The sequence below is a fragment of the Dipodomys merriami genome, unplaced genomic scaffold, assembly GCF_024711535.1.
Source record: "Dipodomys merriami isolate MVZ:Mamm:240054 unplaced genomic scaffold, mDipMer1.0.p SCAF_36, whole genome shotgun sequence".
NCBI lineage: Eukaryota > Metazoa > Chordata > Mammalia > Rodentia > Heteromyidae > Dipodomys > Dipodomys merriami.
The window spans coordinates 6644152-6716240 of record NW_027205159.1 but is presented as its reverse complement, the minus strand read 5'-3'; the positions used below and the strand labels follow the sequence as shown (position 1 = coordinate 6716240).

Here is a 72089-nt window from a genome sequence, read left to right as displayed (position 1 = left end):
ATCTTCAATTAATTATTAAAAAGCCAAAAATAGCACGATGGCTCAAAGTGGTAGGGCACTAGTCTTGGGTACAAAATAGCTCAGAGACAGTGCCCAGGCAGTGAGTGGAAACCCCAGGACTAGCACATGCAAGCACGCGTGCGCACACACACACACACACACACACACACACACACACCCCACATGGCCAATAAAAAGGATTTGAATCAAAACTCTTGAGACTGAGAGGTATTGCAAATTAAAGGTTTATTGAGTATGGTACATACTAGACAGAAAAAGGAGCAGGTCCTGAGGTAAGTTCTCACAACTACACATAGCAGGCTGAATAGCAGATGAAAATCTGTGTAAGACTTGGGGCGGAGTATTTCTATAAGAAAAAAAACTAGCCACAGGAAGTACACGTTGTTTACAGAAACCCCACCTAGACTATAGATAAGAGGGATGGGTAACAGGCCAGAGAAAGTCCTGGAATAGGAAAACAGTGATCAGGAGAAGGAGTTGCTGCTTCGGGATTGGTGGAGTTATAAGCAGGTTATCGAGATTGCCTAGGGGTTGGTGATGTGATTTGAGTTAAGGCTTTAACACAATTTTAAGAATGAGAAGCAGGTTTTTGTTGCTTTTAGTTTTGGCTGTAAACGGACTAAACTCCCCGAGCTCTTTTCCCCTTCTGTCTTCTGGCCCATGTTATTCAATTTAGGAAACTGCAGCAGGTTTCTTTTATCAGTAGTTAATAGTACTGTATTCATTTTCATGTTCTACTTGTGAAAATTATACCAGGATGATGCATGATGTTAGTGTTGGGGAAGTGAGGGACAAGTATATGGGAAGAGTCTCTATTACTCTTTTGTAATTAGAAGATTATTTTGAAATAGAAGATATAAATGTAGATATATAGATATAACTATAGATAAACAGAGTACTGAAAATGTCCCTAATATAGAAGTTAGGTTGTAAGACTATGATATTACAGGAAGGAAATTCATTTTTATCAATTCTATCATCTAGCAGGGAGTCAAAGGCTTATGCCTGTAATCCTAGCTACTCTGGAGGCTGGGAACTGAGGATTGTAGTTTGAAGCCAGCCTAGGCAGGAAAGTTTGTAAGATTTTTAAAAATATGCAATTAACCAGCAAAAAGCCGGAAATAAAGGCGTGGTCTTGAGTGAAAAAGCCAACTGACAGTTGTGCGCATGTACACATGCATGCATGCACGCACACACACACGCATGCATGCACACACAGGCTCTGTACGCAGGTTTACTCTCTGGAGCATTCTGGAGTCCTGCAATACAACTTGAGACACCATTGTGGTCCCTTTGCACCGGGGGTTGTGGGTGCAGAGCCCAGTTCCGTCTCTTTTATGTCCTAAATATGCCGCCTTGCCCGCCAGGCCACCCACTGAACCAGGTTCCTACTGCATTTCACACTTGGATTAACTCAATCATGCAAATTTTTTCAAGCTGAAAAGAAATCAGGCTGTGGGCAAATAAGAAATGCTAATAAAAATGGAAAATATGGCTCAGAGTGGAGCAGGAGATGCTCCTTTATGGCGCTGCTGCCCACAGTCCTGGGATTCAGGAGCTCTGGCCCAGTGGGAAAGGGAGGGATAAACCGAGGGACTTAGAACACAAATAAAAACCACCGACGTACCTGTTCTCACAAAATGAACTGCTCTCCACAAGATTAGCAGAACAAAAGTTCTCCTGCAAAATATTCTTTGAAACAGTTTTGTTTGCCCTTTCTAAGCAGAAATTTCCAGAACATTAGTTTAAGTTTTAAATTTATTTTTAATGTTTTTTAAATTATTCTTAAGTAGTCACACAAAGTGGTTTCAATTCCACATGTTGGTTTGTGAGTAAAACAAATCTAGATCAATGACACTTCCTTCATCATTTTCCATTCCACCCATCCCCTCAATTTACCTAGTTTTATTTTCATATACATACCTTTAATATTATGATTGAATTCACCCATATTTCATCTCATTTTCCCACATGTCCCCCAAGAAACATATGTTCTAGCTTCCTGATGTTCATTTTGTTAAACTTGAAATTGTTCAAAGGAGTTACTCCATTGGAATCCTCCCCTGCATAGATCACATTTTAATTACTACGTTTGTATATGCATACATATTACCTTATATATGTTTACATACATATTTGTAAATTAGATCTAACTTCCACATAGGAGGGAAAACTTGTGTCCTTTGCCTTCCTGCTCTGCTTGATAGTCTTTCCACCTTACCTTACACACTCATTAATAGACTCTAATATACATATCTAGCTCATAATTGTCTTCCAAGATCCCGTTAAAACAAGATCTCTACATTCAGGAAACATTTCTGGGATGGTCTCAGGAGAAGAGCTCCCTCCTGCCCTGATCTCTTTGGATTTGCTGGTTCTTCACATATGTGTCTCAGTATTGGGCCATTTCATTTTATCATAACAGAATCCATGATATATTTGAAACAAAAATTTGTTTATCTCTCACTTTAAGAGATCAAAGTTCAGGATCTGATGGCCCCAGTTGTTGGTTCAAGGTCCTGGCTGCTTCACAACCTGGTGGAGAAATGGAAAAGGAGCCAGCTATATACAAAAGAGGCTGAGAGCATGTGGTAGGTAACCTGCTTTATGATGATCTACTTCCTCAAGAACTTTCTAATTCCTATCAGCATTAATCCCTTCAGAAGGTTGTGATTCCACTGCCTAACCACTTCCTACTAGATTCCACTCAAAGACTTACCACCTCAGCTCTGCCACATCCAAGTACTAGCAAGTGAACCACAGCAGCCATTCCACATCTGCTGCCTTCCTTCTAGCTTTGTACGTATGCAGTACAGAGCTCCTTGCTGGTTAGAATGCAGATGCTCTGATATAAATACCAGATGACCTAGATAACTCATCATGCCACACCTGGCATTGTGGTTTTTACTCTTCATTCTGGGCATTTAGAAGTATTTTCTGCAAGGTCTATTGGAATTTAACATCCTAGATGAAGAGATGAGCACAATGGCATAGGCCACCTGGGTTTCTCATTTTTCTGGGACTTGTGCCCTTCTCAGATGATTTGGTTTCAATTTTCCATTGGTAGAGATTATTAGGCAAATGAAGGGGCCCACTGTGTATGTCTCCAAACAAAAATCAAGTTTAAAAAGAACCAGCAATGCCCAAGGAAGTTCAAGACTCTATTGGAAGCCCTGGAAGGCATCACTCTAGTTAATCCTTAGTTCCCGGGATGAATCCAAATGTGTAGCAGGTGCTTGGTTTGAGGTCTCACTCCCTCGGCCCTAGGCTCCCTTCAGGGCCTTTACCTACTTTACTTTAAAGCTACTGACTTAAGATCACCCGTCCAGAGAATTTCCTGTAGCTACTAGCATGGATTAGATTTACGTTTATTGAGTGCAGAGGTGACATTTAAAACTTCTCTGTATCAGTCACAGCACCCAGACGGGAATGGCATTCAGAAATATGAGTTCAATCACTGTCCCGAGCAGCGTAGTTAGTAGACCTGGTAGGGCCCTGCGCCAGCCCCTCCCCTTTCCATGGAGTCCTGGCCTACAGCTTTAAAATATTTTATAGAAAGAGCACACTTTTGACCAAGTACTGCCCTTTAGGAAGATGAGCAAACATGGTGCTAACAGCCACATCCAGACCAGCTTTCCCTACCTATTTCCATAGGCAGGTACTCTTTTAAGTGATTTGCATGTGTTATCTCATTTAATCCTTTGAGTCCTCTGGAGAATGTGATAAGTAAGGGACTTTAGTCACCTCTTAAACACCAGAAGTTGCTCGGGGAGCTTCGGGAACATGGCCCTCAGAGTCTAAGTCCTGAATGATCAGGAAAAGTCCATATTTTCCCTGGACAGTTGTCTTATTTCTCCTGGTCCTGTGGTCTTCTTTGACTGTTAGCATGCTGAAAGCAGAATGAAGTCTGAAACTTACATTTTCTTACAAAGGATCATTGTTCGTAGGAGAGGGATTGGAAGACAAGCTGGCTAGCCTGGTCTTCTGAGTTAATGTCAGTAGTCTTGGTTGAGCAGGCTCTAAGCTCCACATCCCGCCAAGGAAGGGGTGATTATTTCCAAGAGCCATGCTTGTCCTACAAGAGCCACACTCCTTTGAGTTTTACCTTTCTGCTTCTCCCAAAGAAAGTTCTATGACAAATCCCAGTAATTAAATGACTAGCCATGCTGGGTCCCAATGGCTCACGCCTGTAATCTTAGCTACTCAGAAGGCTGAGAGCTAAAGACTGAGGTTCAAAGCTAGCTCAGGCAGGGAAATCTGTGGGTCTCTTATTTCTAATTAACTACCCAAAAATCTGAAAGTAAAGGTATGGTTCAAGTGGTAGAATGCCAGCCTTGCATGTAAAAGCTAAGGAGCAGCACCTAGTCTCTTAGTCCAAGCTGTACACACAAAACTTTACTAGCCATCATCATTTTTTCTCTTAAACCAGTTCACTTATATTTAATGATGACTAAAGAAGTGCGTTAAAAATAACCAAACAGTCTATCATCCTTGGAGGTGATTGGCAGGTCTTTTCTTGTTCAAAATTAGAGAAAACACCCCAGTTCAGTATCACTGTTACATCTAGAGGCTTGTTGGAACTCAGAGCACATACCCCTGACAGATACAACAGGGATTAATGAGCCATGACCAGAAGTTTGATTTTTCTGTCAAGTGCTCCCATCCGTTTTTAATAAACAGAAGAACAACATCAACTTCACCACCGGCTCTCCACTGCATACACTGAGCTGGCCATTGCTGGTAGCCAGTGTGCAGGGCAGAGTTAGGATTCTAAATGACTGACAAATGCTTTTACGAGCCCCTTCGGTCTGTTTCTCTGGTGGCTGGCTTTCTCCCCAACTCCCATCGCTTTGCTTCTATTCAATGTGGGCGGCTCAGTGCTTTGCCAAGGGAAACCGTCAAATGCAATATCACATTTACAACTAAATGGCTTCAATTTAGTGCCACTGGTGTGCTATCTATGGTGTCAGGCTGCCAAAATACCCACTGTTTTCCCGTTAAGCCATGCTGGGTGCTCTTTTGCAGAAGGCTGTCTCCTGAGAGGACTACAAGTTGAGCCAAGTTATGGCTAACCCACAACAGCAGATGGTAAGGACCAGGTAGGATCACAGAGCCCCGCCTGACAACATAGCCCTGCTCTTCTGCGTGGATGAAGCTGTATTCTGCTTCAATGGGGGGGGGGGGAAGGGGGGGAATCTATCCTTAAAAATACTCATTCGCCCACATTCACTGAAAAGTTGCCTTGCTCCCCCAAAGAGAGGTTTCTATTGTAATTGTAAAAAAGGATCAGGAACAAACATGGGTTTTCTTTTTCTTTGCTTTCTCTCCCTTTTTGGTCTTATAAAATAAACTAGGATTCACGCACGGGACACTTACTTTATTCTTTGAGGTTGCTATGAGTGGCTGCCTTAAACCATACTGACCACAGGATGTCCCCAGTGTTCCATGGAAATCCTATAGAAAGGGCATTTACCTGGTAATGCAAAAGTTGTTTCTTAAGGAAAAAAAAGGTCAGAGCACCCCCACGGTGGCCACATCTACCATTTCAAACAAGACCTGCCTTTAAACAGAGGCTGTCTAGTGCCACCAAGGGACACCCCAGCAGACCCAGGCTGAGGTTGTCCTTGGAGGAGAATGTACCACCTACAAGTAAAGCCACTAAACTTAACAGCCCAGAGCTGCTATTTAATCGCCCCTGAAGAGAAGTCACCCTGAGGTGGAGTTAATAACCAATGCCAGATCTGATTTTTTTTCCACTTTAATTTTTTTTAAAGCTTCCTGCTCCAGTAGTGTGGTGACCAATATCTAATGAAATTACATGCTGTTCAAATGCAATCCTTGGGCTGATATATTTAGCAAATCCCCAAATATGAATCTGAAAGTGCTCCACAGAGAACCATTTGAAACAAACATGAATATAGATCTAAACTGATTTGAGTTAAGAAAATTTGAAATAGAAACTGGTTGAATTATTAACCCAATCTTCTCTTGCACTGGGGCAAAGAGACAATGATGTGCCCATGGCATAAAAAAAGCTGTCATAGACAAGGTGTTGAGAGGAAGAATCCCAAAGAAGAGATGGGAAAGGCCCACCCCTCCATCCCTAACCTTGTGCTTGTCACTCACCGATCTGCCTCTTCATAAATGAATAGATCACACCTCTCCGTTCAGGGCTCAGGCAGCCAAGGGACAAGACAGTTTGTCAGCGTTTTCCCTGGCCAGGATAAACCTAAGTTCGAGCAAATTTCTGTTACTTTATGTTATCAAAGCTTCATGAGCTGAGTCCACAAGTAGATTGGCACTAACTAATTCTAGATATTTTAGTAGTTTCCCTCTTGGCTAAAGTCTGTGAGAGCTTATTTATCTTTGATTTTATTTTTATTTTTATGTTTGTCAGGAAAATTACATTGTTTCCTTCATATACCTGGGTATGCAAATCTGAGATTTAGTTATTTGGAAATATTAATGTAATCCACATTTTCACTGCTATTAAGGCTTTTTAAACCTTAATTGAGTCTTTCCAAATTCATATACTTTTTGTAACTTCTAGTACCTCAAAATGTGAGTGTTTCAGGAGAGAGAGGCTTTAAAGAATTGAGGTTAATAAAGTCATCAGAATAGACCCTAAGCAATACAACTAGTATCTATGTAAGGTGATTAGGACACATATATTTAGATGGACATTCCATGTAAAGTCACAGGGTGAAGATGACATCCACAACTCCAGGTGAGGCCTCAGAAAAAAAACACCTGACAACACCTTCATTTTAGACTTCTTGCTTTCTGAGCTGTGAGAAAATAGTCATCTCTTCCTCCCCCACTAAAACGTTATTACGACAGAGGCAAAACATTTTAGCTTGGTAATCCTAGCTTTATAATATCAGTCATAGGTTCTTGCGTTCAACACAGCTCATATCCTGATAAGCATTGCTAAAAAATTGGTGAGTACTATATCCATCCTACCAAGAGATTGACATATATCAAGCGATATCATTATGAAGGCAACTGTCAGAGGTAGAAATCTCTACTTTTCAGATGGGAAACTGGGCTGATGTCTCAGCTGTATCAACATCAAGGTCTATACTTAAAAAACATCATGTTTTAGACCATGGAGTGCATCACAGGGGACGTGGAGAAGAGACTGCACCCTTCCCTTCATAATCTGTTTCTTCCAGTGAGTTCTAACCCAATATTTTACCACGTGTGGGTGAGTTTTGGGTGAAAAATACATGAGTTGCTTTGGCGTCAGGCTCTTTTCATCATGATACGTTTATCAGTGGGTACTTAGCTTCCAAATTATCTAACACCAGTCGTTCCCCACTGATTGTGCCAAACAGCTAGGCTGGCAGAAGCAAGTTAGTATTCAGTGGGATGGGTGAATGAGTCTTAACTTGGATGATGATAAATCATGGACTGGAAGTTTTGAGTTGCAACACAGATCATATGCATCCTCTGGTCCATTTCTTCCACATCTCTCCACACTTGTCATAGTCTGGGTGCATTCAGGGAGTTGTGAGCGTGGGTATAACTCTTCCCTCCCCTTATGGAGGTCAGTGTGGCCACATGCCATGTGCTTACCCCACTCTCATACAAGGTAGAGAGCGCCTCCTTTCACTCTGGGGGTGGTGTGTGTGTGTGTGTGTGTGTGTGTGTGTGTGAGAGAGAGAGAGAGAGAGAGAGAGAGAGAGAGAGAGAGAGAGAGAGAGAGAGAGAGAGAGAGAGAGAGAGAGAGAGACTTGTTTGGTTTTTTTTTTGAGTGCTGGACCAGGCTTCAGATTGGATTAAATCAGCATTCAATGCCCTTCCCACTGCACCAAAGAAATCTCTCACCTCATCAAAAAATAAGTTTATAGATAATTATTCTCATCAGAAAGAAGTTTGCCACCCTGAAAATGATTTTTTTCTATCCAAATTCCTATCCAGGAATTCTCTGTGTGGACTGAAAACATGATGGCAGTCTTGAGTGGAAGAAATTAAGGGACAGAATCTAGGTTCTGAGTTCAAGCCCAAATACACACACACACACACACACACACACACACACACACACACACACACAAACACACACACACACCACCACCACCACCACCACCACCACCACCACCACCAAATAAAATTAAAAATTAAAAAGGAGATTGATGGAACCGGTGACATTAATCAAGATGCACTGTATTCACAAATGAACATGTTGAACTGAAACCCCTTTGTACAACTTTCTAAAGATTTTTTTAAAAAAAGAAATATGATGAATTTACAGAAATTTATTTTACCACTCTTAAATACTCTCTTATTTTTAAGAAAAAGTGAGCATATAAGCCCTAGGGATTGATCAAGTGGGTTCAGTATAATTACTGCTAGAAGTATAATCATTGACATGGTATAATCACCGTGTCAAGCCAGTCTTAGTTGAGTGAAGAAGGGCTGCCCTTCACTGTTCTTGAACTTGAAATGAGTGGTTTGTCCTGATAGTCTGTGCCCAATACTCTATGCATCATACATCCATATCCTTACCACAAATTTGTGCTATCTCACAGGGAGGCCCTGAGAGGGTAGGTGACTTGTATGTGGTCAAATTCCCTAGTGACCCAAACCACTGTCAATTTTGCAAAACAAACCAAAAACCAGAAAATAATCACTATATTCCTCTCCCCAAACCCAACCAGGACATTAACTTGAAATTTAAGTTGAAATTGAAGAGACACAAATAGCAACAGAACATTCACTGACTCAAGAATAGAGAAAACAGATTAAACTTCTAGTTTTGAAATTGTGTAGTAACGGGAAACTGCGCTTATACTTGAGCTTGGCCAAGTTGTAAGGGGTCAGTGAGGAGGACTACAGAACTTTATATTTATGTGAGCTACTTCATTTTCAGGGTACCAAAGGCTATATGAGATGGGGGGGAGTGGGAAACTAGTACAGAGACAGATATCTATCTCTATATAAATATGTATAAAGTAAAATGTAAGAAAAATCCATATAGTCTTGACAATTGGAGAATATTAAAAGCATCCATTTTGGAAAAAGAAAGATAGAGGGTGAATAATTTAAGATATACTGCACCTATACATGAAAATAGCATAAAGACCCTCAGTGATAGTTGTTGATCAATAGAGAGTTGGGGGAAGGGAAAGAGAAATGAACTCTGTTGGGGGGTAGATACTTTTAGGAGGGAGGATGAATGGGGATGAATATAGTCAAAGTAGATCATATATATAAAATACAACAATGAAACGAATTGTTTTAAGAAGTGGGAAGCTGGGCACCATGGCTCACACCATCTGACCTTCTGAAAGCTTCTTATCGATGATTAATCACCAAAAACCAGAAGTGGAGCTGTGGTTCAAGTAGTAGAATGTCATCCTTGAGCAAAAAAGCTAAGGGATAGTGCCCATGCCTTGAGTTGAAGCCCTAGTATTAGTGTGTACATGCTCATACACACTCACACACACACACACAATTGGAAAGGAAGAAGTGATATAGGGGATGAGATCGACTGGGATACGTTGTAAACATGCGTTGAAATGTCACAATAAAATTTTGTCCCCTGTGTAGCTAATGTATACTAATAAAAAAAATAATTTTTTTTGTCGGTCGTGGGGCTTGAACTCTGGGCCTGGGCACTGTCCCTCAGCTCTTCAGCTCAAGGCGAGCGCTCTACCACTTGAGCTACAGCGCCACTTCGAAACAATAAAAATGTTAAAAAGGGAAAAAATCCCTTTCTTCAATAATGAGGAGGAAAAATATTCAGGAATTATGCATTTAAGTATTTAATGATCTGAATGTGTTTTTCAAAATAGCCATCTCACTGTGTTTTCTTTTCTTTTTTTTTGTGGTTTTCATACTTTTATTGAGGCCCCAGGGGAGAGGTTCACCTCCCTGTCAGCTGTCAGCAGAGGTATTCACAGATTCTTCAGCCATTCCAGGTTGGGGCCTCTGGGGTCCTGGGGGTGGCTGGGCACATCTGGCAGGTTCCCATTGTCTCGGAGGGGCCCTGGGTGGTTGTAGGGTGTGGCCGCATTGATCATGCCTGAGTACTTGGTGTGGGGGCTGAGTACAGGCATAAGGATGGCGAGGCCCCCAACGGCAAAGGACACGCACCAGCTCCTTGGCCCAGACATCCTCTAGGAAGGCGGTGATCCACGCACCCATCCTGGTCGCGGCAGACTGTGTTTTCAGAGGATACTCTTGAGCTTTCTATACCATGCCTTCTTTATGGTGATAAGCAGAAAGTAAATACATAGTTTTTCTCTCTGGCCACCCAGGCCTTCAACTCCTTTAATTAATCTGTTCAATGCTGGTTTTTTGTTTTGTTTTGTTTTTGGGTCCGGTCATGGGGCCTGAACTCTGGTCCTGGGCGCTGTCCCTCAGCTCTTCAGCTCAAGGCTAGCGCTCTACCACTTGAGCCACAGCGCCACTTCCGGGTTTTTTCTTTTTGCTTATGTGGTGCTTAGGAATTGAACCCAGGGCCTCAGGCATGCAAGGCAAGCGCTCTACCACTGAGCCACCTTCCCAGCCCTGTTCAATGCTGTTTTAAACTATCTCTAAGCTTTGTGTTGGGATATTTAGACTTCCTGGTGTACAAAAGAACAGTCCAAATGGCTTGATGCTGGATCATGGTTTTGAAGGTGCGTGTGTGTGTGTGTGCGCGTGCGTGTGCGCGCGCGCGCGCGCGCGTATGCGCCTGTACTGGGGCTTGAACTCAGTGCCTAGTGCCTAGCTAAGTGAAATGTTCCTTAGCTTTTTCACTCAAAGATAGCACTCTACCTCCTGAGCCACAGCTCCACTTCAGGCTTTTTGATGAATAATTGGAGGAAAGAGTCTCATGGACTTTCTAGCCTCAGCTAGCTTCATACTACTATCCTAAGATCTCAGACTCCTAAATAGCCAGGATTACAGTAGTGAGTCACCAGCACCCTGCTTCCATGTAGGTCTTTCTCTGTCTGTCTGTCTGTCTGTCTGTCTGTCTGTCTCTCTCTCTCTCTCTCTCTCCTCCCCCCTCTCTCTTCCCACCCCCCTCTGTCTGGCAGTTGTGGGGCTTGTACTCAGAGCCTGGGCACTGTCCCTAAACTCTTTTGCTCAAGGCTAGTGCTTTACCACTTTGAACCACAGCTCCACTTTCGGTTTTTAAGTGCTTACATTGGAGCTAAGAGTCTCATGGGGACTTTTCTGCCAGGTCTGGCTTTGAATCATGATCCTCAGATCTCAGCCTCCTGAGTGGGTAGGATTACAGGCATGAGCTACCAGTGCCTGGCCCATGTAGTTCTTAATATACACAGAAACTACAAGCCATAAGTCCTTCCTTCCTTCCTTCCTTCCTTCCTTCCTTCCTTCCTTCCTTCCTTCCTTCCTTCCTTCCTTCCTTCCTTCCTTCCTTCCTTCCTTCTTTCTCTTTCCTTCTTGCTGCATGTGTGTGTGTGTGTGTGTGTGTGTGTGTGTGTGTGTGTGTGTGTGTGTGTTCATTCTTCTAGTCAGGGCATCTTCTGGCATTTCCCTGGTGGGGGCAGACTTGTGGGTCTGGGGAAGAGTGTCGATGGAGGATAAAGTAAGGGAAGGAGAGGATCATTGCCTATTTTTTTTTGCTATTTTTTTCCAGTACAATGCTCTGACTAATAAATAGGCCACTAATAAAGATCCAGGCTGGGTCTCTCTTTTTGCAGAGGTTGAACCCACAACCCTCTTGGTTTCCACCAGCCTGTGGGCACGAAGCCTGCTTCCCAGAATAGATGGCTTCCGGCTTGCTGTGCTGCTCCTACTCCTGATGCCAGTGGCCATGAATAACCTCGCTTTTGTGTGTATTTATTTTATTTTGAATTTCTCCATCCCGGTTCTTTCCACCTACAAATCCCTCCCTCTGCTCGCCGGCCTCATGTGGTGATGTTTCTTGAAATGTTAGATTCTTTCTTCCTCTATCCCCCTGTAGTTCTGGAAGCATTTTGTTTCTGTTCTGCTTTGTGAAGCGGGTGCTGAGTCCAGATCCTTGGGGCTTTAAAGCTGAATTAATTATTAAACAGGAAGGGAGCAGCACTTTTAGCAGGCGCCAAGTAACTCTACTTAAACTGCAACCTGGCACTCTCTCCGACCCCTGTGCTGTGGTTTGCTCAAGGCAACTGGAGGTTTTTATTCTAGTTTTAATCAAGCATTTCTATAAGTTTTCAGGCAGTTAAGAGTTGGCAAGCAAATGGCTGGGAGCCTAGTCTTTACCATCTCCTGGCCATTTTTTCCCCCCAAAAAAAGTATTAAAAAAAATCAAGAATACTTTTCCAGTTCATAAATCAACCCGAAATTACCTGTTCCCAACTATGGGCCTTTCCTCAGAGCAAGGTGGGCTTTCATGATTTATATTCATCAGTTGCATGATTTATATTGATCAGTTCCATTTGTAGAGAAGAGTACATTTCAAATAAAATAATCAGAATGTTGACTTCATTGCTTTGTGATTGTTATAATCAATGCTTTAATTTAGGGGTGAAGTTGACTATATCAAACATTGTATTAAAAAAAAAGTAATGAGGCCATGCCACAGAATTTCTTAATTTCCTGAGTCTAGGCATTGATACTTTTCAGGAACTCACAATATAATGGAGTTAGTGGACCAACATGACTTGATGTGGGCAGGTCTCACAGAGACCATGCCCAGTGGTGTGAAGTAGTCTATATGTAAAGGTCCGGAAATATTTCAGGCTCTAGTGGCTCACACTTGTCATCCTAGGTACTCAGGAGGCTGAGATCTGAGGATTCAGATTCAAAACCAACCCAGGAAGGAAAGTCTAGGAGAGTCTTACCTCAAATTAACTAGCAAAAAGCTGGAAATGGGGGTGAGGCTAAAGTAGTAGAGTGCCAGACCTGAGGGAAAAGGCTATGGGGCAGAGCCCAGACCCTGAATTCTAATGACAATATTGGCACAAAATAAATGTACTGAAATAAACATACAAAAATAATAGCCTTCAATGGCATGAAGAAACATTCTGGAAGTTCTCCCCACCTCCCGCTCCCCCGTTCCCCCTCCCTCCCCCCCCCCCCCCCCCACACAATGCTGTCCATTTGCTTTCCACCATTTGGTCTTGCGAATTCCCAGTCTCAGCTGACTGGCTTTGCCCAGAAAGCTTGACAGGAAGTGCTCAGCTCCATTAAGTCTCTCCCTGTGGCTGAACAGTGATGCTGGCTGTTGGGGTGGGGAGGGAGGGAGGAAGAGCTATCTAGGTGCAGCTGGGTACGTGGGCAGGAGTGTGAAACAGCCTCAAGAAGAAAGAGAACAAAGATCTGGTTAAAAATTGAGACTCATGCATATCAATTTAGAACAGGAGGAGAGAAAGCCCAACACACACACATCTCTCTTGCACCCTCCCTATCTGCCTGTGACAAAGTGTGTATGTGAGCACGCCTCCTAACAGAACCCAGTGCAGTGATATCACCTCTACAATGTGCCTGGAAACATGGCACCATACCCTGACTCAGAACGCTTTAATGATGTGATGTGTTGGGCTGGTCCCCATGGTAGAAGGACTGCCTAGCGTGTTCAAGGTCCTAGAGTCAATCATTACTATAGGAAGAAGTGGGTGGGGAAGTAAAGAGGTTTGATATTACATGCATATATATGAAGGTAGCATAATGAAACCCACCACGTACTGTTTGAAATGGAGCTGTGTTCAAATTACAAGACGCACCTATGAACTTTTCACAGTGCTTAAGGATTTTTAAAAATGACAAAGTTAAAATAAAAAGTGAGAAATTGGAACAACTAAAAATATCCAATAAAGTATGATTTTTTTTCCTTTTTTAATGCCAGACCTGAGGCTTGAACTCGGGGCCTGGGTACTGTCCCTGACCTATTCTGCTTAACAATGGTGCCCTACTATTGGAGCCACTCCACTTCTGGCTTTTTTGGTAGTTTATTGCAGATGAGTCTCATGGACTTTCTTGCTTAGGATTGGCTTCAAACCATGATCTTGAGATCCCAGTATCCTGAGTAGTTAGGATTATAGGCATAAGCCACAAGTGCCCAGCTGAAAAACTTTTTTTTTTTTTGTTTCATGGGACTTGAACTCTGGGCCTGGGCACTGTCCCTCAGCTCTTCAGCTCAAGGTGAGGGCTCTACCACTTGAGCTACGACGCCACTTAAGGTTTTCTGGTGGTTTATTGGCGATAAGAGTTTCATGGACTTTCCTGCCTGGGCTGGCTTTGAACGGCAATCCTCAGATCTCAGCCTCCTAAGTAGCTAGTAGCTAGGATTACAGGTGTGAGCCTCCGGTGCCTGGCTTGAAAAACTTTTTAAAAAGTGTGTATATATATATATTGTATTTATATGTATAGGTGATATATGTATATATGCATTACACATATACATGATATGAATGTAAAAGATAAACTGTTTCAGGAAACCGGTAGAAGCAGAATGAGAATGTGATGAGGGGTAAAAAGCATCAGAGTGCATTATATATAAAAGCAATATTACATAAAAGTAATACAATGAAATGCATTAAAACTATAAAGAATGGAGGAGGGATATAATAAAGAGTAATAGAGGGAGTGAATATGATCAAAATTTCATTGGAAATATCACACTTGAAACCCCCTCTGTAAGAGATTTATACTATCCAAATATTATTTTCCAATGCTTATTTTCCCATTTGAAATTTTAAAAATGTGTTCTTGACAATTCTTTATTTTAAAAATATATTTAAAAGCTTATATCATGTGTGTTGTCTAAATCTTGACTATAATTTCCAATGCTAAGTTTCGTTACACATAATAAACCAATAAATGGACTTAGAATGAGCAAACAAGTGAAGTCTACAGGTGTTGTTTTAAAGGTCAATTAAGAGCAGGGATATATCACTACGATAGAACATGTCTAACACTGTAAAATAGCATTGTATGAGGCCCTGGGTTCAATCCCTAGCACACACACACACACACACACACACACACACACACACACACACACACACACACCAACCATTGCAAGAAATCAGGTAAATTTACACTTCTTGGAATTTAACTGAACTGAAAATATCTACCATTAATCTCTTCTATTGTTTGCTTGAATTACCACCTCTTTCAGAGATGGATATTTGTTTGATCAATTGCCCAGTCCCAAGTTTATGGTGTGGGGTGCCACACTCAGATGTTGTTTGGATTTGTTCATATTATTCTCTTATGGCCACATTGGAATCATTACATTCTTCCCCACAGTAGATAATTTAAAATCCAGATTAAAAACAATAGATTCCTCATCAACCACTATTTGGAAAACATACTTATTAAATGGGCAGCTTGGGCACAGTTTCCATCTATCCCATTTTTCTTTCCAGAATGTATATTCTGAGCTGGTTCTAAAGTAAGTGAACCAGGTGTTGGTGGTTCACTCCTGGAATCCTCACTATTCAGGCGGCTCACAGTCTCAGGATTGTGGTTCTAAGATAGGTAGAAAGGATGGAGACTCTTATCTCCAATTAACTTCTGCAAAGCTGGAAGTAGAGCTGTGGCTCAAGTAGTAGTGTTGGCTTTGAGCAAAAAAGTTTAGGGACAGTGTCTAGACCCTGAGTTCAAGCCCCAGATTTTTAGCCAGATGCCAGTGACTCACACTCAGGAGGTTGAGATCCAAGAATCTAGGTTCAAAACTAACCCAGGCAATAAAGTCTGTGAAACCCTTATCTCCAATTAGCCACCAAGAAGTTCGAAGTGGAGCTATGACTCAATTGGCAGAGCACCAATCTAGCAAAAAAGCTGTGGAACAGTACCCAAACCTTGAATTCAAATAATTCTTCTCCTCCATGACCAAGGCATTATATTAGTAAATTGCTTTGTTAAATGATACTTCCTTTGCCAACTATTTAAAAAGAAGAAAAAAATTTAAATCCTAGTCCCGGTGATCAAAAAAAAATTGTCACAAATTGACATATTGAATTGAAAGCCCTTTGTGCAACTACCTAAAGTTGTACTACTTACAATTATATAAAATTGCATGTCAATCCCCTTTATTTGTCAACAGCCTATAATAATTTATCACTGTAAAGAATTTCCAATACAAATTTTTATTATTAATAAGTTTTTATTGTGAAAATACCATACAGGGGGATTACAATACATGAACAGGCAATGAGTAAATTTCTTATCAAGCATTGTTGCCTCCTCCTTTGTTTCCCCTTACAATTCCTTCCCTCCCATCTCTCCCTCCTCCGCCAAAGTTGTAAAGTTTGTTTTTCGACATAATGTCCGTACATCTCATTGTTGCAATGGGTCCACCTGTATCCCTATTTAAACAATTTGTTTTTTCCCTTCCCCTCCCCCAAATTATACCAACATCAAATACAGTGAAAACAGGGGTTATACCATAGGGGAGGGACATACAAAGCAACAAAGAAATCATCTTATAAATATGTTAGAAACAATAGCAAGAAAGGAAAACCATTTGAGTCCTTACCTTGGGGTTCATTTTGCCTAACATCAGCTTATCTGACCATTTCTGCTAGTCTCAGACATATACTAGTTATTGCAAATAAGGGAAACCATGGGACCTATGTTTCTTTGGGCCTGGCTTACTTCACTTAATATGATTTTTTTCCAAGACTTTCCATTTCCTAACAAATGGGGCAATGCCATTCTTTCTGATGGAGGCATAGAATTCCTTTGTGCCAATACAAAATTTTTAAAGTAGTTTACATAAAATACTTTTCTAGGAATTGGCCTTGTTATCTGTGTTTAGATATCAGAGCACACTGGCATTGTAAAAGCACTTTTCCTTAGGAAGTACAAGTAGGCAGCAAGAATAATAACTCTATAAAAAAAATCTTTACATAATTCTGCAAATAGAGACTATGCTGCCTTTAAACTGTTTCTCTTCCGAGCTTCCAGAATAACTTTAAAAATACTAGCCATCCTAATCTGTAGCTTGTTGACGACTTTCTTTGCTATTTGCTAAATGTTAGGAAATGTGTTTCTGTCTGATTTGTGTCAACCAGGTTCTAGTCTAAGGAGGCCTTCCTCGGGTGGGAGGCACTTAACTGAACCAGGTGCTGCTGCCCTTCCTTGTACACTATCCCCAGCAAGGCCTTCCCTTGACCCATCGCGGGTACATCCAGCCACTGCCTGCAGGCCGGCATTGTCTGCAGGTGTATGGACTGCAGCCCTAGGCAGCGCTGTCTCTGTCCTGAGCCCTTTTGTAGCCCAGATGGTTCCAATTTGAGGCCTACACTCAGTGCTGGAGCTGTATTGAGTTTCTTCCCTGAAACCAACAAAACCTGCTTCAGCATTTTGCTTGGATTAAAATATTTGTCCCCCTCCCCCCCTTTTTTTTTCCTTCCACAGGGCAGGAGGAGGACTCCTGAAGCGTCCGAAGGAAGGAAATCATTACAGAGCCCTACAGAAGTAGGTCATGTGCTACAGCTGCTCATAGTTTAAGAGGAAGAAACATTGGAGCTCAAACCTGGAATATGACTCTTTCAAAATGTTTGTGACCAGCCCAAGAAAAACATCCTCCTGAGCCTTATCTAATAAGCATGATCTTTAATCGTCTCAGTGTGTGCTTGGGTTCCCTTAGCAGTTTACACCTACTTCCCAGGGCTCAGAGAGGCCAGGACAGAACACAGAGAGATATAATGAAAGGGATTTAATCGTTTGTGTTAAAGCTAATATGGTCCATTAGGAGCTGTCATTTTTATAAACAATGAAGATATGTTACCCTCTTCTCTGGTGTAAAGTCATTCCATGCAGGACCTGTAAACATTCAGTAATGATCCGTGGAACACGCATGAGTGACAATTAAAGCACCGCTTGGAAAGTCGGGTTCCCCTCACATATTTGGTTTCTTGCTAAATAAACTCATAAAGATCATACATGTGCAAGCATATGCTTGCATTATAAAAAATAACATGTGTGCATTTCATTAAGGAAATCAAAGAACAGCTATCTTCTAAGCACTTTTGGTTTCTATAAGCTTGAGAAATATCAGAAGTGATTAGTTAAATTAGGAGCATAATTCCATACTTTAGTTCTTACTGAGATGATAAAACAAGTAGTTTTTCATGGCAATTCAGGCAGAAATTTGTTGGTGGTGATGCCCTGAAAGGCACAATTCTAACCTTAAAAGCTGGAAGTTCGCAGAAAGCCTGCCACAAACATTGTGACACCACGATTCCAACGTTTTTTGAAATTCAGTGTTTTCTACTTTTCTACTTATTTTTTATTATCTCTAAGTAGGTGTACAAAGGGGTTTCAATTGAACATATCAATTTATGAGAACAATGTATGAGAAAAATTTATGAGAATCAATGCCACACCTTCCATTGTTCTCCCCCAAGAAATTTAGCTTTAATTGCAGGAGATCCCAGGTAGAGACAAGGCATTGGAAGTGGTTATGTTTTTGGAGATTCACTGAACGTACTTGAGAAAATGAAATCTGATTCATGCCCTCTGACTTGGTGAATGGAATTTGTTCATTCCGTTTTTTCTTAAAGACAAATGATTCTGTTGCAGTTCTTAAAGGTGGGCTGATCTGATGAAAAATTCTTACAACTCCTTAATATTATTTCCTTCTATTTGTATCAGGCAAGGAGAGAGGACAGGGAGGATAAATAAATCTAGATTTAAATTATATTACTTATTTATATAAACTTGAAAGCGGCAGTGACAAGTGCTCTTTTTTCTTTTCCTTCCTTCCTTCCTTCCTTCCTTCCTTCCTTCCTTCCTCTCTCTCTTTCTTTCTTTCCTTCTTTCTTTCTTTTTCTTTTTTTTTTTTTTTTGAGAAGTAGCCTCAGACAGACCTTGGTATCAAAGAAGTCCAGGAATATAAAAACATTTTAAAGCAGATTACAAATCCCTCCTAACAAAGCAAATCAAATCACTGATCAATAAGGGAGCCAAGTTTAAATTGTTTCCTAGGGAAAAAAAGTGCTCAAAAACTTTTTTGCGTAATAGATAAGAGACCAAACCTTTTATTCTTTGGAGCAAGGCCCTTCTAGTAATATCTTTTCCTCTTCTCCAGAGAATCTCTCTTGGGATGAGATACCCCCCGACCCCGCAATTGTTGCTCTCTTCTGCCTGAACAGGGCCTTGTGGCTGGAAAGGGCTTGTAACACAGCTTCCAAAGAAAGGGGGAAAATTGGTCTTTAATCTAATGCTTTGTCTAGTGCTTTGTTTCATTTTAGCTACCAGTTCCTCATGGCATAACTGCAATCCCATTTATGAACAGTTCTTGTGAAACCAAACTGGGGAAGAGAGGCATGATGGCAGTAAAATCTACTTGGAGCCTAAAGAAAATCAACAAAGAAAGTCCCCGTGTTCAAGTCACCAAAGGCACAAAATTGCCCTGAGTAGATTGTAGCTTGCATCTTCCATGGAGACATGTGGGGGATATTGCTTATACCCCTCAGGATCGTTCTCAACTCAGATGTCAGCTTCATCAGTGACTGAATTCCAACAGGGCATTTAAAAACAAGGGGAGACAGAAAAGAAAGAACACCAACATGCAAGTGGTGTTCAATTTATTCACATATGTTCCAAATGGCACCGAGATAAGTGAAAAGGGGCTGGTGCTTTTTCTTTTCTTTCTTTCTTTTATTTTTTTTAATGATTTCATTATCACCAGACAAGAATTGAAAGATCATCCAGATGTGATTGGAAAGATAGAAAAAGATTAAAATAACAATAATACTACGCCAGGTTCTCTGTCCCAATAAACAACTAAGGCCGACCAATGAATCTTTGAAGTTAGACTTATTTGCAAATCATTTTATTTCAAAAGGAAGGTTGTGATTATGTCAAAAAGTGAAAGCTTTTAGAAACATTTGGCTTTGGCCTGGATCTCTCTCCCTCCATGGACACTAGAGAAGAGACAGAGGGCTGTAATTCTAGCAGCCTGGTGGGCAAGAGGGTGAAGGGAGGCTCTAATTACTCAGATCTCACAGGCTTGGCTAGTGACTACCCACACAACCGTGTCACACCACAAGCTTATGTGGAGGGTGTGGATTATTCCTATCCCAAGAGTTGGTGCTTGGGTCACAGATCTATCCCTTCTCTAAGTTGGCCCACGTGGATGTGACACACTCAACATTGTTGCAAAGTGACCAGCCACTCCTGATTGAACAAGACTCTTTTCCTGGAGATGTGAAGGATCTCAAGAAGTGAACATGATAGTGGCTCATGTCTGTAATCCTAACTACTCGGGAAGCTGAGATCTAAGGATCACAGTTTGAAGCCAGCCAAGGCAGAAAAGTCCATGAACCTCATATCTCCAGTTAACCAGCATAAAGCCAGAAGCAGAGCTGTGCTTTCAGAGAAAAAGCTAAGGGATAGTGCCCAGGCTCAGAGTTCAATACTGAGGGCATGTGCATGCATCCATATACACATATACACACACATACCACACACACACACACACACACACACACACACACACCAAAAAAGAAGTGAACATACTATTCTCTTATGAGGAAATATTAGGGTTCACAGTCTATTGGTGTGTGTGTGTGTGTGTGTGTGTGTGTGTGTGTGTGTGCGTATATGTATGTGTTTATGTATGTATGTGTGTCTTCCTTTTTTAATTTAAAGTTAATTTTCTTCAAGTAGTTGCACAGAGGGTTTTCAATTCCACATGCCAACTTATGGTCAATGTCATACCTTTCATCTTTCTTCCACATCTATCCCAACCCCACCTCCAATAGATATAAACTTTCTAAAGAGGAGAGGTTTCCAAAGTCTGCAAAGTCTTTCTTGTTTCTGCTCAGAGTTATGATCTCCTAATTGCTCTCTAAACATTGTCCCATTGCTAGGTAGTGATAAGGAATGTGAAAAATCACTGACCCAGTTAATATGCTCAAGAAAAGCGTGTGAAGGTGAAATGTTATCCCAGGACTCCAAACCTGGTTTGGGATACTTTGCCATACTTTTGCAAGTATTGCTTGGGTTTCCTGTGCCATGGAGTGATCGGAGCTCCTCACCAAGTTAGTAGTCTGTAGAGCAGTCCTGCTGTCATGCATGTCCCTTACAATACCTCTCCATCCTCTCTCCAGGACCGCTTGTTGCCACACTGACCTTTAACTGTGCCAGGATTAGACTTCCCACCCAAGGGCTACCTTCAGGGCTGATCGCTTATATTTATTGTTGGACTGCTGATTATTTTGGTTGCTCAATCTTTCTATCTATGTTAGGTATGACAAATACTAAAGGAAACATTCGTTTCACAGCTGAAAGTATTATCTAATTTTCCTTGTGACCCCAAGTCAAGACATTATTTTCTAATATTCCAGATAATCTCTCTCTTCATCAATTTTTACAAGACCACAATAAAAAAAACAGTGTGGATAGCTTTTTGTTTGTTCATTTTCCTTTTCCCTTTTGATTATATTGAGGTTTGAACTCACAAGACCTTGGACTTGCTAGGCAAACCCTCTCCCATTTGAACTAAGACCCACTTTGCTTTAGTTATTTTTCACTTAGAGTGTCCTGGCCAGCTTCAACCTTTGATCCTCTTACCTTTACCTCCTCAGTAGTAGGGATTACAGACCTGAGTCACCATACCCAGCTCATAGCTAAATGTTATTTTTAAATGGATATAATTAGATTTTCAAAAGTCTAGCCACACCCATTTATCCTTGGGCTTATAAATCTTTAAATTTTACTATGGACGCTTCCTATTGCCAACAATTGTTTGTCTAGACACTGTACAATGACTCCTGTAAATGGAATGGAATTGAGTCCAGTCTGTAGAGGTGTTTAATCCACTAAGGGTTGATCATGGGTCTAGTGCTGCAGCATAAACTTCTGCTTGCTCTAAGTCTCATCCATCATCTCCCGAGGCTCATCGAAGTGTCATTGAGGTTCTTTTTGCATGTGGCACAAATCATCTTGGGGCAAATTAATCTGCTTAATTCAAAACCCATTTACTGAGATGCCCCAGTATGTGCCACACACATGACAGAAAGCTGCACACAGCATGTCAATTTGGAATGTATTTGTGTGCAGCTTTTCTTGTTCACATCACTAATTGAAAACAGAGGCAGTGTGTCCCACTTGTGCACCCAGGGTGCTGTTTGCCTTTATAGTTCCACTGTGTATGCAAAAGGCTAGATTACTGCTAATTTGGAGAACACACTACATTTGCTAGTAAAGTAATAGAAATTAAAAAGGTAAGTGGTTGGGTTTTGCTTTGGTCTGTGTATCATAAGGTTTCGTTTCTTCTACATTAATATGCTTTGAGATTTTTGAGAGCAGAGGCTGAACACATGACAGTGGCTTAGGAAACTGATTTAAAGCAATCTCTCTGAGAACTTAAATAATGTGATAGTCAACACAATGTAAAATGCGGTGAGATCACAAGGGCCTGTGGTCCATTCTAGAAATTCTACCAATTTTTCAAGCATCTCCTACTTCTATTAATTACCTTTGTGGAATTACCTGCCCACTTTTCCACTAGTTCTGCACAGATAAATCTATATTTCCCTCTCCTCGCCTTCCTTTTGCACATAGCTCTCTCATTCTGGCTTTTTTTGGGGGGGAAGGGGGGTCATTCTATCACTCTGGAGTCTCATCCACCTCTTCCCAAAGTGACATACTAAAATTTTCTTCTTAGTTAGAATTTTAACAAAGACTGGTAAGCATTGATTACACAAATAATTCTTTTTCTTTTTTCTCACTTTCCTCCTTTCTTTCCTCCTTCCTTTCTTCCTCCCCTTTTTCTTCCTCCCTCCCCCTTCTCTCTCTCTTTTTCTCTCTCTCCCTACCTTCCTTCCTTCCTTCCTCCCTCCCTCCCTCCCTCCCTCCCTCCTTCCCTCCTTCCCTCTTTCCTTCCTTCCCTCCTTCCCTCCTTCCCTCCTTCCTTCCTTCCTTCCTTCCTTCCTTCCTTCCTTCCTTCCTTCCTTCCTTCCTTCCTTCCTTTCTTTCTTTCTTTCTTTCTTTCTTCTTTCTTTCTTTCTTTCTTTCTTTCTTTCTTTCTTTCTTTCTTTCTTTCTTTCTTTCTTTCTTTCTTTCTTTCTTTCTTTCTTGGTGCCAGTACAGTGGCTTGAAGTGAGGGTCTCACATTCTTGCTTGGCTCTTTTGCTCAAAGCTTGAGCCACAGTTCCACTTCTAAACAACAATTCTTGTGTTGAATCAAACTTGTGACTCCTTTATCTAATGACAGGCTATGTCATTATCAATTTCAGTATGTTTTTAGAATCTCTCTTAATTAACTGTAAGGTAAAGATGGTCCCTTCACTTTCTGATGCCCTTTTGGTTTTTCATACCCAGTTTTTGTTATATATTCACATGCTTCCAGAGATCATAAGTATCAGTCTCAGGGAATCTCTACTAAATCTTACAATGCTTTCAAATTTATGGTAGTTTTTGTTTTTGTGTTTTTTGTGTTTTGGGTTTTTTTGTGTGCCAGTACTAGGGCTTGAACCCTAGGACCTGGGTGCTGTCCCTTAGCCTTTTCCTCTCAAGTCTGGCACTCTATCACTTGAGCCTACCCTCCTCTTTTGGATTTTTGCTAAGTAATTGGAGACAGAAATCTCATGGACTTTCCTACCCAGGTTGACTTTGAAACTTGATCCTTAGAGCTCAGTCTCCTAGAGTAAACTAAAATTATAAATGTGACTTATCAGTGCCTGGCTTCAGGTACATTTTTACTCAGACAAAATTTCCATGACTTCAGTGAGAAATACCTGGAAAAGGAAGATAAGAGATCATGTTCTAAAATCTATCTCTGGGCTAGTTCAAAAAAAACCTAAAAAGCGTTAGTGAAAAAAAGAGTATTTTATATGAAAAGTTTGTTCATTTCTAATCTTATGTATGTTCTTGAAATGGATAACAAAATAACTTATCCAATAATGTAGTCTCTGATTAACTGAAACACTGTGTGCATGACAGAGAGCAAAGAAAGAGAGGGGGATTATTCAACCAAATAAGTGATGACTGAAGATATCAGCAGCTCATTTTATGTTTAGAAGTATGGGTAAGATTTTTTTTTAATTTCATTTTTATATTTAAAACACTCTGTCTTCGGAAGTGGTCTATCATACTGAAAAGCAAATTAGAAATTTAAAAACATCACCATTTGTCTAATATTCAAAGGAACTTACTTTATTCATGAAATAAAGGACCTTTGCATGCCTATAGAAGATATCAGAAGGCAAATTACAGTATCACCAGAAGGACAAGGTGGAGCAATATTCTCCCCACAGTATCCTTGGGAAACTCATGATTTTGATATGTGAAACTGCACGCAGATGTACAAAGGTTCAGCAGAGTAAAGGAGTCTAGGCACTAGCTCCAGTGTGTCACTGGGGAAGAAAGTAACATAAAAATCCTGAAAGACCCAACGGTGGGCTTTTATTAATCCACTAAGAGATTTCTGTGGATGATTATGACAGACTTCTGCCCATTGCAATGGTACAACAAATGCACTTTCACAGAGAGACCTAGAAAAATTTCCCATTAGCTGGTAACATACTCAGCTCTTTTTGTATACCTGATGCTATTTATCTAACTAATAGCCTATATTTGCATGCAAATATATACATATTCAAATATATTTACTATGAACATCTAAATTATCCAAATTGTGTCTTTAAAAAGCATGCATAGATAAAAAGTAACAGTAGTGACTTCCTAGTATGTCGCCTGAATTAAATACAAATTTACACACCCAAATAACCAAAATAATGAAAGTGATGGATTAATATATTGATGCATAATCACTGTCTAGGATGCAGAATTTATAAGAAGGCTGATTTTGAGACAGTTACTTGAAATTAAAGCTGTTCTGGTGACCAAAAAAAGAGAGGAGAGAGAGAGAGAGAGAGAGAGAGAGAGAGAGAGAGAGAGAGAGAGAGAGAGAGAGTGAGAGAGAGAGGGAGGGAGGGAGGGAGGGAGGGAGGGAAATCCATTGGGCATAACACCAATTAATTGCTTTTTTCCAGTAAGAATAGCTCTTAAATATCTATGTGGCTATTTATATCTGATTACATTCAGGAGTGATATCAAATATGTATTGCTTGGCAGAAGTATCAGAATTTGATTTGCAACTTATGCTTTTCAGTTAGTTTTCCTTAAACCCGCTTAGAAATTAATATCCATAAGACTCTAATGTAAGAAATGTGTTCCTATTTTCTTCATAACTAATAAAACTAAATAACTAGTTCCAGCCACACAGTTTTTTTTTTTTTTGTCTTTTTTTTTTTTTTTTTTTTTTTTTTTTTTTTTTTTGGTACTGGGGATCGAACCCAGGACGTTGCACTTACTAGGCAAGTGCTTTTGCCACTGAGCTACATCCCAGCCCTCCAGCCACACAGTTTTGAAATCAGTTTTCCTAGCTACTGTCCCCATCTGAATCATGATTAAATTATAAGTATATTCCATGATGGTCAGCTATAGCCAAGTATTTTCTTTCAAATGACCCAAACTATGCTTGTATATGCTTTGTTCTCCAAAAGCCCTGTACCTCTGGACCAGTCTAAAGGTAAGAGATGTTTGCATCGCCAGATGCTGTTCCTTGCCTGTTAGAAGCAGAGGAGGATCCACCAGCTGTCGGGGCTCCTGTCCAGCTATTTTTCTGGCTGCCTCTTTGATCATTTTGAGGTTCCTGGGAGACTGGTCATACTGGAAGCCCTCATAGAATTCCATCATTCATTTCTTTCCTTGATTCTAGTACAGAGTAAGTTCTGGATACCCCAGAAAAATCGTGTGTGTGTGTGTGTGTGTGTGTGTGTGTGTGTGTGTGCAGCGAGCTTTATTGGTGATGAGGTCCTCCCCTTGGGCGGGGGGGGGGGGATGTCCAGGATGGAAACGGTGAGGACGGGGGCTTTTCCGTGTTTGGAGGACTGGTTGGGGAGCCCCTCACCGATGCCCAAGTTGTCGTGGCTGACCTTGGCTAGCGGCGCCAGGCAGTTGGTGGTGCAGGACACGTTGCTGGTGATCCTGGGCGAGTTGTCATATTTCTCGTGGTTCTCCATGAACATCGGGGAGTTGGCCAACGGGCGGAAATGATGATGCGCTTGGCGCAGCCCTTCAGCGGTGCCCAGGCCTTTTCCACAGTAGTGAAGACACCCGTGGATTCCACCCCAAACTCAGCCCCAGCACTGCCCCATTTGATGTTGGCGGGATCTCAATCCTGGAACATGGCTGATGACCAGCTTGCAGTTCTCAGCCTTGACCGTGCCATTGAACTTGCTGTGGAATCGTACGGGAACATGTACACCATGTAGTTCAGGTGGATCAATGGGTCATTGATGGTGCACAATGTCCACCTTATTGGAGTTGAAGGCAGCCCTGGTGACCAGTTGCCTGATGCGGCCAAATCCGTTCACTCCAATCTTTACCTTGGTGACTCAGGAACAGGGGCTGCAGGAAAGCATGCGACAGGCAAAGATCTGGGAGAAGCAGAGAGCCTTTATTTATTTTCATTTATTTATTTATGTGCATTTATTTATTTTATTTTATTTTACAACCGTCAGTGATGGATTTCTTTTTCTGGTATAGAAGTTGCACAAATCACACCAATCATCTGTGGTACTGACTGTAGGGAACAAGACAAAAGGCTCATGCCCGTAAATCCCAGCTCCTCAGGAGGCTGAGATCTGAGAATCGAGGTTCAAAGCCAGCACAGGCAGAAAAGTTTGTGAGATTCTTATTTCCAGTTAACTACTCCAAAGCCAGAAGGAAAGCATAGCCCAAAAGGTAGAAGATCAGCCTTGAACATAAACGCTAAGGGACAGAGTCCAGGCCTTTAGTTCAAGCCCTAGTACTGGCACATTGGCACAAAATTATTTCTGGATCCACGGACTTTTGTCTTTCACTTCCCCCACTTTCCTTGGACATTCTGAGAATTCCACAGAGTCTGATTGGTTGGTACAGCAGCATATCCTCCAGCCTCCTCTTGCTTCTACAGGTGAGATGAACCAGAGGAGGCTTGGAGTAGTTCTCAGTTGCCCTTTTCCTTTCTCCTGTTTCCATCTCTCCAGCTCCTCCTTCCAACAACACCAGGTTCCATGCTGGGTCCAATCCCACTGAGACTCTTCTCCCCATTAACATCCAGTGATCTGAGCTGCAGATCAATGCATGTGTGTGCTGATAAGGGGACCAGGGCTACCTTCCGAAACTACAAATGGTACCTAAAGATACTCAGCAAAGTAAAGCCTGGATTGTCTAGTTGACAAATTGGTTTCCTTTCCCAACCCTTTGTCATCATGAGTACAAAATCCAAAACAGGAAGACTCAGATTGTTCCAAGATAAGCCAGCAGTGAGCATATATTTTCCCCAGAGATTCCCTTTGCTTGAAATGACTTAGTGATAGAAGCTAAATATCTGATCATCCTTCTCTCATGTGCTGAAAGTTGCTTCATTAAAACATCTTCATGCTAGGCACTAGTGGCTCACTCCTGTAATCCTAGCTACTCAGGAGGCTGAGATCTGAGGATCATGGTTTGAAGCCAGCTTGGGCAGGAAAGTCCCTGTGAGATTCTTATCTCCAATTAACCATTCAAAAACTGGAAGTGGTGCTGTGGTTCAAGTGACAGAGCACTAGCCTTGAACATAGAGAGGTCATGGCCAGTACCCAGGCCCTGAGTTCAAGCCCCAAAACCAACAAAACAAAAAAACAAAGAAATCTTTGTGGTGCAAAAGTTGTTCTGACAGTAATGTTCTATGCTCTATAAAAAGTGGGCTGCATCTGTCAGATGCTGGTGGCCTGTAATTCCAGTTATACAGGAGGCTGAGATCTGAGAATCATGGTTCAAAGCAGCCTGGCCAGGAAAGTCCATGAAGCTCTTGTCTCCACTTAACCACCAGAAGTGGAGCTGTGGCTTAAGAGGTAGAACACTCACTTGGAGCCAAAAAAAAAAAAAAACAACTTAGTTCCCAGGCCCTGACTTAAAGCTCTAAGGCTGACACACACACACACACACACACACACACACACACACACACACACACACACACACACACACACACACACACACACACAAAGTGTACTACCTTTAATAGATATCCAGGATTATGTTCCCTGTCCTCTAGATTCATGTAAGATGTGGAACTAGTCGCCTTCTGCAAATTGGCAAAATGTAGGTACTAGTTTATGAAACCAATGCCATGTAGGAAGACAATAATTATATTTGAAAGAAAGTAACAAGACTAAGCTATCTGGGGTGGGACTGAAAGGAATCCTGTGGAGTCCTCTTGGCAGGTAGTTTTTATAACATGGGGCTCCTCCCATATCTCTTCCCATGGGAATTGCACAAATTGCTTGATGGTGTGTGTATGCACCACTCTAGCTCTTTTAATTGGCTGAGTGGGCAACAAGGGAATTCTGGGAAGAATAAGTGTTTGGGATTATGGGAAGCATTATGTGATGAGGAATGGGGAATACGAATTGTCATGAAGGGCCACGTGTTCTCTGCCACGTTATATCTACCACTTTTATCCCTATCTGCCTAACCGTGTCCTTTTCTTTCTCAGAGCTACAACCGTTTCCCACTTCCCATGATTCAACAGATGATTTTTCAGCTTTGCAATGGTACATTTGCAATATGCATTCAGTAGAAACTGAATGCTGCATTTTGATCTTTTCCTAGGCTAGCCAAACATAGAATAATAAATACTCTTGTGATTCTAGGACAGCAGCCTCAGTGATATGGAATTCCCCATCAGTCTCATGATTAGCAGGGAAAACAGTGGACTGAGTACACTGAGCTGCCACAGTTTTTGGATATGCTCATTCAATTAATTTAGCGAGATATTTAATACTTTGTTATAAAATAGACTTGATGTTAGACAACACTGCTCAGTATATCCTAATGTAAGTGTTCTGAGCATCTTTAAAGTAGGCTAAGCTAAACTAGGGTGTATGGTAGTTTAGATACATTGTGCGCATTCTCAACTTACAGTACTTTCAACTTACAATGAGTTCATCAAGCCATATATTCATCAAAAATCATATAGCTAGGAGAGACTGCATTTACCAATCGACTAACAAATGTGAGGCTCCAAAGTAAAACTAACTTTTGAGTTGAGATATTGGAGTTCGGGATAAACATGTGCTCCATGGAGTTCAGAAAAAGCATGAATAGATAAAAAATTGAGAGTCATTAGGTGCAAAGGTACATGCCTACAGTCCCAGAAATTTTGAAGGCTGGTGCAGGATTATTGAGCCTAGGAGTTCAAGACCAGTCTGGGCAATAGTGAGATCTGAGAGAGTGGGTGGGGAGAAAGAGAGAGAGAGTTATAAAGCTGTTATGGTTAAAGTTAAAGCTTATAAAAGAACAGTATTTCACATTGTTGAAATGCTGTTGGTGTAAGTCTAGAAAAAAATAGTGAGACGTGAGAAGTGAACTCAAAGTAAGAAGAGCAAAGGCCTCCGGGCTGAGAAAGGACCTAGTAGTGGCAGAGAGGCTTTGTATGCATTGACCAGCTTTGTTGGGAAACAGGATGTAAGGGTTTGAATTTACCTGCTCTGCTCAATCAATTCTCTATGTAGTGGCCAAATACTTTTCTAAAAAGCTCAAATACAATCATGTTCCTTCTCCAGGTAGAATGGTTCAGTAGCTTCTTATTGTTCTAAAAATTCCAAATCTGTAATATGATATGTACAGAGATCTACCTTTAAGATTGGTTCATACAAGTTGAGTGCTGGTGGCTCACTCCTGTAATCCTAGCTACTCAGGAGACTGAGATCAGAAGAGCATGATTCAAAGTCAAACTAGGCAATTAAGTCCTCAAGACATCCTCTTCAATTAACCATCAAAATGCTGGCTGGAGGCATGGCTCAAGTGGTACAGCACCAACCATGACCTTTTTTCTTTTGTTTTTTAATACTACTCTTTCTTCTTGTGTCCCATTGAATCCTTTTGCAGTAAAATGTTTTAATTTCCTTCTCACTACCTTTTTATACAGTCTAGGTATGTATTCTTTGTGATTTCTGTAAGAATAGTATTTAATGGATTAATGTTAGAATACTGTGAATTTATCACAGGTTAATTTAAAAAATACACAAGGGAGTTCTTGTAGCAGCACCATCTTCATGCACTTGTAATTACTGATATCACAAAATGTCTCTTTATGTGCTCCAAAATGTAAGATAACAATTAGATACATGAATTGCTTATGCTGTGTTGAAAACAAAAAGTAGAGTTATAAATCAAAGGTACAACAATAGTACCTTCTAAACTAATCATTTGTGTATATGTATGTGCCAGTGCTGGGGCTTGAACTCAGAGCCTAGACACTGTCCTTGAGCTTTTTTGTCCAAGGCTGGTGCTCTTACCACTTGAGCCATAATTCCACTTCAGACTTTTTGTTGGTTATTGGAAATAAGAATCTCATGAACGTTCTTGGCTTTGAACTGGGATCCTTTCAGCCCATCTGAGTAGCTAGGATTCTGTAATCTATGAGCAACCAGCTCAGGCCTCTGTCACTTGGAAGGATGCTTTTTCTGGATATAGGGTTCTTGAACTACAATGTTTTCTCTGTGTTCAAGTGTAGCTTCCCACTACATTCTAGCTTTCGATGTTTCTGATGAGGAATTTGTTAGTAAATTTATGAAGGAGTCTTGTATGTGACAGATGGCCACGTTCACTGCTTTTAGGTTTCTTCCATTTGATTATGTGTCTTGGTGTGAGTTTCATTGATTCCATTGCACTTGAAGTTACTGAGCTTCTTTGATGTTTAAGTGGTCATGTATGACTTAACAATGGTATCTATTCTGAGAGAGAAGCTGAGTTCATAGTGATGAGCTTTGAAAATGGAGGGAGAGATTATGATTGGGGAATGTAAGTAGCCTTTAGAAGCTATACAAGACAAGACAGATTTCTCCAAGGCATCTCCAGAAGGAATACAGCTTTTCCAACCCTTTAATTTAGCCTCATGAGACTCATTTCAGATATTTGACCTCCTTCTCTGGAAGGTCATCGCCAGCCATCTGCAGCTGGGGACCACTCACCCTCTCAGGTAGTGTACCAGCAACAGCCAGCAAGCACAGGAAGGAAATGTAAATATTCTAAGGAGTAGATCTCCTGTGTTGGGGATCTGTTCAGAAGATTAGTTAATTACTTGGCTGGAGATTCACCAAGCAAGCTCTACTCTTTATCCTCTTTCATCTCTACAGGAACTGTTTCCTGAAGAATTAAATAATAATAATAAATCAGAGTGGGTAACTGGGACAGAATTGATTTGCCATGGTCATCGGGTATTTTCAAAATTTATCTTATAAAAAGTAAATAAAACTGATATTGGTTTTCCTTCCTGAGAAAACGTGTTAGAAAGATGAACTAAGTGTAAAAAAGGAAAATAGTGTAGTTTTCACTCATGTGGAATTTAGACCTAAATTAATAATAGTAATAGTTATAACAATAATTATGATGATGGGACATAAAAAAAAAGAGGTATGTATGGCAGAGAGAAACAATTAGGGGAGAGGGAAAGCCAAAGGTGCTGGGGTAACATGATCAAAGATCAAAGTATATTATATATATATGTGAATATATGTGTGTATGTATACATATGCATATATATATGTGTATACATATAAATGCATGTGTGTATATATGTGTATACATAAAATAAAAGTATATACATACATACATATATGCATGTGTGTATATACACATACATATACATGTTTATCTACATGTATATATTTTTAAATTATGTTAGGTGTTTTCCTCATTGTATGACCATCACAAAGCATATTTAGACACATCTAGATGAGAACCCTACACATTTAAGCCCTGTGCTATGACCTATTGTTCCTAGGTTACAATGGTGGTTAATTGGAGATAAGAATCTCACAGATTTTTCCTGCCTCGGCTGGCTTTGAACTGAGATACCAGATTTCAGCCTCCTGAGTAGCTAGGAATACAGGCATGGATCACCAGCACCCACCTGGCTCCTAAAATTTCTTTTGGGTTTCTTTTACTTTTCTTATCCATTTTTTTTTGTTTTTACTAGCCATAGAGCTGGACTTGGGGGGCTGGGAAGGTGGCTCAATGGTAGAGCGCTTGCCTTGCATGCCTGAGCCCCTGGGTTCGATTCCTCAGCACCACATAAGCAAAAAGAAAAAAGCCGGAAGTGGCGTTGTGGCTCAAGTGGTAGAGCACTAGCCTTGAGCTGAAGAGCTGAGGGACAGCGCCCAGGCCCAGAGTTCTGGCCCCACGACTGGACCCCCCCCAAAAAAAACAGCTGGACTTGGGTACTGTTCCTGAACTTTTTGCACAAGGCTAGCATTCTACCTCTTTGAGCCCCAGCTCTGCTTTAAGATTCTCAGATCTCAACCTCCTGAATAGCCAGGATTCTAGGCATGAACCACCAATGACTGGCAATCCATACATTTTGACTTTCTTCTATTTCTGTCTTTAGTGCATGGCACTAAACTGAGTAGACAATTGTAATACAAGTGTGCATCTAAACTTAGCTAAATATAGGGTACAGCAGCTAGGCACCAGTGGCCCATGCCTATAATCCTAGCTGCTCAGGAGGCTAAGATCTGAAGATCGCAATTTAAAAGTGAGCCTGGACAGTAAAGTCTGTTGGACTCTTATCTCCAATTAACTACCCAGACTTAAAAATCCAGAGCAGAGCTGTGGCTCAAAGTTGTAGAATGCTAGCTTTGAGCAAAAAAGCAGCCAGCCCTGGGTCAGCATCCAGGCCCTGAGTTACCAGGTCCAGCACAGATAAAGCAAATGATATCATAAAAACACAAGGTCACAGGAAGTTTTCAGCTTCATTATCATCTTACTGGGTGGCTGTTTTAAGGTCCGTCTTTGACCAAAGCATTGTTACATAGCACATTACTATAGTCATAGTTTTTGTCAGATTTGGGGAGGTCAAAATTCTTTTAATAATCTCTCTGCTTTGTTTTCTTTCTCGATTCTATCTGGAACTCTTGTACATATGCTCCTCTGCTCAATAATATTTTCTTAGTGCTTGATAATTTACCCTTCTTCAGGTTTCCTTGTTCTTTCTGTCTGTGAGAATCATTTCAATCGTTCTGTCTTCAAGTTCACTAATTTTTTTCTTCTGTCTGCTCAAATCTGCCTTTCAATATCTTCAGTTGAATTTTACCTTTCAGTTATTTTACTTTACAGTTCTAGAATTCTTTTCCCCTCTCTCTTCCTTTCCTCATTCCTCCTTCCTTCCTTTCTTCTTCTTTTTTTTTTTTTTTTTTTGGTCAGCCATGAGGCTTGAACTCAGGGACTGGGCACTGTCTCTGAGCTCTTTCACTCAAGGCTAGCACTCTACCACTTAGAGCCACAGCTCCATGTCTGGTGTTCTGGTGGTTATTGGAGATAAGAATCTCACAGATTTTTTTTTCCTGCCTTGGTTGGCTTTAAACTACAATACCCAGATCTCAGCCTTACAGGCATGAATCACTAGCACCTGGCCCCTAAAATTTCTTTTGGGTTTCTTTTATTTTTCCTTATCCATGATTGTTTTTGTTTTTGCCAGACATAGAGCTGGCACTCAGGACTTGGGTGCTATTCCGGGGCTTTTTGCCCAAGGCTAGCACTCTACCACTTTGAGCCACAGCTCTGCTTTGAGATTCTCAGATCTCAGTCTCCTGAGTAGCCAGGATTATAGGCATGAACCACCAATGCCTGGCAATCCATACATTTTGACCTTCTTCTATTTCTGCCATTAGTTTTCTGGGCATCTTTAAGTAGTTGTTTTGACATCTTTGCCTAGCAAGTCTACCATGTAGTCTTTTTCATGTTGGCTTATTTCCACCTTCATTGGACCATACTTTCCTATTTCTTTGTGCTATTTGTTGGTAGCAGTGGTAAAACTGGCATATGAATCTAATAACTCTGGAAATCAGATTCTCCCCAGTTTTCCAAGATTGGTTAAGTTTTTGTTTGATTGTTATGGGTTGTGTTTCTGTCAAGGTTTAGCTGGAGGTATAAACTTAGCTTGCTCTCAGGTCTTTTCAAAGCCCTGTGCTTTTTCCCAGGTGGGTACTGTGACTTTCTAAATTTCTGATGATATGGTAATTTTTTAATGTTCTAAGCTTTAAATATTTGGCTCCCAAGCAGAAGGAAAAAGAGAGGAAAATGAAGGCCCTTTAAATCCACTGGAAGTTTTTTCACCTAGGGAGGAGGGAGTTTGGAGTGGTGGAAAGGGGGTTACAGCAATGTATGATTGCCTGTATGTCTGTGCCTCCACCATTAGAAACAGCAATCAGAAATCAGAGCACAGATCCCAATTTTCTTTTTTGGAGCCAGGGTGCAGACCTTGGCTATGAACTGCTGTAAGCTGTTCCAGGAACATGTACCTGGCTGCCTGCCCTGGGACTGGGGGATGGATACTATTCTGAGATGAAATTGGTCAAAATTAACTACAGTTTACTGTCCAAGCAAGTTATATCAGGTGAAATATACCAGTGTGGCTAATCTAAGTGAGGTGGAGCTGTCTACGCTTCCTTTTTTCCCAGACTCCTTTCCACTTACGGTGTGACTTTGCTAGTATCCTCTTCATGCACACAAACATCCAATTTGTATATTACCCATCTAGTCTTCACCATTGGCTTCTCCTTCATAGCTCTTAGCTTTCATCACTGCTACCCAGCTGCACAACTGCCCCTTCTGTATCTTAGAAATCGTTTTCCCTGGTTGTGAGCTGAGCCCTTTATTTCATTAAGACTATTTCTCAGCCTTCCTGACACAAGGTGTGGTCATTAGTGATGTATTAGGTAAAAGGATGTACTGTACCCAAAATCTATCAATGCAAGTTCTGGATAAAATTCTTAAAGAGTGAAAATATGGCTGTCTTCTTCCCTCTTCCCAAGGGAAACCTGAATGTGGAAGGAAGTCTTTGACCATTTGAGAAGGCAGATGTGAATGACACTGGAGCTGAGCCACATACCAGCCCTGGGTCATGTGCCTATGGACATCTACATAAGTAAGAATAAACATCTATTATGCTAACGTCACCCTGCTTTCGGATTCCCTGTAAATTCACACTATATGGATAGTAACAGAATTTGGACTTAAAAGCACATAGAATATACTGGATAGAAGCTATGTACAGGATAGACAACATGCTTGGTAAAAACCCTCTCTTATAATAGCCTGGGTGTCAAGTCTTACCCTAAAGCAAATTGAGAATTTTGATAGATATTGTTTGCTTCTTGTTTCTTTTTGCAAAGATCTGAAAGAGAAAGATGAACTCAGCCTAAAAATAGCCAGTTGGTAAACAGTGATGGAAGAGTATTTGTGCTGCAAAGGCCAGTACTCCCTTTCAGAGGCCTGAAGTATAGTTTGACCAAGATACTGTTCTACCTGAGTTCTGGAATGAGCCTTGGTAAATAAAGCTAAAGTCTTAAAAGGAATGTTAAGCCACACAAAATGTCTTAGGCATTACTGTTTCTTAGTTGGGGGGGGGGGATTTATTTGTTTTGTTTTTTCCATACTATACGAGAGTGTGGGGGGGAGGGAGAAAGACAGCCAGGAAGGAGGGAGGAAAGAAGGAGGAGGGGAGGAGAGAAGGAAGAAGAAAGGAAGAGAGAAGAGGAAGAACAGAGGGGAAAACAAGATAATAAATGCTAGTCCCTTGTCAGACACTGGCTAAATATGTGCCTCATTCTCTTAAACCTATTGTTACAGAGTCTCTGGAATTGTCATTAAGATGAAAGAAGAACATAATAGGGTTAGACATTAAAAACCCCAAAGCTTCAGACTGGAAACTTCTGGTACCTACCTGAAATTTCTTGCCCCTTGGCACTGATCAGGAAGGAACAGCTGAGGCTTTGAGGAACTGTTTTGCTAGAGAATGTTTGGCCAGCCCAGTCCTAGGATCATTTAAGCCCTAAATCCACCCGAGGACTTGGAAATAGCCTGGCATTTTGAGGAAATAGACATCCGTCCCCCTATCCGTGTGTCCTCCTCCTCTTCAGAGACTGTCATATACTTATTGGTTCTGATTCATCCTGTTTTCTGATCATCAGACAAACACATCCAATCCCTCAGTGTGGACACTACACAGGCCTCTAGCTGAACTCTCTGTAACTGTATTAATGTGATAGAATAACAATATACACAGACTCTGACATAGGCCTGTCTGATTCACAGTGATATTTCAGACTAGGGACATAGCATCTGGCCAGCAAGCACAAGACCCTAGGTTCAGACCTCATTAACATCAAGAAAAACATTCTATAATTCTTTTTCAGCTTAACAGTGGTGTGAAAATGCACCTATCTGACCATTCTTTTTTTTCACTTTCAATACAAGATTCAACAAATTACATGAGACCTTCATGAGGCCTTATTATAAAACGGGCTTTGTGTTAGATGAGTTTGCCCAACTATGGGTTACAGTAACTGCAGAGGACATGTTCTGAGCATAGCTAAGGTAGGTTAGGCTAAGCTATCCTGAAGGTTGGGAATATTTAATGCATGTTCCATTTACTGGATTTTCAGCTTGTAATGGGTTGATCAAGATGTATCCCTGTTGTAAGTCAAAGAATCCCTATACTTTAAAAACATTAGCACAGGGCCTTTGCTAATTCAAAGATGGGGAACATTTCCCCGACTTCTTCTTTATTTAAAAATTAAAAAAAAAAAGAAGAAAGATTGCTGGGTGCCTGTAAGTCTAGCTGCTCATGAGACTAAGATCTAAGAATCCCAAGTGAAAGCCAGCCTGGTCAGACAAATCTATGAGATGCTTATCTCTATTCAGCTAACAAAAAGCCAGAAGTGGAGGTATGGATCATGTGATAAAGCTGGAGCCTTGAGCAAAAAAGCCAAGTAAGAGCCTGAGGCCTTGAGTTCAAACCCCAGTACAGCACACAAGATATACTTTAATAAAATCTAGTATTACTCCTTTTTTCTCTGACACTTGGGATGAAATGGTCAGCTCCTGTTATAAATCAACCTGGCAGAGGAGTGTGGAGCAAAGGGAGCTCAATGGAAATGTAAAACGCACAGGAAAAGGCATGGAGATTTCATGTCAATAATTAGCCCTCTGTTGAGTTTACAAGTGGGTTAATACCATGTACAAGGTTGAACCCAAGAATATGTTAGAAAGCATCTTCTCCAAGGCATATTAGGACAAAGCCATGATAACAGATTAACAAATTCTGTCCAAGAGGCCAGATATTCTGGTGTTTGACACACTTGATAAAACAGGGACGTTCATTGATACTGCTTTCCTACTAAATGGAAATATCCCAGGAACATATGCAGAGGGATAAATAAAATGTGGCTTTGACAGGGGAATTGGAATGAAAGCAGAATGTGAGGGACAACAGAAAACCTCGTTGTCTTTTCTGTGTTTCTATAGAAGCTTCCAGCTCATTCAATGTGTATGAACCTCTACTTACTGACACAGGTTCTGTGTACACATAGGAACATTGTTTCCCCATTTTTTATAATAAAATTGTGCTTAACTTCTGTTTATTTTGAAGCTTATGAAAATAAAAGCATGATGAGAAAATTCAGTAGGGATCATATTGTATATACTATGTGTTTTCTGTATTTAAAGAGATTTTTTTAATGCCACTTCTGGCCTGGGCATGGTAGCTAATAGTTGTAATCCCAGCTACTTGAGATGTAGAGGTAAGAATATTTTAGAGTGAGGTAAAGTTAACATGGGACCCTATCTGAAAGACAACTAAACAACAAAAGGACTTTAGTGTGGTTCAAGTGGTAGAGAACTTGTTTAGTAGATGGGAGACTCTGAGTTCAATCCATAATAACCTGATTTCCCCCCACCCCCACTCAAGCCCCAAATAATGGCACTGGTGCTGAAGGTCAAGGCTTAGTTTGGAAAAACAATATTAATTACAAACATTCTTTTTTGTCGGTCACGAGGCTTGAACTCTGGGCTTGAGCACTGTCCATGCGCTCTTCAGCTTAAGGCGAGCGCTCTACCACTTGAGTCACAGGGCCACTTCTGGTGGTTTATTGGAGATGAGTCTCATGGACTTTCCTGCCCAGGCTGGCTTTGAACGGCAATCCTCAGATCTCAGCCTCCTGAGTAGGTCGGACTACAGTAGGTGTAAGCCACTGGCGCCCGGCCACAAACATTTTTACCCCTACAGCATTTTTACCCCAACTATCTGGGATAGTGGCCTGACAACTATAACAGTATGTCCTTTAGAAGCTCCAACAGAGATGAGGACAGTTACAGTCATAGTCACTGCAGTGGAAGATATTATATTTTTCAATGAGCACCCCCACACCAAAAAAAAAATAAGTCTGGCTCAAATAAAACAAATGGTACATTTTTTCTCTTATACAAAAGTTAGAACTATATTATAAGCATATATGAAAATAGATACAGAATCTTATGCATACAAGTGCACATACATTGACTAAAGCATGATGTATGCAGGGGAGGATTGCAATGGTGCAAACACATTCAAACAATGTATAGTTTAACAAAATGAATTCCAGGAAGCTGAAACATGTTGTTTGGAGTGTAAGGGGTAGAAGGTCAGTGAGATGGAGGGCAGACAAATGGAGAGAAGAAGAGTAGGCAAATTCAGTCATAATATTTAATGTACACATGTGAAAATGGAACCAGGTAACTTGGGATGAATGGGTTTGAAAGAGAGGTGTATAATTGTGCACACACACATGCACACAATACATGTGTGTATAGTAAAATAACGAGTTCAAGTTATAGTACCAACACAAAAAAGTAAAATAAATAATAAAATTAATAATTTTTGAAAATTTTATTGTCAAGGTTATGTACAGCAAGGTTACAGTTACATACGTAAGGTAGTGAGTATATTTCTTGTTGAACTTGTTACCCCCTCCCTAATTTTTAATCCCTCTTTCTCTCCCTTTCAACCTCACCCCAAGTTGTACAGTTCATTTCCAACATACATCTTGTGAGCATCGCTGTTGCATTGGATTGCCCTTTGTCCTTTGTCTCACCATTTTGTTGCTCGCCTTCCCTTCCCTTCTCTAATTCAGCCCTAATTCAGATAAACATATACAATAACTAGGGTACCAAAAGCAAATACAGTGACAACAGGGGATAAATTATAGGGGAAAACACACACACACACACACACACACACACACACACACACATACACACACACGAAACAAGAACTCACATAGTACATTAAAAACAACAACAACAAAGAAAACCTCTTGTTTCCATGTCTTGGAATTCATTCAGCTTAGCATCATCTTCTATGGTCATATGTACATAGCTATTGAGCTATTCTGCTCATCTGCTAAGATTATCTTAGACATATACTAATTGTTACAAATGGGAAAACATGGGAACTATGTTTCTTTGGGTCTGGCTTACTTCACTTAATATAATTTTTTCCAAGTCTTTCCATTTCCTTACAAATGGGGCAGTGTCAGCTCTCTGATGGAACCATAGAATTCATATGTGTGTGTGTGTGTGTGTGTGTATGTGTGTGTGTGTACATACACCACATTTTGATTTGAGAAACCAACTAAGGCACAAAATTAATATTTTTTAAATTAAAAAAGACAACACCAAGTTCACAGATGCCAAGCTCGCCACAGGTTCCCAAAGCTCCCTCTGGCCTGCTAGTCAGTGAAGAATACAGAATAAAATGACTGAGATTGTCCAGTATCAGCACCCAGATTGTTTGCAACATTTGAGAAGCCCATTCCATAGTTGTCACTACATTCTTTTGCTTCTATGTAAGTAAATCAAGTAAAACCATGCATCTTGAGAATAATTATTCAAGAGTGGAAATTTATTGGATTAAAAAAAAGCAGTCTGGAGATGAGTAATGCTTGAACACATTCCAGAACCTTCTGTCCAAAGCAAACCCAGACTGGTTTGCAAGGTGACAATGGCATTGGCAATGTGAATACTGCATACCTCCCAGTCAGAAGCTGACATCATTGTCTTCATCCTCCCAGGCCTGGCCTATTTGTTCTCACCCTGCCTGGGAACTGTCCCCAACCCCCTGGGTGACCTCCCATTTGTACTCAGCTCTATCACAGCATAGAGGGGACCTAAACTGCAACACAGCCTGAGAACCTATTGTGTTGTTATACCAAAATAAGATAAGATAATAAAATAAAAATAAACAGAATACACATCTTGAGTCTGTGTTTCAAATCTTCAATAATGGGGAGAATAATAGTTGTCTGGGGTTAGAAAAAAGGAGAATGGCCAACTCACCATGTACCGCAGAGGATCTCCATTCAACTGGTACTGAGCCCTGAAATGGCTTGTCAACCTGCTCTTGTATATTTTTTTTCTGGGACTGGGCTTGAACTCAGGGCCTGAGCAATGTCCCTGAGACTCTGTGTGCTCAAGGCTAGCACTCTACCACTTGAGTTACAGCACCACTTCCCCCTTTTTCTGAGCAGTTTATTGGAGATGTGAGTCTCATGGACTTTTCTGCCTGAACTGGCAATCCTTAGATCTCAGCCTCTTGAGTAGCTAGGATTACAGGCGCAAGCCACTAGCCCTCGGCTTGCTTTTGTATTTTTAAAGCATTTTTTTGTTGTTTTGTTCTGGTATGGTGGCCTGAACTCAGAGTCTTGCACTACTACTTGGCTTTTTCCCTCAAGGATGGCACTCTACCATTAAAGCCATAGCTCTACTTTGGGATCTTTGCTGGTTAATTGGAGATAAGAGTTTCCCAAATTTGACTGCCTGGGCTGGCTTCAAACCATGATCCTTAGATCTCAGCCTCCTGAGCAGCTAGGATTATAGGCATGAACCACTGGCACTAACACAAAGCATTCTTTTAAAGGAATCCCACAGTCTTTTTTTTTAATTTAATTTAATTTTATTTGTGAACATACTGTACAGAGGGGTTACAATTACATGGGCAGGATAATGTGTACATTTCTTACCAAGCATTGCAGCCTCCTCCTTTGGTTTACCCTTCACATCCCTTCCCAGCCTCCCCCCTCCCCCCCAATCCCAATCCTTCTCCTCCCCCCCCCCCCCCCCCCGCACCAACGTTGTCAAGCTCGTTTTGGACATGACAACTTGTACTTCTCATTGTTGCAAAAGGTCCACCTGTATCCTTAAACAACTGGTTTTTCCCCATCTCCTCCACAAGTTATACGGACATCAAATATAGTGAAAGCAGGGGTTATACTGTGGGGGAGGGACATACAAAGCAACAAAGAGATAATCTTATAAATGCGTTAGAAACACATGCATGAAAGAAAAAAACATTAAAATACATATCTAAGGGTTCATTTTCCTGACATCACATTATCTGACCTTTTCCGCTTGACTCATACATATACTAGATATTACAAATAAGGGAAACCATGGGACCTATGTTTCTTTGGGCCTGGCTTACTTCACTTAATATAATTTTTTCCAAGTTTTTCCATTTCCTAACAAATGGGGCAATGTCATTCTTTCTGATGGAGGCATAGAATTCCATTGTGTATATATACCACATTTTCTTGATCCATTCATCTACTGAGGGGCATCTGGGTTTGTTCCATATCTTAGCTATGGTAAATAATGCTGCAATAAACATTGTTGTGCTGGTAGCTTTAGTGTGGTCTTGTTTGTGAACATTTGGGTAAATGCCCAAAAGTGGGATTGCTGGGTCATAGGGGAGTTCTATGTGAAGTCTTTTGAGGAACCTCCATACTGCTTTCCAAAGTGGTTGAACAAGTTTACATTTCCACCAACAATGAAGTAAGGTTCCTTTCTGTCCACATCCCCTCTAGCATCTGTTGTTGTTAGAGTTCTTGATTTTTGCCGTTCTAACTGGAATCCCACAGTCTTGAGATGGGAACCATAAGACTGACCGGCAATGGGTTTAGGGTCCACATTCTTGAGGGCTGACTGCCCAATAATTGCTCTGTGTGTGTGTGTGTGTGTGTGTGTGTGTGTGTGTGTGTGTGTGTGTGTGTGTGTGTGTGTGTGTGTGTGTGTTTGGTCTGAGTCACGCAATCTCCTTTCCTTACACCAAAGATTGTACTGAGCACCCAAAGCAGGTTGGGTTCTGAGCCCAGTGTTTACCCTATCAGCTGGGATAAACAGAACTCTGGGCGCTGGTGCTATGGGATCCGGGGGCTGAAGCTCAGGTCGAGGCAGAGACAACCTTGTAAGCCTCAAGTTCACTCTGTTGGTTGTACAAGACCCAAAGAGCTATAAACATGAGTTCTCCAAAGTTCACCTTTGTTGTATGATTGGGTAAATATTTTCTGAAAGTTGGCTTTTCAACTCTTCATTATCATTATCTTCACTGCTATTATTTTAGCATCTTTACATAGTCGTACAAAAGGGTCATAATTCAACACGTCAGTTTATACGTACAATGCATCTTGATCAATGTCACCTCTTTCGTCATTCTCCACCATCCCTCCCAATCCCACCCATCCCCTCAATTTTCCTAGTTTAATTTTCACACATGTACACTGAAAATGATGACTGCATTCTTCCCACTTCCTCTGTTCATTGTCTACTCCCACTTTTTACCTCTTTCCCCCCCTTCTCCCCCCTACCCCCCTGCCCTGCCACACACCTCAAGTACTAGCTTTCTGGTCCTCATTTTTTTATACTGTAAGTTCGTTGTTTAAAGGAATGACACCATTGGAATTCTCCCCCAGAATATAACATACTTTAGTTAATATGCTTGTGTTCATATGTATATGACCTTGTGTATCTTTGTATATACATTTATAAATTAGATCTAACTTCTACAAATGTAGAAAACATGTATCCTTGTTTCTCTGGGCCTGTCTTATTTCACTTAATTTTTTTTCAAGCCCATCCATTTCTTTGCAAGTTATACCATTCTTCCTGATGGATGAATAAAATTTCACTATTGATATAGATATCATTTTTAAATTTTTATTGTCATTGTAGAGTTGATATACACAAGGTTACAGTTACATGAATTGGGTAATGAATAATTAGGACAATTCTTCGTGAACCATATCTCCCCTTCTGTCTCTCTCTCCTGATTTTTCCCATCCCCATCTACAAGATATACAGTTCATTTTCCACCTGGTGTCTAGTAAATACCTCTGTTGTATTTGTTCACCCTTGTTTCACCTTTTATGTTCCCTCCCAAATACAAACAAGATAAAAGGAAAAGAAAACCAAAACAGCAACAATGGCAACTAAAAAGTGTCCCATTTTCTTGATATAATAATTTTATATAACAGCTTGTATTTACATGTTCATTTGGAAAAGGCAACATGAATACTTCTCTCTTTCCTTCATTCCTCTGTTCATTTTCTCCCTCTCTCCTTCCTTCCCTTCTCCTTTCACTCATTCACCTTTGCCTCTCTGTCTTGCTTCTGTCTTGCTCTGTCTCTCTCCCTGTCTCTCTTTCTTTACAAAAGTAGAAGAGATTGTGTGTCTTCAGATCTTCTCCCTGATACTCTACTATCCTGAGCCTTTACTAAGGCGAGGTGTCCTGAGTCCATTTCTCATGTAGGCATGTTGGAAGGCGCCTCAGTTTGTAGACATCCTTTCCTCTCTCCTCTCTTTTCCCTCCATTCTCCCCCTCTCCTCTGTGTCTAACTGGGAATTGGAGCAGTAGGCGATGAATTTGTGTTTTCCACTTTTTCTGTGCAGTCCTACGTCATCAAAGTTAGACCAGAACCTGCTAAGAAATGCCCTGCCCTTCTCTCAGCCTGATAGCTAGGGTTTTCCACCATACTGTTTTTCCCTATTTGACAGAATAGTGTATTGTCTCTGTTTTGCACCCACGACCTTGGAAATCTTACAACACAGTGCATACTTCAGTTCCTCTTTGTGAGTGTCCACATTCTATGTTTTAAACATATTCTTATTCATATTCAGCTTACTTAAGTGTCTAGCACTTGATTTCCAGCAAACATACACACACATACACCCACACAAACATGCACATACGACAGTCATATTCTTCCTTTGATCAATTGGATCCTATTTCTCAACTAAACATATGAATAAACAAAATCCAAACCCAATTACCTTTAAACTTTTTTCTTATCTGTGAATAAATTTAAGCTCTCTTACCATTCTTACACAGGGAGAACTTGGTCCATCAGCTAGCCTTTTTGGGGATAGGTGGCATACCTTTGCTGTCTTCAAAGTCCTTCATTGATATATTAGTTGAGGAATGATCTCTTGTTTAATTCTCACTGGAGTCCTTAGAGGTAGACAATAAGATTGTACGAGATTTGCCCAAAGTTGCAAAGAGATTGTGCAAGCAGGGCATCATGAAAGAGAAGGAAGGAGAGCCTGGAAAGTTATTTTCCTTTCTTTCCTACTTAATTCATAGGACAGAGGAGACTGGTTTTGTAAGATTTAAAAGAGTTGATGAGAGAGAGCTAGAAAAACACCTTTGTCCAGTCTTGACCTGAACTTGACCCCAGGGGAAGAAGAGCAGCTCATAGAAGAGGATAAGCTTCAACCACAAAGGAACCCATAAGTCTCAGAGATGGAATATTTTTGTTGTTTAATTCTAGTATAAGAACTATCCTGTTTCCTCAGATACTTTTTTATTATCAATCCCAAGTTGTTTGTTGCTTCTTATTTTGATACAGTCTCAAACATGATAAAAATGACTGAATCCTGAATATTTTAGTCATGAACTTGGTTGGCTTCTTGAAAATTCTTTTAAAATATAATATCTACTATAAAGTCAGATCTAATTTTTCACAAAACAAATTAGACCTAAGTTCTTCTATAAAAATAGATTTTTTTTCCAGAGAAAATGGGAAATGGACAATTTCCCTAAGAAATTTCTATGAAGTATTCTTTTCCATTTGAATAATGACAAGAGATTGGGCATTCCTGTAAGCTTTCTTTTTTGCTTTATTAATGAATTAGAATGCTCAATTGATTTAAAATGAAATAAAATTCTCATAAGCATCATTCACATCTTTATTAGCAGTCACTTGTGCTTTGTAAAACTGGATTTCCATTTAAATGGTTTCATGTCAAAATGGGAGTTGACTATGGCTGGTAGGAGCCCAGCTGGGAGACAGCCTGACCAGGCACAAGCCTGCAGCCAGGGAAGCCGGTACAGGCAGCCCTGAAGGGTGCAGCCAAGTGTTGGCAGTGGCTGAGAGGCAAAGAAGGATGCTCAAGGCTGTGGCCAGCTGGCTCAGGGAGGGAGTGAAGCAGCCAGGTATCTCCTGAGATGTCATGCAGGACAGTCGATATCTTACATTGACTCCACATCCCTGCTGTACAAGGGGCCTTCCTTGGGTATCAAGCTATCATTAGAAGGTCTCTCCCTGCATATTTAGGTTCATGTCCAAATTCTCAGGAGATCCTCTACACAGTTGGGACAATAAATACAATTTCCTCTTCCTTGTGTAGTTTGGAAATCTTATTTTAGCTGGAAGGTCGGGGTTTGGGCTCAGCTGAGGACTCTGGGTAAAAGATCTTAAAGAATTTTTGCTTAGTGTCCATTAGCCACACTAAACATATGAGAAGATAATGTCACCTGGTTAATTCTTTCCTTCCTAGTTCTAGTGCTGTTTTCAAGAAGTGACTGGTCTTAGAATCACTAAATAATTGCTCATGTCACTCCCCCTCCCCCATCAATATTTGAATCACATGTGAAACCTGTTAGGTTGAGGCTTTGCTATCATCTACCTGGTTCTCTCATCTTTAAAAACTGAAAGAGGTACTTTAAAGAATTACTTATTATCTCTAGGCCATAATTTTCTAAGCATCATTGTAATCTTATCAACTTATGAAATAAGTTAAATATTTTAGCATAATTGGTGTTTCTGTGTCATACCCAGATAGGGAGTTGGTCTTTGAATTCTTTCCTGTAGATTGTTGGACAGTTATTGGTTGAAACCATTTCTAAACTGAATTTAAGTAAAGTTAGGTGAGCCAGAGGCTCATGCCTGTTATCCTTGCTACTCAGGTAGCTGAGCTCTGAAGATTGAGGTTTGAAGCCAGCGCTACAGACAAATTCAAGTGACTTTTTTTCCCAATTAACCAGAAAGAATCCAGAAGTGAAAGTGTAGCTCAAATGGTAGTGCATCAGCCTTGAGCTAAAACATGAGTGATGCAAGGCCCTGAGTTCAAGCCACAATACTTGAAGACATTTTTTAAAAAGCAAACCTGTATGGTTGGTTACAATGAGAGAACAGGAAGTCCTTCACTCTTACCTGATTCCAGTAGATATTAGTTGCCCTTGCTTGCTTATACAGATCACAGAAGGTCCTGCACTTAGTCATAGTGGACCGTATCATTCCTGGGGACAGGTGTGCTGTGGAAATTCCTTAGCGCCCATTGGCCCACCGCTGAGAAGTCACGCCAAATTTTCTTCTACAATTCTGTATTTTTTACGGAGAACAATAGTTGTACCCTCTCATCTCATGTGGAACTGTGTTCTGAGTGAGCGCATTCTTTTTATTTTTTTTTATCCATTCATCAGCAGTGGTTGGGGTTTAGGTATTTCCACAGAATTATCACAGCCTTGTTATATTGTAAATTTGCATGGGAATTGAGTCTTGAATCCTATTTTCTTTTTCCTTCCCTGCCCTGATTTCTCTCTTAGGCTTTTGTTGCTACACACTTATCAAAGACAGCCTCAAGAACAAAGCATGTACAAGCAAGAGTCTCATTCATGGATACATGGCCCTGCTTCAGAGAGATCGCTAAGTAAATATTAGCAAACAGAAGTAGCAGTACATCTTTAGAAGACCAGGTGAAGCCCAGTGCTGGTAGCTCACAATTGCAAGCCAAACTACTTGGAGGCCGAGATCTGAGGATCACAGTACAGACCCAGTCTGGACCGCTTGAGGTCCAGAGTTCAAGCTCTGGTACCTACACACAAAAGACCAGCTGGGTTTCACTACAAAATACAAAGAGTTGGAGGGAGTAGGGAAATTAGAGAAGTGGAAGATGAATGGAGAAAGGAAGGATGGACAAACACAGTACTTACATTCAATGCACATATACGAAAATAGAACCAGGTAACTTGAAGACATGGGTGGGACTGGGAAAGATGGGGAGATTAATGAAAGTGTGACATTGATCAAGATGCATTCTATTCATGATCAGACTTGTTGAATTGAAACTTTTTGTACAACTACTTAAAATTTCAAAAGCTTTAAAACTAAAATAATTTTAATGCAGGGATTCTATTTTAAGATATCTATTCATATAGTTCACCACTTGAATAAATTAGTTGCAAGTCATCTGTTTATCTGCATAAGTGCTGATACATGTTTTAATAAATATAATAGCCAATCCTGATTTTTAAAACTGTCCTGTCAATGGGTCACATGTCCTAAACATGATGAAACTATACTATACATGCATACATTGTCATGTTTGTACATACATACACACACATACACACACTTCTTCCAGTGTTGGCTTAATATATTTTTCAGCAAGTCTCTGAAGAAAAGAGAAAAGTGTTTCTACTAATATTAATGACAAGTCTCCAGGGTCACCAATTTTATATCATCAATTGTATGTAATATTAATATTATGTAATAAAATAGCATATCACCAATAATACTTAAAATTGCTCCAGAAGCACTAGTCAGAAGGAAGCCACCTAAAACAAAGGAGGGGGTAACAATTATCGATAGGAAATGTACTCATTACCTTACTGATGTAACTGTAACACCTCTGTACAGTGTCTTTAATATATATATGTGTATATATATATATATATATACACATATATATAAAGTTGAGAGAGGAAGTTGAGCTGTGGCTCATTGTGATATAGAGTGCTGGCCTTGAGCAAAAGAGCTCAGGGACAGCACCCAGGCCCTGAATTCAAGTCCCATGACCAACAAAAGAATAAAAAGTTCTTTTTAAGTCCCCAGTAGGAAACATTTTCTGGGCATCATTGGTTCATGCCTGTAATCCTAGCTATTCAAAAGGCTGAGACTACAGTTTGAAACCACCCCGGCAGGAAAGCCTGTGAGACTAATTTCCAGTTAACCACTAGAAAACTGGAGGTATGCTATGGTTCAAAGTGTTAAAGCACTAGCCTTGACTGAAAAAACTAATGAACAGAGCCCAGGCCCTGAGTTAAGGCCCCATGACTGACCAAAAAAGAAAAAAAAGAAGTTGGAAGGTAGGAATAGAGATAAATGACTAGAAAACCCAGTAAAACTGAACAAAGTCTTAGAAGTCCCCGTCAAATGCAAAAGAAACAGGTACCAGTTACTTAAAATATTAATAACAATGACACCAAAATGGCTCTTATCATATAAATGTAAGCCAGTAAAAAAGCAAAGAAACAACATCCTGATTATATTTTTATTTTATTTATGCTTTTTTAATTTTTTTGTGTCAGCACAGAGGGCTTGAATTCAAGATTTGGCATTGTCCCTTAGCTTTTTTGTTCAAGGCTGGTGCTCTACCACTTGAACCACACCTCTACATTTGTTTTTGCTGGTTAATTGGACATAAGAGTCTCATGCCTTTTTTCCCAGGCTGGATTTGAACCTCAGTCCTCAGATCTCAGTGTCCTGAGTAGTTAGAATTACAAGTGTAAACTATTAGTGACTGGTAAACACTTGTTTTTGAGACAAGTTCTCATTATATAGACTAGACTAGCCTCAAATTTGCAGTCCTCCTGCCTCAGCCTCTTGAGTGCTGAAATTATATGTAGGTAGGCCCCATCACACCTGGCTATATTTTGAGGTTCCTTTATGGCAATCACAAATGTTCTCAACACATATCCTTGAGGTATTCCTTCATGCTAAGCAATAGGATTGCAGCTAAAATACAGTAGAGTCATCTCCTGATAACTTGTTTGCAATTAGAGGACATAAACCAGCAAACACATGAATAGACAAGACTTTTCAGCAGTTGGCAAGTACAGAAGTACAGTGAATAAATTCAGGAATAGATATGTGCTGGGGTTACAGAATTATGAAGATTGGGGGCATCCGGTAGGGAGAGTCTTGCATCATCTGGACATCCTAGGAAGGTCTCCCCTAACAGATAGACTATGAGCTGGGTCATGGAGGATGGGAAGTAGCCAGTCAGACAAAGAGCCAGGATTAAGAACAAAAGACAGAGAAGCAAATAGGAAGGCAATGAGCTTCAGGACAAGGGTATGAGGTGTTGGAGAGAGGAAAAAACCAATGTGGTCAAGGACCACACAGCTTGATACCTTGAAAACACAGGACCCTCTATTGATGCTATTGGTCACTATTGAAAAAGAGGGTGGGAGTTGATATGATGTCATGAGCTGAGAAAGTTAACCCTGGCAGATAAGTGGACACAATAGACACCGGAAAAGTTGGTTGGAAATCAAATGAACTGTGGCCCCACTGAGAGAGGACATGGTGTAGGCAGCTTCAAGGAAACAGGTGTGGGTTTCGCATGCATTTTAGTTGTAGAAAGCACTAAATGTACGTGGCTGACAGACCGATGTCAGAGAAAGAGTAGGAAGAGAAAGCAAGGTGTAATTCAAAGATTCTATTCACAACAAAGAAAACAACCAAAACCACAAAATATCTAAGAATAAATCACACAAGACATTCCCCAAACCTAGGTAAAGAGAACTATAAAAGATAAATCTGCTAGAAAAAAAATCTGCTGAAGGATTTTTAAAAAAATAAAAAAATAAAAAAGGATTCCTATTATGAACGCAACCTTGCTCTTAGAGAACAAATGTTTTTCACAATGCCATCCTAACAAAGAGAGCTTGGCAAACATGACACCAAGTTTCATCTGGAAGAATGCACATGAGTTTGGGATTAGCTAGTATCATTCTGGATTTTTTTAAAGCAACATCAAAAAGAAGTCTTTAGGAGCAACTAAAATGTGAACTACAGTGTTTGCAATAGACACTGGCTAGGATCGAGAATAGACAAGCATCTGGGTGCTGGTGGCTCATGCCTATAATCCTAGCTGCCCAGGAGGCCAGGATCTGAGGATCACAGTTCAAAACCAGCCCAGGCAGGACACTCTGTGAAACTCTTATCTTTAATTAACCACCAGAAAACCAGAAATGGAACTGTGGCTCAAAGTGGTAGAGCACTAGCATTGAGCAAGCTCAGGGACAGTGCCCAGGCCCTGAGTTCAAGCCCCCCATCCACAAACAAAAAGAAAGAATAGACAAGCAGATGAATGGCTTAAATAGACAACTGAGTAATAGGACCCAATACAGATCCATTTTCTGTGTTTCAGAAAGTGCTATGTCTTTGTCAGAGAGTGTCACGTATGGTTTGGGCTAGTTGACTTACCATTTAAACATATAACTTACCATTTAAACATATAAAGTTACATCACCATTTACTTCCTCTTCATCAAAGTAAGTTCTGATGAGCCAAAAAGATATAAAGGAAATAGTTTTACAAACATTGAACAAGGAATACCATAAAAACTTAAAACCATGTGAGAAATGATTAGCAACTCAAACTACATGCCAGGTAGCACACAAAAACCTGGAAGTAAAAATATAGTTGAAACCATCAAATTCTGAGAGCTTAAGTTCCATGGATGTGTTCATAACTTCCAAAGGCCATCACTAGCCAAGCAGTTGAATGATTATATTGTGTTCCTGCAAAATACAGGTTTACATGCAACCCAGACTCTGAGGATGAGACCACAGTTGGAAGCAGAATCTTTGCAGATATGGTTGAGCTGAGATTCAGTCATACTATAATCAGGTAGGCCCTAATCCACTGATGGTGTCTGTATAAGATAAGAAAAATTTGAGCTCTGGCAGATGTAGAGGACGGAAGACATGTGAAGAGGAAGAAGACACTGGAATAAGGAATGTGCAAACTAATAAATGCTAAGGATTGCTGGAATCCACCAGAAGCTCTGATACAGGCACAGGGAAAGTTATTCCTTGGAATTTCAGAGGCATAGCCCTGTCTTGATTGGTTTTTTCTTTTGTTTGTGTCAGTACTATGGCTTGAACACAGAGTCTTGTGCTTTGGCTTAGTTTGCTTTTTTACAGCTGATACTCTCCACTTGAACCACACCTCCAGCTCTGCTTTTTGTTGTTCAGTTGGAGATAGAGTTTCAAGGACTTTTCTTTCTTGGGCTTCAAACCTTGATCTCCAGTCTCAGCTTCCAAAGTAGCTAGGATTACAGGTATCTGGTCCAGCTTGACTTCTTGAAAGAATACATTATTGTTGCTTTGAGACACTTTGTTACAGTAGGAAAGTAATACATACGGGTATAATATCTAAGAGGCATATTAAATTTTATTAGAACAAACTCTTCTTCAGTTTGATCTTAATATGCATATAAATAAAATCCAACACATTAAATAGAGTCTTTAAGTCCAGAAAGTGCAAATAGAGGGGCTTCTGCTTTGTGCATGTCTATGTCGTCTATTTTATAAGCCATGTATATTGCTCTTATAATTCAATGCAATTCTAAAAGAAAGAAAATATAGTCTGCCATCATGCTAGGAGTGAAATCCAACAAACTCACTTGTGTAAAATGAAAGGTTGTGTTATTAGAGGCTGAAAATGAGCAGCTAGCCAGCTCTGAGTTACAGGTCCGGATGCTCATTTCCAAGTCCGTCCTGGTCCCAGCTGGGCCTTGTTGCCATGGTGATGGTTGTCTGTGCTGGTTAAATATCTGCAGGGTTGATTCTAGGTCTTGGGTCTAGCATCTGTGCCATGAGCTTAACTAGGGGTACAGCCCTGAAGAATTCATCAGAACTGAGGACCCTATATCTTCTAACATTGCTCACTATTTCTGGCTCCTAGTCCCTCCTCATCTCTCTCTCTCAAACCTGTAACACCACAGTCTTACAAACTTACAAACCCTTTGAAATGCCTGACAGATATGAGTCAATAACCATTCTCAGAGTTTACCTTCTACAAGGTGTGTTAAAGGAAGTATGTGTGTGTGTGTGTGTGTGTGTGTGTGTGTGTGTGTGTGTGTGTGTGTGTGAGAGAGAGAGAGAGAGAGAGAGAGAGAGAGAGAGAGAGAGAGAGAGAGAGAGAGAGAGAGAGAGAGAGAGAGAGAGAGAATTTATTGCACCACTTGGATAAGGAATAATAAATGAAGAGTAAAGGTTGGGATTGGGAATTTAGCTCAGATGGAGAGTGCTTGCCTAGGAAATGCAAGGTCCTGAGTTTGGTCCTTGACATTGCAAAAGTAGAATCATTACCTCCTATATAATTGAAGTTTTAATCTTCCTATCCAGATACTTTTACATACTTTTCCTTGGTGGAAGTCTGAGAGTTTGAACTCAGCTCCTCCTTGTGAGACCGTGATGCTGCCATTTGAGCTGTACCCCCTGCTTTTTTTGCTTTTATTTATTTTTTCAGATAGAGTCTTGAGCCATTGCTCGGGGATAGCCTCAAATCATAATCCTACCTTTGTCTTCCCTCATAGCAGGGACCATAGATGTACATCCCTATGGCTGGATCATTGATTGACTATTCCTAAGTTTTTGCCCAGGTTGTCTTGAATTACAATACCATTGAACTTCACCTCCCAAGTAGCTGGAATCATAGGCATGAGCTATCATGCCCAATCCTTCTAATATTTTTATATTCTTCTTTTAGACCCAGTTTCATGGATTATTTTTATTAACTGGATTAGCTCCACTGTATTTCATTTGCATTATATGCTCATGAGTAATTTACCATTTGAATTTTTGCTGGGTCTGGGATTTGAACTCGGGGTCTTGTGCTCACTCAGCTTGCTTGCTCAATTGGTATGATACTGTTTGAGCCATACCTCCAGTCCTAGTTTTGCTGGATATTTTGGAGATAGAATCTTGTGGACTTTTTTTTTTTTGCCTGAGCTGATTCTGAAACTGAATCATCCATATTTTGGCCTCCTGCATAACTATGAGTACTGGTGTGAACCACTGGTACTTGGCTACCACATGAATTTTTTTGATCAGCTTTTGTCCCCACGTAACTGTGGTTTTGATTTACTTTAGTCTGGAAATATTAAATGATTAATTCCAGTGCTAAAGAAATCACACACTTTAGACTGAGCAATGTAGTAGAGAGTGAGATGAAATCTCATGCCATTCCACATCATCCTAGGGGGGTTTGAATTTTTCCTTTGCTCAGTGTTTCCATATTCTGTATGCTACTCATTCATTAGTAACTCAAGAGTCATCCAGGTTATCAGGTCAACCCTTGAGTTATTGGGGTGCTTGTATTCAGGTAATCTGTGTGGAGCAGCCTAAGCCTTCAGGTCATTGCCTATGTCATCCACTTTTCATTGATGTGACCTCTCTCCATATAGGCTCCCCATGTATCGGCTCACATTATCTTAATGAGAGTAAATACAGTACATCAGAATATTCTGAGAGCCAGAGAAAGGAGAGAGCAGAGTCACACAACTTATTATAGGATGTTGGTGCAATTGTCCTTTCACGGTGGCTAATCTCTTCCTGTGCCTAGTTTATAAATCAAACTTTAATCACAGGTATATATGTAGATAGAGAAAAATAGCATATGTAGGGTTTAGTACTCTCTAGGGTTTGAGGCACTCGTGCAGGGTTTTGGAAAGTATCTCTTGAGGGTAAGGGGAAAAATCACTATATATAAATTTAATTTCATGTGTCTGGGATTGAGTTTTTTCTTTACTTTCACCAATCCTGCTTTGTGTGCAGCTGATAAGGGTCTTGTTAGTGGCATGTGATTCCCATTGTCCAGCAGCTCTAGTTAAACTAAAGATGGATAATTGATCACCAAAGTCTCTTGAGGGGGGAAAAAAGTCCCTTTCTTTTGTCACTTTGGGCTATAAAATTTTTGGCAGTCCTATTCACCACAAACTTGCTCTTCTGATAAAAAAAAAACAAACATCAGCATTATCAGTATTTCATTCCCCAGGGAACCCCACCAAGGCCAGTTTTATACAATGGGAAGCCCTCTTCCCCATTGCAGGAAGCTAAATCCCTTTCATAGCTTCTAGCAGAGTGCTCCCTGGGACATTGGATCATCCCAAAAAAGTCTGGGCCCAGAAGCATGGTGAGCACCAGTACACAATTAGAATATCCGTATCTTAATGTAGCTGATCAAGGTACAAACCAAAGTGGGACATCTCCCTCCCTCCCCCAGCCCACAGACAAACATTTTTCCAGCAGAAAGGTTATAGGAAGGAGAAGCTGAATGTATTAACTGTCTCTCTGGTCTGCTGCCTGACTTCCTTTGGGCTCAGCAGATGATATTAGGCGCCAGACACATATGCATGGTGCCATTTGCGTGTCTGTGTTAAGGTTGACTTAATTAGGAGAGTTTACCTCAAATACATGTTCAATGAATTCTCTTCGTGGTGTAACATTTTTTTGTCTATTGCCTATTGCTATGCTTGAAAAGAACAGAACATAGAAAGTATGAGCATCTCTGAAGTCATGTTTACACGCATTGATGTGCAGTAAGGAAAGAAAATGGGACCGGGGTCGAGTGAACTCCTGTAGGATAAATAGAGATAAATAATTCAGATTCTCATTATCATAGGAGGCCTATAGCTCCAGTGCTTGGGAGCACCCAGCCTTTGTGAGAATTGGTATGCAGCAGACATTGGGAGACTATAGCATGTAATCTAGCATTACTATTAACATAAATTAGAGGCAGGGATTAGCCATGTTTCTAAAGTCTTATAGGATAACTGAATTCACAATATATTGTTTAGTCCTCCCTGGACATTTTAGTAACCGGGTAATAGAAATGTTGAAGTAGTTGAGATGTTCTTTATATTACGCTCTGAAAAGATCTTTAACACAATGTCTTTCATAGACAGTTTTGATAGAACGTGTTGAATAAAAAGAAATATGCCTATTTTGGTAATATGGGTATGTTTCATTAGCTCAGCCTGCAGCGAGATGACATTACATTCTAAAAGGAATACAATTAATAACAATGAGAGATTTTTAGCTCTCAGAGTGTAGCTGGAGGAACTGAGCGGGATGTCAGAGCAATTAAGCGCAGGCACTGTATTACCTTTGTCTGAACACCCTTAACATCACCTTGTCTCAATGTGTTGAATAGTTATTTCTTTAGAGAAGGATTTGTAATTTATTTTGATGTTTCCTATAATTCAGACCACTATTATGAAAAATGATTTTCTCTCTCTCTTTTTCAGGTAAGGGAAAAAAATCTTTTAAAATAACTAGCTAGTAGAAATTAACATTTCTTTGGATTGGCATAGCTTCCTTTTTTTCTAGAGGGGAATAAGGAAGATGCACTTAGTTACTGTGGGGATTAAGCTGAGTTGAATTCTCCTATTTTACATAGAAGAAAAGTATAAACCAACCCAGGACTGTCCACAGGCATGCATGCTGTAAGAGCAATCCAGGGGAAAAAGTTGTACTTTTAGACGTTAAAAAATCATCTGGGGTATTATTTTATTCAGTGTTAACCTTTATGTTTTATGTTAAATGACAGTGAAAGTTCTGGAACAGGGTGATTCCCCAGAGTCTCAGTAGCTGAGATTTCTTTTATCTCTAAATGAGAGGTTCCATTCTCTTCCCCAATGCCACAACTGCTTTTGGTTCCCTTTGCTAGTCAGTTGTAATAGGTGCAATGAAAGACGAAGTGTATCAAATATAAAAATTCTGGTTTTAAAAAGCATATGGAGAGACTAGTTTAAAATTCCATTTCTGTGTGTCCTGTCCTCTTCGAGATTAGTGGTTGTTTGGGCAAGGAGAAAGGTTGCAGGAAATAGGAAAGGGGCAGAGAGGAAAGAGGGAGAGAGGCAAGTAGAGAAAGAGGGAAAGAGGGGGGAAAAGGAGGAGAGAGAGAGAGAGAGAGAGAGAGAGAGAGAGAGAGAGAGAGAGAGAGAGAGAGAGAGAGAGAGAGAGAGGGAGAGAGAGAGCTCCAATCACCTCTGCTAGTCTGCTGGTCCAAATTTACCTTGCTGGATTTTTCTTGGTGAACAGGCACAATGTGTAAGCAGGTGTCTAGAAATGCCAGGGGGTATTAATACCCAACTCCATTTCCACTCATGAGTAATGTATTAAAATGTTGCAGCTAATAAATTGTTAATCTGAGAAGCTGCAGGTTATTTTTTTACTTACACAGCCACTTGGTTAATGTGACACCAACCTAGCCATGGCTCTCGCTGTCTGCTATTTTCTCTGCTATTTTCCCAAGGATTCCCAAGGCCAGCTGCCAATTGCCAACTCCCTCTGCCTGTGACCACGGCTTAGATCCTGCATATATGCAGACGCACATACCTCTTCACACAATTAAATCACCCCCAAACTGCTCAGGGACTGGAGACCTGCGAGTGTTATGTGAGCAGTCCCCTCCCCTGCTAAGTATTATTGACAAATCCATCAAGGGCAGTGATGCATTGGCTTCCACCTTACCTAGAAGGACACTGGGGCAATGGTGACATGCTGTCACCGTGGTAACTGCGGCTGAAGTGAACAGCCTGTTAGGGTAGGTGACCCCTGTTGGCAGTGCGCCTGGAGATGTCGCACTGGCCCAGCCATCCTGTCGTGGGGACTCCAAGGAACAGCCCAGTGCCCTCAAATTGATTCATTAGGCCCTAAACGTATCGATTGCTCCAATTTACAGAAATTTATTATATTGATATTGGACTGATTAACATTTTGTGCCAGACTGGTTCGATATGTGCTTGTAACAGCTTTTAATGATTAATTGACTTTTATGATTCCATCTCGGGGGCTGTCAGTGAGCTGTGAACTGTGCGTAGCTTGCTCCTGGCTGTCTCTCCAGTGGCACAGGGCAGTGATTGAATACCTAGGAAATTAGTGTCCTTGCTGTCTCATTTTATGAAAGATAAATGCTATGACATTTAATGCAGACCTTAATTTAGAACAGAACGAGGCAGATCATTTTGCAATTTAATCATAAACAGGTAAATATCAGAACTTGTTTAGCATTTTACAAAGTTAAGCACACAGAAAACAGAGGCGAAGCAGAGCAGGCAACGAGGGAACGGCAAAAGGTAAAATAAAGTCATATGGGTTGGAACTACGCAGCATTTTCATAAGCACATAATTTATGAGGGCCAACATCTGAGCCCATTTTTCAGCTCAGAATATACTGCTCTTATTCACTCGGTGTTGAGCCCAGGGTGTGCCGCCTGGCACCGGCTGCCAAGTTAGCATTTACCTTCCTGGCTGCAGGCAGCCCTGCAATATTGCCTGGTGAGTGGAGGAAAATACATTGACTGATTTTCCACAAAGGTAAATAGCAGCAAAAGGGACCAGCTCTAGTTTAATATGTGCCCCTGACATGTAATAAGGGGAATATCGCATTCAGCATGGTTTTATGTGTTACCTAAAACAACGATAAACATTATGAAAAGACAGCAGCAAAGATGAGGTTTTTTATTGTGCTCAGGAACAACAGAGAAAGAAGAGGAGGAAGGCTGGGCTCTGCCAACTCACACCTCTCGCATTCATGCTTAAAGCAGATTTCCTTCCTTTCATTTTAATTAAGAGACTTAAGTTACAGGGAAACTGTCTAAACATCATGTCAAATTATTCATGTTTGTATATATAAGGAATAAAATGAAATGGTTCTGTGCACAGTTCTTTCTTCCTTGCCATTCTATATTTTTTTTCTCTCTTGTGCTGACTGAGAACACCTTTCTCTGTGCTGCCATTGTCGATTGCTAATGTGAACATGGTGTGCAAATTTCGTGGCCCTTAGTTTGAAGCAGACTCAATCTGTTGTGTATTTTTCCTCCAATCCTACAAAAGTGAAAGGATTTAGGGGTTCTCAGGCCCCATTTCAAAGATGCACCAGCAACTGTCTATCTGCTGTGCTTACTTCAACCCAGAGCCTCGGCTACTGCGCATGCTACCGAACCTCATTTCTCCTGATGTTAGGAATGATAGTTTTAATTCTGTATCTCTCAATCGGATGATGAGCAGGGATTAATTGGGCTCCTGAGTATGTGTGTTTCTACACAGACACACACTTGGGCAGTCTTTGACTTCTCGGAGTTCACCTGCATGGTCAGGACTATCTTGACCTCACTGTCCATTCCAGGTTGTCTTTCTTGGCAGCAGTGGTCCATGGTGATAGGTGTGATCTTTTGTGCCTAAGGCCCAGAGAGGCCAAAGAGCACAAGAAATGCTCAGAATACCTCTGTCTGACTTGTAAATGGAGACAGTGCATGCATCACGGTTCTTGTTGGATCACAATCCTGAATAGGAAAAGGCTGTTAGGAATGTTCTGCCCTTCCTTTGATTGGCTTTTGGTCTTCTCTCTTTTCTGACATTCTTCATTTTTCTGCCTTATGTTCATTGCTTGGAAATATTTTTTAAGCCAGTGTTTGCATATGCTGAAAGATAACTTAAATCTAAATACTTAACCTAATCTAGGCCCATAAAAATACAAACTACAACTTAACAGATAGAAGTAAACTCTATCTTTACTTGAAGTGCAGTTCCATTTCTGGCCTTTTGGTGGTAAATTGAAGAGTCTCATCTCACGGACTTTGCTCCCCAGGCTGGCTTTGAACCATGATCCTCAGATCTCTGCCTCCTGAGTAGCTAGGATTATAGCCATGAGCCACTATCACTGGCTTTCAGCTCTTTTGCTTAAGACTAGTGTTCTACCACTTGAGTCACAGCTCTATGTCTGGCTTTTTGGAGGTTAAATCATGGACTTTTCTGCCAAGACTGGCATTGAACTGCAGTCCGCAGATCACAGCCTCCTGAGTTGCTAGGATCAGAGATGTGAGCCACCGGCTTATTTTTTAGAAATATTTTTCTCCACATGTTTTACTTCTAAAAAAATCTTCCAAAAGACTATGATGGCATGCTTTCTTTCATAATTATAAAACATACCAAAGATATGTAGAAATATTTATGAGTACTAGAAACACTACCACCAGATGTTTTATGTTTGGATACTAAAATGTCTATGTATATTAAATTTTTACTTAACAACTGTTTCAAAATTGATGGAAAATGAGGCAGGTACAGAGGCATACACCTGTAATCTCAGCACTTGGGAGGCTGAAACAGGAAGACTATAAGTTTGAGAGCAGCCTGGGTGACAAGACCTTGTCTCATGAAACACACAAAAATGGATAGCATAATCCATTGCTGATTTAAAGATTACCTTATCCTATAACCATATTTGTGTGTCTTTAATCTAAATAATGACCCCAGGAAAAGATATCTTAATTTAGTGTCTTAGTCTACTTGTGTTACTGCATCAAAGTACAATGGGCTAGGTGGTTTATATAGCACAGGAATTCATTCCTCTCACCTCTGGAGGCTGAAAGTCCAAGATGTCAGCATTGCTGGGTTCTAGAGAGGGCCCTTTTATGGGCTGTAGATTTCTTGCATCCTCACATGATAGAATCAAACCGAGTCATTCTGGCCTCTTTCTAGACTGCCATGAATCCCATTTATGAAGCCTCCACTGTGACATGAATCACCTCTCAGAGATCCCACCTCCAAACACCATCATGCCAGAAATTAGATTCCAGCACAAGAATTTTGAGGGATTTACATACGCAGTCTATAACGCTTAGGAAATGGCTTTTTGGTGGTTAATTGAAGATAAGAGTCTCATCTCATGGACTTTCCTCCCCAGGCTGGATTTGAACCATGATCTGCAGATCTCTGGCTCCTGAGTAGCTAGGATTATTTTTTTCAGTTATTTTTTCTGTTATTTTTTCCCTCAGTTATTTCAGTTTTCACATAAGCTTTAGTTTTAAACCTAGCCAAGTTTATCTCTTCTATCATCAGAAAGGAAGCTTTTGCTGGCTTCTGTGTGTTGGTCTTTGAAAAGATACTGGAATATCAGTATCCACTTCCAAGTATCTCAACTTGATGGAAATGCATAGAAAACATCTGGTTTTAAGTGGTGTCTCACTTTTGCTTAATCCAAATGTTTCAACAGTGTACAGACAAAAAAGATCAACTTTTAAGTCATCATTGCTTGACCTTTCATTTCTTTCCGGCCCAATAATCCCTTTGCCTGAGACCCAGGGCACCTGTATGACCTGTGTTACCATGACAACAGGGTCAGCTCACCCAGCGCTAAGGCAGTACCCTCTGCTTCTCTAGGGAGCATACATTGCTCAGCACCAAGAGGATTTTTGAATGACAGGTAATGTTCCCGGGGTGGCTTGGTAGGCGATTTGCTGACTTCCTTCCCTACCTTTCCCCCTCTCCTCCTTTCCCTGTTCCAAGTGGGAAGGTAGAACCAAGTAAACAGATAGAAGTTCCTTTTTCTTCTTCCCCAAGTGTGACTTTACCAAGTAGTTCCTAAGCACCTTTCAAATTGGGGGAGCAGAGATCCAGATCCCCAGGTGTCCTCAGTTTTTAATGGCAAGTACTTATAGAGAACCACAGATCATAGTTGAAGAAGCCTATCTTAGTTGAAACCAGCCTCTGCAGGAAAATCTAGTCAAAGATATCACAGGTTTTCATCCAGTCTCAAAAAAGATGTGATGGGGCTGAGGGAGGGGTTCTGGGACAAGTGATTGCACCACAAAAGTCTCAGCATTTCCCAAGGCATGCTTTGTGTGCTACTAATGGACAAACTGATTGAAATAACTAAATTAAAATGGAGTAAGTAGCAATACAAGGGGTGCGTTGTCATGGAGTGAACTGTGAAAGATACCACTTTATCACTTATGATATCCATTCCAGACTGCTGGGCTCTGGGAGGAATAAAGGAATCTATGAGGCTCTTAGTCTATCCAGGTAGAATCTAACCTTGACCTCACCTCAAGTTCACATCCTTTGCACTGGGCCGTAAATAGTGGTAGAAGTGTGGAGCTTTTTTTTATCTCTGGTGACTTTTAGGTTTTCCCCTGCATTTGTATACCTGGGAAATCTCCAGATCACCTGTTAATTATCACATCTCTGGCTCCATGATAGCAGGAAATATGACAGCTGCAAAGCTGACCTGATGGACATAATTTACCGTACTTTTCAGAAAGCTTGTGATAAGGTCCCTTCAAGAGGACTGTTAACAAAAACAAATAGCTATAGTTAGCAAAAATCTTATCAATCACAGATTCTCATGGGGCTGGGTCAAAGAAAGAGATGTACAGTGAGCTGGTTCAATTTGAGTGTTTATCTAAAATCTATGGAAAACTGGTAGCAAAGAATTTTCTCCTTTTTTTTCACAAAGTACCCCTTGAGCTGGATGCTGGTGCTGCACAGATCTATAATCCTAGATCTTCAATTAAACACCAAAATTCAGAAATGGAGATGTAGCTTAAGTGAAAGAGCACCAACCTTGAGTAAGAAGTCAAGTCAGAGCCTAAGGTTCTGAGTTCAAGCCCCAGGACCAGCACACACAAAAGTACCCCCCTCAAATTTCCATCTAGTGTGATTGGCTTTAAAACTCATCAGTCTCTAGAAAAATGAGCAAGACAGGGGGCTCTTGGAGGGCTTAGTACAGAAAGGTGTAGCCATATGTGAAGTTTAGGAAATGTTTGAGGGGAGGGATAGTGAGAAAATTCATATACACACAGACAAACACACATGTAGCTGAACATGCCCCAAACTAGGCTGCTAGATCTAATTTATTAGGATTTTGTTGTGAAGCTCTAGACAAACTCCCTCAGAAAAACATCATGGTTAAGTAGAAAACATGAACACATGCATACAGAAAGAAAACTCCAGGCCCATAAAGAGTCCAAGAAAGCATTCCTTGGAGAGACCAGGAGGCCTCCTGCTCATGCATAGTAGGAGGAGCAGGGCTGAGGCTGGGTCTCTAGAAATACCAGGGGAGGGGCTAGGAAGGTGGCTCAGTGGTAGAGCGCTTGCCTTGCATGCATGAGGCCCTGGGTTCGATTCCTCAGGAGCACCACATAAACAGAAGAAAAAAAAAGCTGTTAGTGGTGCTATGGCTCAAGTGATAGCACACTAGCCTTGAGCTGAAGAGCTGAGGGACAGCACCCAGACCCATAATTCAAGGCCCCATGACCGGACCCTCCCCCCCCAAAAAAGAGAAAAGAATAGAAATATCAGGGGAAAGACATGGTATCCTTACCTAGAGGTGATTTGGAATAGATTTTTCACACAGTCTGCTTTTCACTGAAATGGCCAGGTGCCTTCATTAAAAGGATCCAGGTCTGTCTATATTTTATTTATTCTGTCCTAAGGGTTCAAAAACTTGTGTGGGGAGATAACAGGAGAATTGAGGTAAACTGACTCCCTAACCATCCCCATGGTTGATGTAGACCCAGCCAGCAATGGCCAAGGCAACATTCAGGGAAGGGAACATAAGATGGCCTCACTGCCAGCTACCAGTTATCTGACCAACCAGCAAACTTATGGCAACTTACCCTCTTGATTTTTTTCTCCTGTATTGCAAATTCTTAGTCCCTAAAACCTATATAAAGGGAGACAGTGAACCATTTAATATAAAGACATAAATGCAGTGTTAAAAGGTAGATCATTAGATTAAAACAAAATGTTGGTATGGCAAATACAAAAAGGAGGAGTCTGCATATAATTATTTATTCAATATTATTCATGCCTGACATTTAGTGGTTGCAGGCTTATGTGCTGTGTGTGTCTGATCCTGCTTAATCCATACAGAGACTTTCACAAAACCACACTGGACACACAAAGACACTAAGGCACAGATAAGCCCTACAGAACCAAGATGTCTACTGGGACAGTTAGATTCCGAAGTCTATTGGCGGGCTTGCCATTATCTATAGCAACGTACCATAGCTACATCTACATAATTGCATATACTTTAGTGTATCACAGTTAGATCTCAGCATCAAACAGTATGTGTGTCAGTAAGTCCTTCTGCATCCACTGTGCCTTTACTCCTCATCCACTTAATTCAGTGATGTAAATGTAATTATCATCATCATTAAAAATTATACAGGGTCTGTGTGCATAGTTGTGGTTTTAGATGTTTCTTTTCCGTAAGTAAAAGGTCGACCTTTGCTCCCTGCTGATGACCCAGAGATGTCATCCTTTTCCCAAACTGCCATGCCCCTAAAGCATGGTTCTTTTTCCTCTACAATCCAAATTGCTGATGGAAATAGCTCATTCCTCAAGGCCTAGGCCTTCCTAGCTAAAACCAAGATCTATATTGAGAATGAGCGAGAGAGGAAGTCATCTCACTACCAATGAAACCATCAGTGGAGATCTTCATTGTAAGAGGGCCCCTGTCTCACCTCTACCTTCTGTGCTCTGAGTACACCATTGAGTGGCTCAGAGGGTCCTGAAATTCAATCTTTTAATACTCATGCACATGGAAGTCATGTGTGTATTGGCCATTGTCTATAAAGCTTAATTCTTGGGGAGTATTGTCTCACATATTTATGATTATCTGTGAATAAGTATGCCATTTGAATGTACTGTAATGAAATAACATTATTGTAATTAACCAATCCTAAGTTCTGTTATATAGCTACACCTCTCAAAGAATGCTCACTCCATTATTCATTCCTTGTCTTCTATCACCTCAGCCAGTTATGTTTGGGATCTTAAATATTCCCCCAAAGGCTTAAGTGTTAAAGACTTGGTTGCCAGCCTGTGGTGTTATTGGGAGTTAATGAAACCTTTAAGAGTAACAACTGTATGGGGGCAAGTTAGGTTATTAGATATGTGCTTTGAATGAGATATTGATACCCTAGCTCCCTTGCTTCTCTCTCTCATGTCTTTCCAGGCTTACACGATCAGCTTCTCTTTACCACATGCTTCCCACCAAGATATTATGCCTGAGGGCAGGCCTGAACTGATGGGGCCATGCAACTCATGGACTGAAACTATGAGCTGAAGGAGACATCTTAAGTGTGAGGCGGTTGGTCATTCTTCAAATTGAGGCATTAGATCTTTCTAAGTTCTTGCTTTCCTGGCTCTGGATCATCTTCATCCCCAAAATGAGATAATAAAATACTGGAATTAAAAGTAGGCCTCATCCACAGCTGTTCTACCATTTGAAATGTGGGGCATCCATTGACTAGAAGCACAGAAAAGACTCCTAGTCCAGCCAGCTTTCAAGGCGGCTCTCTGAGACTCTTGAGTCCAGGCTCATCTCATAAGAGGGTGTGATATTTCCAAAACTGTGTACTTTGAGCTACCTGTTGGAAAAAAATCTTGCTGTTAATATTTCTCTCCTTGTACCACAGGAATGCTATTTTTTCCAATGAGTTATGAGTATTATATACTTTAGCATGTGTCTAAATGATGTGTTCTTCCAAAGGTTGAAAACTCAAATCGTTTATACTATATTTTTGTATATATCGAAACATCTGGTTGGTTAACTGGATTTTTATTATTTCATGAAAACATTTGATTTTGGTAAGACTGCACTGTTCAAGACCTCTGAGGGGGGAAATGAGTTATTTACATTTTTTCCATAAATATATTTCACTGAATGTTGGTAACACACCAACTAATGTGTGTTTTCCAAACTTTCATGAAGACCCATTTTCATTTGGGAATCTACCCACTTAAACCCTTCTTTGAAATTCAGTTGTCTCCAAACCCCCATTCACATTTTGGAACTCATCTGAAAATGACTCTGAGATATTTTGTTACTGAATTTTGAATAAGCAGGCCTGAGTATTTGGTCAAAACTTAAGTCACCAGAGTTGCAAAAAGTAGGCCAATGGTCTTCATGCTTTGCATATAGTAGATATTGATATATATTTATTAGGTATATATTCAATCAATTTCAAATATTTATTGATATTAAACACTGAAACATTAATGGATCAGCACTATATGTTATATGGTAATAAAACACTGATGTAAATTAGCATATTATTGCAAGTACAATTTTTATATAGTTAATTGAATGATATTTTATATATATATTATAGATACAGAAAGAAAATAGGCACTGTATTGAATTGTTTCCTAGGATTTATATATATATACATATACATAATTTTATGATAATGAATAATTTTATTTACCCATATATAAATAAAATAAAATAGAAAAAGTAAAATGGATAATAAAATATATAAAAGTATATAATAAAATGCATAAAATATATGTGTGTAAATAAAAAGGTATTATTTATTGAATATGTAGTAGCCATTAGGAGTGAAACTAGAAGCTTTATAAGTGAAATCATATAGTCATCAGAGAAGAGTTTAATTTCTATAGTTTTCAGATAGGGAAACTCAAGTATCAGAGAGGTGAAGGAACTCATTGAAGAATGGAGAGCGAATAGCCTGACTAGCCTGGAAGCTAATCTGGATCAGTGTGGTTCCAAAAGCCATACCCTTGCCTACCTCACGCTCCCTTGAGCTAGCTGTCTTGTGGGTCTCCAGAAACATCTCTACCCTACTTGGTGAGGGCCTGAGCTTAAACCCTACTACTGCTGAAATAAATTTTAGAAAATAGTATGTTCTTTTATTATTTTTGATGCATTTTATTTTTGTTTGACACACAGTAATTGTGCATTTATATGCATCCCATACAGAATGTCTACAGTATGTAATAATTAGATCAGGATTCCTGGCATATTTGTCACCTCAGACATTTATCATTTCCTGGTATTAGCAACATTCAAAATATTCTCTGCTAGCTATATTGAAATGTACAATTAAAAGCTACCCTACTGCGCTTTACAGAACCTTAGAAGATATTTCTTTTTCCAGTTGTATGCCTGTGCCCCTATTAACCATCTTCTTTATATTATAGTTCAGTGAGCATTTCCTCTAAGCCTTGGGTGAAAAAGCTTAGGGATAGTACCCAGACCCTGAGTCAAGCCTTAGTAATGGCATGTGTACACATGCACACAGAGAGAGAGAGAGAGAGAGAGAGAGAGAGAGAGAGAGAGAGAGAGAGAGAGAGAGAGAGAGAGAGAGAGAGAGAGAGAGAGAGAGAGAGAGAGAGAGAGAGAGAAACACACACAGAAATATAGAAACACAGAAACACAATTTTTTAAAAAGCCCACCTTGAGTGTAAAGTTGTTCAACCACTTTGGAAAGCAGTATGGAGATTCCTCAAAAGACTCCACATAGAGCTCCCCTATGACCCAGCAATCCCACTTTTGGGCATTTACCCAAATGTTCACAAACAAGACCACACTAAAGCTACCAGCACAACTATGTTTATTGCAGCATTATTCACCATAGCTAAGATATGGAACCAACCCAGATGCTCCTCAGTAGATGAATGGATCAAGAAAATGTGGTATATATACACAACGGAATTCTATGCCTCCATCAGAAAGAATGACATTGCCCCATTTGTTAGGAAATGGAAAGACTTGGAAAAAATTATATTAAGTGAAGTAAGCCAGGCCCAAAGAAACATAGGTCCCATGGTTTCCCTTATTTGCTATATCTAGTGTATGTATGAGTCAAGCAGAAAAGGTCAGATAAGGTGATGTTAGGAAAATGAACCCTAAGATAAGTATTCAAATGTTTTTTTTCTTTCATGCGATTGTTTCTAACACATTTATAAGATTATTTCTTTGTTGCTTTGTATGTCCCTCCCCCACAGTATAACCCCTGCTTTCATTGTATTTGATTTTAGTATAATTTGTGGAGGGGAAGGGAAAAAACAAATCGTTTAAATAGGGAACAGGTGAACCCATTGCAACAATGAGATGTACAAATCGTTATGTCGAAAACGAACTTTACAACTTTGGTGGGGGCGAGGAGGATTGGGGGGGGACAGGAGGAGGATGGGAAGGATGGGAAGGGGAAACAAAGGAGGAGACTACAATGCTTGATAAGAAATGTACTCATTATCTTGCCCATGTAATTGTAACCCCTCTGTATGATATTTTCACAAAAAAAGCCCACCAATTTTCAATGGCCCAACTTTTAATTGAAAATGAACAATTTAGGCCTTTCTAGTATTAGTGCAAGCTATTGTGTGTCCTCTTTGCTTTGGCATGATTTGAGAGGTACTGACTCATGGGAAGGAGAGAGGATGATATGAAGAAGAAAAAAGAAAGGTCCCTTAGCCAAGATTAGCAGGTGTTAAACATAAACCCCAAATTGGTGACTCTGAATCTCGTAGAATTGGAGAAGGAAGCAAGTGAGTGGGTGGATGGATAGGTAAGCACTGGCAAACCAGGCTAGAAACCAAGGACTCCATATGACACATCCTTTCTCTCCCAAGGGAGTGGAATTCATACAAACCTTTTCTTGAGTCCAGATGACAAAAACAGGCTTTGAAAGCCCTGCTTCACTTTTCTTGCTTGTAATCAAGACTAGACCCTTCCAAGGTGCAGAAATCCTTGATCAACAGCAGTAATATTTTCTCACTATGATCTGAGAGCCTTCGAAATCATCAGAAGGAAAAGTAAGACTGGCACCCTACCAACAGCTAGGCACCCCAGCTACCCTTTTATCAGGGATGTTTCTAATCTCACGTGCAGTGTTTCATTTCAAAACCTGCATTTTTAAAAGCAAGGGAAAAAAAGTCCAGTGCCAGTGATGGGTGATTCATGCCTGTAATTCTACTTACTCAGCTTCCTGAGTAAGTAGTAAGCTGAGGATCATGGTTCAAAACCAGCTTGAGCAGTTAAGCCCATGGACTCTTTGTCTCTAACCACCAGGAAGCCAGAGGTGGAGCTATGGCTCAAGTAGTAGAGTGCCAACTTTGAGTAAAAAAGTTAAAAGACAGTGCTCAGGCCCTGAATTCAAACTCTAGTACTGGCACACACAAAAAAATGAAAACAAAAAATGAAAACATTAGTGTCTAGATTGTTCCACAATAGGAACTAATGCTAGACCTTCCTGATCAATCTTTTTTTTGGGGGGGGGGTCTGGTCATGGGGTCTGAACTCTGGGCCTGGGCGCTGTCCCTCAGCTCTTCAGCTCAAGGCTAGCGCTCTACCATTTGAGCCACAGCGCCACTGTGGAATCAAACCCAGGGCCTCAGGCATGCAAGGCAAGCGCTCTACCACTGAGCCACCTTCCCAGCCCCTTTCTGATCAATCTTAACCTCTCAAAAAGTACTAGGGTTTGGAGAATGCAGCTCAGTGATAGAAAGTGTGTTGGCCCTCTGTTCTGTAACCACTTCAAAGCTGCCTCCAGAAAGCTAGTCATGTGTTGTCAGATGAAAGTTTTCTAAAGGACTGCATTGTTACTGAAAGCATATTACATCTGAAATGGATGCACTTTGGAGGATAATTCATTGTGGTATCTACTCTCCACTCTTCTGAACTGGAGTACTGAACAGCATCAGTGAGGATGCTACAAAAGAAGCTTTTAGACGATTTAAATACCTAACTGTTCCTAATTGTCATCCAGAATAACCTGTGCTCCCAAAGTGTTTTTACCCTCCTCATACCCCTCCATTTTAGTACTGTTTTTAGTACCTACACCTAAAGCCTGAAAATAAAACACGTTTGCATGTGAATGGCTCTGTGTAGGCTTGTAGGCAAGTCAGTGTGCTTGCTCAGCCTGCATCACCTGGCCTGTGAGACTTGAAAAGGTGTTGGTGGGACTTTAAGCCTCCTGTGCATACTTACAGTACACGCTGGCTGGCAAGCTTCGAGCTTCATACAGGGTACAAAGGAAGGAGATGTTCCTGCCCAAATTTCAGAAATTTAAAGTTTCATTAGCAGGCCAATTGTCATGTAACCTGGGCCACAGATTCCAGGCATTCCAAAGAACCCCACAAGCATATAGAGTCCAGCTGAAGTTTAGTCTTCTTGGAAGAAAGTTTACAAGTACTCCAGTGCTTTCTCCTGGTAGGCTTTTCTGGGTAAAGGTATCATTAAAGCAAGAATGACTTTCTTAAACCTTATCAACAGTGACACACACACACACACACACACACACACACACACACACACACACACACACACAGAGGCTTGGGTTGATTGCTCAGATGAGCACACAGTGCCATTCAGATCATTGGACATTTTTCAGTAACATAGAATTTAACCAAATCTCTATGGTTTATGTTCAATTCAACTTCCCCCTTTCTGGTTCCCATTAAAGAATGGAAAAATCATGTTTTTTCCTGTCCCAGCATGGGTTTTGCTTTCCACACCGAGTACAGGCCTTGTCCCCCTGTACCCCTCCAACAGTTTCTACCCATCCCAGGGTACAGCAAGGATGGCCTAAGCATTGTTGCTGCAGCTTGACTGACTCAGTTTTCAGTAGTCTCTACCTAGCTTCCTGGTTCCCCACTCAAAAACCTCCTTACTTGTTGCAATTATTCTTTGGAGTACATTCTCAGTTGTTTCTGGACTTCTATGGTTGTGGCCCCAAGATGCAAGTCCTTCTACAGGGAGAAAACAAGACTTCCTGCTTCAATTCTCTTTAACTCATATATTCTCTCTCTCTCTCTCTCTCTCTCTCTCTCTCTCTCTCTCTCTCTCCCCTCTCTCTCTCTCTCTCTCTTTCTCTCTCTCTCTCTCTCTCTCTCTCTCTCTCTCTCTCTCTCTCTCTCTCTCTCTCTCTCTCTCTCTCTCTCTCTCTCTCTCTCTCTCTCTCTCTCTCTCTCTCTGCTTCTTTTGGAGGTAGAGGGTTTGAACTCAGAGCTTCAATCTTGATAAATGGGTGCTTTGCCACAATCTACCAGCCTCTTTCTGCTTTGGGTTTTTTGTTTGTTTGTTTGTTTTTTGCTAGTCTTGGGGCTTAAAGTCTGGACCTGAGTGCTGTCCTTGAGCCTCTTTTTGTTCAAGGCTAGCACTCTACCACTGGAGCCACAGCACCATTTCTAGCTTTTTCTGATTCATTTTTTGGAGATAAATGAATGGAGTTTCCTGCCCAGGTTAGCTTTGAACGGTGATCCTCGAATCTCAGCCTCCTGAGTAGCTAGGCTTACAGGAGTGAGGCACTGGCACCCAGCTGCTTTGGTTATTTTTAAAGATATGGTTCACTTTATGGCTGAGCTAACCTGAAATAGGATCCTTTTATTTATTCTTCCTTTTGTCACTGGAATGGCAAACACTCCACCCTATCCAGCCACTGGTTGAGATGTAGTCTTAATGAACTTTTGTGCCTAGGCTGACCTCAACTATGATCCTCTAGTTTTTGACTCTTAAAAACCTATGATTCTAGATTGAATCACTGTATCTGGCTCTTAACTGGTCTTCTCTTCTCAGCCCTGAGTTGGAAAACATAGGACTCCAACCCCACCATAAGTTTTTTATAAGTAAACTTTGTCTAATTCACTTGACATGTGTTTGCCCTGACATTATTGTCATTCTCTGTGGGGTTGAATATTTGGTGGTGGGTCTGACGTCCTCAAAAACCCAGCTTACAACATTCCTTCTACCTGAGTTTGAGGCAGAGTTGAGCTTCTCTAGAGTTGACACGTGCTCTCTAGTGGAACGCAAGGCATGCGGCAGGGTAGGTCCCCAGACAGGCTGTGTCAGCCCCACCACCTTAGACAGCAGGACAAAAGAGGTTCCTAGAGGCTGGGGAGGTGGCTCAGTGGTAGAGTGCTTGCCTTGCATGCATGAGGCCCTGGGTTCGATTCCTCAGCACTACATAAGCAAAAAATAAAAAAAGCCGGAAGTGGTGCTGTGGCTCAAGTGGTAGAGCGCTAGCCTTGAGCTGAAGAGCTGAGGGACAGCGCCCAGGCCCAGAGTTCAGACCCCACGACTGGGACCCCCCCCCCAAAAAAAGAGGTTCCTAGCATCCAGGTTAAAAGCTTAGGAGAAGGCTGGGAAGGTGGCTCAGTGGTAGAGTGCTTGCCTTGCATGCATGATGCCCTGGGTTCGATTCCTCAGCACCACATAAGCAGAAAAAGCTGGAAGTGATGCTGAGGCTCGAGTGGTGGAGCACTAGCCTTGAGCTGAAGAGCTGAGAGCAGTGCCCAGGCCCAGTGTTCAGGTCCCACAACCAAAGAGGGAAAAAAGCTTAGGAGAACACAAATTCTTTTCTTCCTCTTGACTAGATTCTTCTACTGTTGAGAGTTTCCTAACTTCTGACATCACCCTGTACTTGTTCTCAATGGATCAACTCCAATTAAATATCCTTTGATTGTCATCAATCTCTAACTTATTTCTAATTGTATTCCGTCTGGTAGAGTCTCACTTTTCCTATTACCCCTTCCACAGTCCTCTCTCTGCAGCTAACAATAGATTGCTTTCCCTTGTACCTTCATGAACATTTACTCTATTCCATTCAGTCCCTAGAAGTAAGAACAGTCACCTAGGAAGGGAGAAAATGCTCTTCCCATTCCTTTCCATTTCCTGCTCTTTTCCTGTCCTGACCACAAGCTATTGGGAAGTGTAGCTATCCTGAGGAAATCAGTCTATGAACCAGGCTTTCTGCTTCCCAAGTACAACTGTCCTTCAATATCCACAGGGAATTGACTTCAGGACTCCCCCCAAATACCCAAATCTGTGGATGCTCAAGTTCTTTATAGAAAATAATGTAGCAGTTCCAAATTTCCTTCATACATGCTCCTAGCACTACTTATAATAAACCAACACAAATGTAGTGTAACTAGTTGTTAGACTGTATTATTTAAGGTACAATGACAAAAGAAAAAAAAGTATTTGTTCAGTACAGATAAAAGTATTTTTTACAATATTTTTTCAGTTGATTAAATCCACAAATCCAGAGCCTAGAGATATGGAGGTCCATTATATGTGCAGATTTCTACCATGGAAAGAGCCTCTTGCAGACATTCCCTCCATTTCTGCCCTCCACATTCTCCTACTAGTCTAGATGCTTGCAACTTTAAAAACACAACACGCTGATTTTCCGACATCAAACATACCACGGACTCCGGGAGGGTCCTGGAAATGTGCTTTCCCACTCTGTACTGGGAGTGGAGAATTGCATTTGTTATAGCCTCCCTGATGGTAAGAGAGGAGAAATGGGCTGAGAATGTTGAGCTGGACAGAGTCCAAAGCTACAGTGTAATCTTTCTAACTCTCCTTTGCCAGACTCTCCCTATGTAATCGCACATTGGGCACAGATTCCCACAGAGGGAGCCTAATTCATTCAGTCCTGCCTAATGATAGACCAACAGGAGAACATAAAGATGAAGGAGGAGAAGGAAGAGAGGAGGAGGAAGAGGAGGAGGAGGAGGAGGAGGAGGAGGAGGAGGAGGAGGAGGAGGAGGAGGAGGAGGAGGAGGAGGAGGAGGATCAGCTATTAGGTTATAGCTTCTGTTTTGTTATAGCTAATCTAAGATCTTAAAGTATGTTAAACACAAGGCTTCAAGGCCAAGGCAGTGACTGACTTAGGGGAAAGAAACAGTGTCCCAACACTATGTGGCTGGTGTGCTATGCACTAGGGCGATTCTGTCCCTTTGGTGACCCTAGATATTTGGGATCACCCTATCAGTGAACACGGATGAGAAAATCCAGGCTCCTTTCCTCCAGGGCTCCCCCTTAATTCTCCATGGGTGCTCACCCTTTCCTCTGCCA

At 40.8% G+C, this 72089-nt stretch overlaps 1 long non-coding RNA gene and 1 pseudogene across 2 annotated transcripts; one reads left to right on the top strand and one right to left on the bottom strand.

Annotated features, from left to right (window-relative positions):
- Nucleotides 1–9923: 9923 nt before the first annotated feature.
- On the bottom strand, nt 9924–10173 carry LOC138804178 (NADH dehydrogenase [ubiquinone] 1 alpha subcomplex subunit 3 pseudogene; annotated as a pseudogene).
- Nucleotides 10174–30724: 20551 nt separating this feature from the next.
- On the top strand, nt 30725–63662 carry LOC138804177 (uncharacterized). 2 transcript variants are annotated; one of them, XR_011365194.1, is made up of 5 exons: nt 30725–30762; nt 34773–34885; nt 46436–46853; nt 50433–50528; nt 63438–63662. It is a non-coding gene; the product is annotated as an uncharacterized lncRNA (long non-coding RNA). The 2 variants fall into 2 exon arrangements; XR_011365193.1 differs by having other exon boundaries at nt 30737–30940.
- The last annotated feature ends 8427 nt before the right edge of the window (nt 63663–72089 follow it).